Here is a 70,766-nt window from a genome sequence, read left to right as displayed (position 1 = left end):
AATTCCCCCAAAAACCCAAAAATCCCCAAATTTCCCACCAAAAATCCCCAAAAATTCCACCAAAAATTCCCCCAAAAATTCCCACAAAAATTCCCCAAATCTTCCACCAAAATTCCCCCAAAAATTCCCATTTTTTCTTCCCCAAAAATTCCCCCAAGAAACCCCCCCCCCAAAATCCTATTTTTTCCAAAAATTCCCATTTTTCCCCCTAAAAATGGCTTCAATCTTTCACAAAAAAATCCTCCAAATTTTCCACAAAAAATCCCCCAAAATTCCCACAAAAAACCCCAAAATTCCCATTTTTTCCCCAAAAATTCCCCAGAAATTCCCCCCAAAATTCCCATTTTTTCCACAAAAATTCCCCAAATTTCCCACCAAAAATCACCAAAAATTCCCCCCAAAAATGCCCCAAAAATTCCCATTTTTCTCCAAAAATTCCCCAAATTTTCCACAAAAATCCCCCCAAAAATTCCCCAAATTTTCCACAAAAATTCCCCAAAATTTCCCCCAAAAATTCCCCCAAAAAACCCAAAAATTCCCCCAAATTTTCCACCAAAAATTCCCCCAAAAAACCCAAAAATTCCCCCAAATTTTCCACCAAAAATCCCCAAAAATTCCACCAAAAACCCCCAAAAATTCCCACAAAAATTCACCAAATTTTCCACCAAAAATTCCCCCAAAAATTCCCATTTTTTCTCTCAAAAATCCCCAAAAATTCCCATTTTTTTCCACCAAAATTGTGATGTTTTGCCCCAAAAAATCCCATTTTTCTCCCAAAAATTCCCATTTTTTCCCCACAAAAATTCACATTTTTCCCCAAAAATTCCCCCTAAAAAACCCCCAAAAATTCCCATTTCCCACAAAATTCCCATTTTTTCCCAAAAATCCCGAAATTTCCCACCAAAAAATCCCCAAAAATTCCCCCAAAAATTCCCATTTTTTTCCCAAAAATTCCCCAAATTTTCCACCAAAAATCCCCAAAAATTCCACCAAAAATTCCCCCCAAAATTCCCCAAATTTTCCCACCAAAAATTCCCCAAAAAACCCAAAAATTCCCCAAATTTTCCACCAAAAAATCCCCAAAAATTCCCCCAAAAATCCCCAAAAATTCCACCAAAAATCCCCAAAAAAATTCCACCAAAAACCCCCAAAAATTCCCCCCAAAAATTCCCCCAAATTTCCCACCAAAAATTCCCAAAAAAACCCCAAAAATTCCCCAAATTTTCCGCCAAAAGTCCCCAAAAATTCCAACAAAAATTCCCATTTTTTCCACCAAAAATGCCCCAAATTTTCCACCAAAAAATCCCCAAAAATTCCCCCCAAAAATGCCCCAAAAAATTCCCACAAAAATTCCCCAAATCTTCCACCAAAATTCCCCCAAAAATTCCCATTTTTTCCACCAAAAATTCCCCAAATTTTCCACCAAAAATCCCCAAATTTTCCACCAAAAATCCCCAAAAATTCCACCAAAAATTCCCCAAATTTTCCACCAAAATTCCCCCAAAAATTCCCATTTTTTCTTCCCCAAAAATTCCCCCAAGAAACCAAAAAATCCTATTTTTTCTCCAAAAATTCCCATTTTTCCCCCTAAAAATGGCTTCAATCTTCCACAAAAAAATCCTCCACATTTTCCACAAAAAATCCCCCAAAAATTCCCACAAAAAACCCCAAAATTCCCATTTTTCCCCCAAAAATTCCCCAGAAATTCCCCCCAAAATTCCCATTTTTTCCACAAAAATTCCCCAAATTTCCCACCAAAAAATCCCCAAAAATTCCCCCCAAAAATGCCCCAAAAATTCCCATTTTTCTCCAAAAAATTCCCAAATTTTCCACAAAAATCCCCAAAAATTCCACCAAAAATTCCCCCAAAATTCCCCAAATTTTCCACCAAAAATTCCCCCAAAAAACCCAAAAATTCACCAAATTTCCCACCAAAAACCCCCAAAAATTCCACCAAAATTCCCCAAATTTTCCACCAAAATTCCCCCAAAAATTCCCATTTTTTCTCTCAAAAATCCCCAAAAATCCCCATTTTTTCCACCAAAATTGTGATGTTTTGCCCCAAAAAATCCCATTTTTCTCCCAAAAATTCCCATTTTTTTCCCCACAAAATTCACATTTTTTCCCCAAAAATTCCCCTAAAACGCCCAAAAATTCCCATTTTTTCTCCAAAAATTCCCAATTTTTTCCACCAAAAATGCCCCAAATTTTCCACCAAAAAATCCCCAAAAATTCCCCACAAAAATGCCCCAAAAATTCCCATTTTTTCTCCAAAAATTCCCCAAATTTTCCACAAAAATCCCCAACTTTTCCACCAAAAATTCCCCCAAAAATTCCCCAAATTTTCCACCAAAAATCCCCAAAAATTCCACCAAAAATTCCCCAAAAATTCCTCCAAAAATTCCCATTTTTTTCTCCAAAAATTCCCCAAATTTTCCACAAAAATCCCCCCAAAAATTCCCATTTTTCCCCCCAAAATTCCCCAAATTTTCCACAAAAATTCCCCAAATTTTCCACCAAAAATGCACCAAAAATTCGCCTCAAAAATCCCCAAAAATTCCCCCAAAAAATCCAAAATTTCCCAAATTTCCCACCAAAAATTCCCCCAAAAAATCCCCAAAAATTCCCCAAATTTCCCACCAAAAAATCCCCAAAAATTCCCCCAAAATTCCCACAAAAATTCCCCAAATTTTCCACCAAAATTCCCCCAAAATTCCCATTTTTCCTCTCAAAAATCCCCAAAAATTCCCATTTTTCCTCCCCCAAAGATTCCCCAAATTTTCCACCAAAATTCCCCCAAAAATTCCCATTTTTTCCACCAAAATTTCCCCAAATTTTCCACCAAAAATCCCCATTTTTTCCACCAAAAACCCCCAAAAATTCCCCCCAAAAATTCCCATTTTTCCCCCAAAAAAATCCCGAAATTTACCACCAAAAATCCCCAAAAATTCCCCCCAAAAATCCCCAAAAATTCCACCAAAAACCCCCAAAAATTCTCACAAAAATTCACCAAATTTCCCACCAAAAATCCCCAAAAATTCCACCAAAAATTCCCCCAAAATTCCCCAAATTTTCCACCAAAATTCCCCCAAAAACCCAAAAATTCCCCAAATTTTCCACCAAAAATCCCCAAAAATTCCACCAAAAACCCCCAAAAATTCCCCCAAAATTCCCCAAATCTTCCACCAAAAAAACCCCAAAAATTCCACCAAAATTCCCCCAAAAATTCCCCAAATTTTCCACCAAAATTCCCCCAAAAAACCCAAAATTCCCCAAATTTTCCACCAAAAATCCCCAAAAATTCCACCAAAATTCCCCAAATTTTCCACCAAAATTCCCCCAAAAATTCCCATTTTTTCTCCAAAAATTCCCCCAAAAATTCCCATTTTTCTCCAAAAATTCCCCCAAAAATTCCCATTTTTTCTCTCAAAAATCCCCAAAAATTCCCATTTTTTCTCCCCCAAAAATTCCCCAAATTTTCCCCCAAAATTGCCCAACACTCCCCAATGTCCCGGCCGTGTGGCTGAACACGTAGCGCAGCCGCTGTGCCGGCACTTCGTGGTCACCGACGACGACATCAGGTGCGGTCCAAAGTCTCTGTTTTCACCCCAAAAATTCCCTTCTTTAGGCCAAAAAATTGCTTCACGTTTGCACCAAAAATCCCCCCAAAACTCCCCATTTTTTCTCCAAAAATCCCCAAAAATTCCCCCCAAAAATTCCCAAATTTCCCACCAAAAATCCCCAAAATTCCACCAAAAATTCCCCAAAAATTCCCCAAATTTTCCACCAAAAATCCCCAAAAATTCCACCAAAAATCCCCCCAAAAATCCCCATTTTTTCTCCAAAAATTCCCCAAATTTTCCACCAAAAATCCCCAAAAATTCCCACCAAAAATCCCCAAAAATTCCACCAAAAACCCCCAAAAATTCTCACAAAATTCACCAAATTTCCCACCAAAAATCCCCAAAAATTCCACCAAAAATTCCCCCAAAAATTCCCCAAATTTTCCACCAAAAATCCCCAACTTTTCCACCAAAAATCCCCAAAAATTCCCCCCAAAAATTCCCATTTTTCCACCAAAAATCCCCAAAAATTCCCCCCAAAAATCCCCAAAAATTCCACCAAAAACCCCCAAAAATTCTCACAAAAATTCACCAAATTTCCCACCAAAAATCCCCAAAAATTCCACCAAAAAATCCCCAAAAATTCCCCCCAAAAATGCCCCAAAAATTCCCACAAAAATTCCCCAAATTTTCCACCAAAAATGCCCCCAAAAAACCCAAAAATGCCCCAAATTTCCCACCAAAATCCCCAAAAATTCCCCCAAAAATTCACCAAATTTTCCACCAAAAATTCCCCCAAAATCCCAAAAATTCCCCAAATTTTCCCCCAAAATTGCCCAAAACTCCCCAGGAGAAAATTCCCATTTTTTTTCCCCACAAAAATTGACATTTTTTCCCCAAAAATTCCCCCTTAAAACGCCCAAAAATTCCCATTTCCCACAAAAATTCCCATTTTTTCCCCCAAAAAATCCCCAAATTTCCCACCAAAAAACCCCCAAAAATTCCCCAAAATTCCCTTTTTTCCCAAAAAATTCCCAAAATTTTCCACCAAAAATTCACCAAAATTCCCCAAAAATGCCCCAAAATTCCATTTTTTCTCCAAAAATTCCCCAAATTTTCCACCAAAAATCCCCAAAAATTCCCCCCAAAAATCCCCAAAAATTCCACCAAAAACCCCCAAAAATTCTCACAAAAATTCACCAAATTTCCCACCAAAAATCCCCAAAAATTCCACCAAAATCCCCAAAAATTCCCCCAAATTTTCCACCAAAAATCCCCAACTTTTCCACAAACCAAAATCCCCAAATTCCCCCAAAACCATTTTTCCCCCAAAAATCCCAAATTACCACCAAAAATCCCCAAAACTTCCCCAAAAATCCCCAAAATTCCCCAAAAACCCCAAAAACCCATTTCCACCAAAAATCCCCAAAAATTCCCCCCAAAAATGCCCCAAAAATTCCCATTTTTCCTCACAAAAATTCCCCACATTTTCCACCAAAAATCCCCAAAAATTCCACCAAAAACCCCCAAAAATTCCCCCAAAAATTCCCCAAATCTTCCACCAAAATTCCCCAAAAATTCCCATTTTTTCCACCAAAAATTCCCCAAATTTTCCACCAAAACCAACTTTTTCCACCAAAAATCCCCAAAAATTCCCCCCAAAATTCCCATTTTTCCCCCAAAAAATCCCGAAATTTACCACCAAAAATCCCCAAAAATTCCCCCAAAAATCCCCAAAAATTCCCTCCAACAACCCCAAAAAATCCCATTTTTTCCACCAAAAATCCCCAAAAATCCCCCAAAATTCCCCAAATTTTCCACCAAAAATTCCCCCAAAACCCAAAATTCCCAAATTTCCCACCAAAAATCCCCAAAACTTCCACCAAAAACCCCAAAAATTCCAAAAAATTCCCCCAAATTTTCCACCAAAAATTCCCCAAAACCCAAAATTCCCCCAAATTTTCCACCAAAATCCCCAAAAATTCCACCAAAATCCCCAAAAATTCCCTCAAAAACCCCCAAAAAATCCCATTTTTTCCACCAAAAATCCCCAAAATTCCCCCAAAAATTCCCCCCAAACCCCAATCCCCAAATGTCCCACCAAAAACCCCCAAAAATTCCCCCAAAAATTCCCCAAATCTTTCCACCAAAATTCCCCAAAAATTCCCATTTTTCCACCAAAAATTCCCCATTCCCCAATTTTCCACCAAAAATCCCCAACTTTTCCACCAAAAATCCCCAAAAATTCCCCCCAAAAATTCCCATTTTTCCCCCAAAAAATCCCGAAATTTACCACCAAAAATCCCCAAAAATTCCCCCAAAATGCCCCAAAATTCCCATTTTTCCTCACAAAAATTCCCCAAATTTTCCACCAAAAACCCCCAAAAATTCCCCCAAAATTCCCCAAAAATTCCCCCAAAAATTCCCCAAATCTTCCACCAAAATTCCCCCAAAAATTCCCATTTTTTCCACCAAAAATTCCCCAAATTTTCCACCAAAAATCCCCAACTTTTCCACCAAAAATCCCCAAAAATTCCCCCCAAAAATTCCCATTTTTCCACCAAAAATTCCCCATTTTTTCCACCAAAAATCCCCAAAATTCCCCCAAAAATCCCCAAAAATTCCCTCAAAAAACCCCAAAAAATCCCATTTTTTCCACCAAAAATCCCCAAAATTCCCCCAAAATTCCCCAAATTTTCCACCAAAATTCCCCCAAAACCCAAAATTCCCCCAAATTTTCCACCAAAAATCGCCCCAAAATTCCACAAAAACCCCCAAAAATTCCTACAAAAATTCACCAAATTTTTCCACCAAAATCCCCAAAAATTCCATTTTTCTCTCAAAAATCCCCAAAAATTCCCATTTTTCCTCCCCCAAAGATTCCCCAAATTTTCCACCAAAATTCCCCCCAAAATTCCCATTTTTTCCACCAAAAATGCCCCAAATTTCCCACCAAAAATCCCCAACTTTTCCACCAAAAATTCCCCCAAAAATGCCCCAAAAATTCCCCAAATTTTCCACCAAAAAATCCCCAAAAATTCCACCAAAAATTCCCCCAAAAATTCCCCAAATTTTCCACCAAAAAATCCCCAAAAATTCCCCCAAAAATTCCCATTTTTCCTCACAAAAATTCCCCAAATTTTCCACCAAAAATCCCCAAAAATTCCCCCAAAAATTCCCATTTTTTTCCCAAAATTCCCCAAATTTTCCACCAAAAAATCCCCAAAATTCCCCCCAAAATGCCCCAAAATTCCCATTTTTCTCCAAAAATTCCCCAAATTTTCCACAAAAACCCCCCAAAAAATTCCACCAAAATTCCCCCAAAATTTCCCAAATACTTTCCACCAAAATTCCCCAAAAAACCAAAATTCCCCCAAATTTCCCACCAAAAATCCCCAAAATTCCACCTAAAAATCCCCCCCACAAAATTCCCCCAAAATTCCCCAAATTTTCCACCAAAAATTCCCCCAAAAAACCCAAAAATTCCCCCAAATTTTCCACCAAAAATCCCCAAAAATTCCACCAAAAATCCCCAAAAATTCCCTCAAAAAACCCCAAAAAATCCCATTTTTTCCACCAAAAATCCCCAAAAATTCCCCCAAAAATTCCCCCCAAAAATTCCCCAAATTTCCCACCAAAAACCCCCAAAAATTCCCCCAAAAATTCCCCAAATCTTCCACCAAAATTCCCCAAAAATTCCCATTTTTTCCCACAAAATTCCCCAAATTTTCCACCAAAAATCCCCAACTTTTCCAAAAAAATCCCCAAAAAATTCCCCCAAAAATTCCCATTTTTCCCCCCCACCCAAAATTCCCCCATTTTTTCCTTCACAAAATCCCCAAAATTCCCACCCCAAAAATTCCCTCAAAAAACCCCAAAAATCCCATTTTTTCCACCAAAAATCCCCAAAAATTCCCCCCAAAATTCCCCAAATTTTCCACCAAAAATTCCCCCAAAAAACCCAAAAATTCCCCAAATTTTCCACCAAAAATCCCCAAAACTTCCACCAAAAACCCCCAAAAATTCCCACAAAAATTCACCAAATTTTCCACCAAAATTCCCCCAAAAATTCCCATTTTTTCTCTCAAAAATCCCCCAAAATTCCCATTTTTTTTCCACCAAAATTGTGATGTTTTGCCCCAAAAAATCCCATTTTTCTCCCAAAGATTCCCATTTTTTTTCCCCAAAAAATTGACATTTTTTCCCCAAAAATTCCCCTTAAAAACACCCAAAAATTCCCATTTTTTCCATTTTTCTCCAAAAATTCCCCATTTTTTCCACCAAAAATGCCCCAAATTTTCCACCAAAAAATCCCCAAAAATTCCCCCCAAAGTCCCACAAAAATTCCCCAAATTTTCCACCAAAATTCCCCCAAAATTCCCAATTTTTCACAAAACTCCTTTCTTGTTCTTTTCTTCCAAAAATTCCCCAAATTTCCCACCAAAAATCCCCAAAAATTCCACCAAAAATCCCCCCAAAAATTCCCATTTTTTCCTCCAAAAATCCCCAAAAATTCCCCCCAAAAATTCCCATTTTTCCCCCAAAAAAATCCCGAAATTTACCACCAAAAATCCCCAAAATTCCCCCAAAAATCCCCCCCAAAAATTCCCCAAATTTTCCACCAAAAATCCCCTACCCCCCCAAAATGCCCCAAAAATTCCCATTTTTTCTCCGAAAATTCCCCAAATTTTCCACAAAAATCCCCCAAAAATTCCCCCAAATTTTTCCACAAAATTCCCAAATTTTCCCCCAAAAATCCCCAAAAATTTCACCAAAACCCCCAAAAATTCCACCAAAAATTCCCCAAATTTTCCACCAAAAATCCCCAAAATTCCCCCCAAAAATTCCCAATTTTTCCCACCAAAAATTCCCCAATTTTTCCCACCAAAACTCCCCAAAAATTCCCCCCAAAATTCCCATTTTTTCTCTCAAAAATCCCCAAAAATTCCCATTTTTTTCCCCAAAAAATTCACATTTTTTCCCCAAAAATTCCCCCTAAAACCCCCCAAAAATTCCCATTTTTTTCCCACCAAAATTCCCATTTTTTCCCCAAAAATTCCCCAAATTTTCCACCAAAAATTCCGCAAATTTTCCACCAAAATTCCCCCAAAAATTCCCCCAAAAATTCCCATTTTTATCCACCAAAAATGCCCCAAATTTCCCACCAAAAATCCCCAACTTTTCCACCAAAAATTCCCCCAAAAATTCCCCAAATTTTCCACCAAAAATTCCCCAAAAAACCCCAAAAATTCCCCAAATTTTCCCCAAAAATCCCCAAAAAATTCCACCAAAAATTCCCCAAATTTTCCACCAAAATTCCCCCAAAAATTCCCATTTTTTCTCTCAAAAATCCCCAAAAATTCCCATTTTTCCTCCCCCAAAGATTCCCCAAATTTTCCACCAAAATTCCCCCCAAAATTCCCATTTTTTCCACCAAAAATGCCCCAAATTTCCCACCAAAATCCCCAACTTTTCCACCAAAAATTCCCCCAAAAATGCCCCAAAAATTCCCCAAATTTTCCACCAAAAAATCCCCAAAAATTCCACCAAAAAATCCCCAAAAATTCCCCCCAAAAATGCCCCAAAAATTCCCACAAAAATTCCCCAAATTTTCCACCAAAAATGCCCCCAAAAAACCCAAAAATGCCCCAAATTTCCCACCAAAAATCCCCAAAAATTCCCCCAAAAATTCACCAAATTTTCCACCAAAAATTCCCCCAAAATCCCAAAAATTCCCCAAATTTTCCCCCAAAATTGCCCAAAACTCCCCAATGTCCCGGCCGTGTGGCTGAACACGGCGCAGCCGCTGTGCCGGCACCTCGTGGTCACCGACGACGACATCAGGTGCGGCCAAAAGTCACTTTTTTCACCTCAAAAATTCCCTTCTTTAGACCAAAAAATTGCTTCATGTTTGCACCAAAAATCCCCCCAAAACTCCCCATTTTTTTCCCCAAAATTGTGATGTTTTGCCCCAAAAAATCCCATTTTTCTCCCAAAAATTCCCAATTTTTTTCCCCACAAAAATTGACATTTTTTCCCCAAAAATTCCCCCTAAAAACGCCCAAAAATTCCCATTTTATTCCCACAAAAATTCCCATTTTTTCCACCAAAAATGCCCCAAATTTTCCACCAAAAAATCCCCAAAAATTCCACCAAAAACCCCCAAAAATTCCCCCAAAAATTCCCCAAATTTTCCCCCAAAAATTCCCCAAATTTCCCACCAAAAATCCCCAAAAATCCCACCAAAATTCCCCCAAAAATTCCCCAAATTTTCCACCAAAAATCCCCCCAAAAAACCCAAAAATTCCTCAAATTTTCCACCAAAAATTCCCCCAAAAAACCCAAAAATTCCGCAAAATTTTCCACCAAAAATCCCCAAAAATTCCACCAAAAATTCCCCAAATTTTCCACCAAAATTCTTCCCAAAATTCCCATTTTTTCCCCCCCAAAATTCCCAAATTTTCCACCAAAAATCCCCCAAAATTCCCCCCAAAACCAACTTCCCCACCAAAAATTCCCCCAAAAAACCCAAAAATTCCCCAACTTTTCCACCAAAAATCCCCAAAAATTCCACCAAAAACCCCCAAAAATTCCCCCAAAAATTCCCCAAATTTCCCACCAAAAATTCCCAAAAAAACCCCAAAAATTCCCCAAATTTTCCGCCAAAAATCCCCAACTTTTCCACCAAAAATTCCCCCAAAAAACCCAAAAATTCCCCAAATTTCCCACCAAAAAAACCCCCAAAATTCCCCCAAAAATTCCCACAAAAATTCCCACAAAAATTCCCCAAATCTTCCACCAAAAAACCCCCAAAAATTCCCATTTTTCCTCCCCCAAAAGTTCCCCAAATTTTCCACCAAAAATTCCCCCAAGAAACCAAAAAATCCTATTTTTGCTCACAAAAATTCCATTTTTTCCCCCAAAAAATCCCCAGAAATTCCCATTTTTTTCTCACCAAAAATTCCCTGTTTTTTCTCCAAAAATTCCCATTTTTCCCCCTAAAAATGGCTTCAATCTTCCACAAAAAAATCCTCCAAATTTTCCACAAAAAATCCCCCAAAGATTCCCACAAAAAACCCCAAAATTCCCATTTTTTCCCCCAAAAATCCCCAGAAATTCCCCCCAAAATTCCCATTTTTTTCCACAAAAATTCCCCAAATTTCCCCCCAAAAATCCCCAAAAATTCCCCCCAAAATGCCCCCCAAAACCTTTCCCTTTTCTCCAAAAATTCCAAATTTTCCACAAAAATCCCCCAAAATTCCCCCAAATTTTCCACAAAAATTCCCCAAATTTTCCCCAAAAATTTTCCAAATTCCCCAAAAATTTCCCCCACCAAAATTCCCCAAAACCCAAAAATTCCCCAAAATTTTCCACCAAAAACCCCCAAAATTCCACCAAAAATTCCCCCAATCCCATTTTTCTCAAAATTCCCCAAAAATTCCCATTTTTTCTCTCAAAAATCCCCAAAAATTCCCATTTTTTTTCCACCAAAATTGTGATGTTTTGCCCCAAAAAATCCCATTTTTCTCCCAAAAATTCCCATTTTTTTCCCACAAAAATTGACATTTTTTCCCCAAAAATTCCCCCCAAAAACCCCCAAAATTCCTCTCCCCATTTTTCCCCCATTTTTCCACCAAAAATTCCGAAATTTTCCACCAAAAATCCCCAAAAATTCCACCAAAAATTCCACCAAAATTCCCCCAAAAATTCCCATTTTTTCCACCAAAAATGCCCCAAATTTCCACCAAAAAATCCCCAAAAATTCCCCAAAAATTCCCATTTTTTCTCCAAAAATTTCCCAAATTTTCCACAAAAATTCCCCCAAATTTTCCCCAAAATTCCCCCAAAAAACCCAAAAATTCCCCCAAATTTTCCACCAAAAATCCCCAAAAATTCCACCAAAAATTCCCAAATTTTCCACCAAAATTCCCCCAAAAATTCCCATTTTTTCTTCCCCAAAAATTCCCCCAAAAACCAAAAAATCCTTTTTTATCCAAAAAACCCCATTTTTCCCCCAAAATGCTTCAATCTTCCACAAAAAATCCTCCACATTTTCCACAAAAAATCCCCCAAAAATTCTTCACAAAAAACCCCAAAATTCCCATTTTTTCCCCCAAAATTCTCCCACAAAATTTTCCCCCAAAATCCCATTTTTTTCCCCAAAATTCCTCCCCCAAAATTCCCATTTTTTCCACAAAAATTCCCCAAATTTCTCCCAAAAATCCCCCAAAAATTCCCCCCAAAAATGCCCCCAAAATTCCCATTTTTCCTCACAAAAATTCCCCACACCCCAAAATCCCCAAAACCAAATTCCCCAAAAACCCCAAAAATTCCCCCCACCAAAATTCCCCAAAATTTCCTTCTTTCCCCAAAAATCCCCCCACCAAAAATCCCAACTTTTCCACCCCCAAAAATTCCCCCAAAATTTCCCCCAAAAATCCCAAATTTACCACCAAAAATCCCAAATTTCCACCCCAAAAATCCCCAAAAAATTCCCACCAAAATTCCCCCAAAATTTCCACCAAAAATTCCCCAAAAATTCCCCCAAATTTTCCACCAAAATCCCCAAAAATTCCACCAAAAAACCCCCAAAAATTCCCAAAAAAATACTTTTTCCCCAAAATTCCCCCAAAATTCCCATTTTTTCTCTCCAAAAATCCCCAAAAATTTTTCCAAAGTTATTTTTTCCCAAAAATCCCCATTTTTCCCCAAAAAATCCCCAAAAATTTTTTCCCACAAAAATTGACATTTTTCCCCCCAAAAATTCCCCTAAAACCCCCAAAAAATTCCCATTTTTTTCTCAAAAAATTCCCCATTTTTCCCCAAAAATTCCCGAAATTTTCCACCAAAAATCCCCAAAAATTCCACCAAAAATTCCTCCACCACAAAATGCCCCAAATTTTCCACCAAAAAATCACCAAAATTCCCCCAAAAATGCCCCAAAAATTTTTTTCTCCAAAAATTCCCCAAATTTTCCACAAAACTCCCCAAATTTTCCCCCAAAAATTCCCCAAAACCCAAAAATTCCCCAAATTTTCCCCCAAAAATCCCCAAAAATTCCACCAAAATTCCCCAAATTTTCCACCAAAATCCCCAAAACCCATTCCATTTTTTCCCCCAAAAATTCCCCAAAACCCCAAAAATCCTATTTTTTCCAAAAATTCCCATTTTTCCCCCAAAATGGCTTCAATCTTCCACAAAAAATCCTCCACATTTTCCACCAAAAATCCCCCAAAAATTCCCACAAAAAACCCCCAAAATTCCCTTTTTCCCCCAAAAATTCCCACAATTTTTCCTCCCCCCCCAAAATTCCCCAAAATTTCCCCCAAACATTTTTTCCACAAAATTCCCCAAAATTTCCACCAAAAATCCCCAAAAATTCCCCCAAAATGCCCCCCAAAATTCCCATTTTTTCCTCACAAAAATTCCCCAAATTTTCCCCAAAATACATATCCCCAAAAAATTCCACCAAAAAACCCCCAAAATTCCCCCCCAAAAATTCCCCAAAACTTCCACCAAAATTCCCCCCAAAATTCCCATTTTTCCCAAAAAAATTCACAAATTCCCAAAAATTTTCAAATCCCCAAATTTTCCACCAAAAATCCCCAAAATTCCCCCCACAATTTTCCCCCAAAAATCCCAAATTTACCACCAAAAATCCCCAAAAATTCCCCCAAAAAATCCCCAAAACCCCCCACCCCCAAATTCCCCAAATTTTCCACCAAAAATTTCCAAAAATTCCCCCAAATTTTCCACCAAAAATCCCCAAAAATTCCACCAAAACCCCCAAACCCCCACCCACAAATTTTCCCCCCCAAAATTTTCCCCAAAAACTCACAAAATCCCCATTTTTTCCACCAAAATTGTATTTTGCCCAAAAATCCCATTTTTCCCCAAAAATTCCCCTTTTTTCCCCAAAAATTCACATTTTTCCCCTAAAAATTCCAAAAAAATCCCCTTTTTCCCACAAAATTCCCATTTTTTCCACCAAAAATCCCAAATTTTCCAAAAAAAAATTCCAAAATCCAAAAAATTCCAAATTTTCCCAATCCCACCAAAAACCCAAAATTCCCCAAAAATTCCCCCAAACACCCACCCCAAAATTCCCAATTTTTCCCAAAGTCCCAAATTTCCCAAAACCCCAAATTTTCACCAAAAATCCCATTTTTTCCCCAAAAATGCCCCAAATTTTCCACCAAAAACCCCCCCAAAATTTCCCCATTTTTCCCCAAAAATTCCAAAATTTTCCCAAAACTCTTTCCCAAAAATTCCCCCAAATTTTCCCACCAAAAATCCCCAAAAATTTTCCCAAAACAAAATTCCCCAAAATTTTCCACAAAATTTCCCACCAAAATTCCCCAAAAAATCCCCAAAATTCCCCAAATTTTCCACCAAAAATTGTATGTTTTTCCCCAAAATTCCCCCCAAAATTTCCCCCCAAAATTCACATTTTTCCCAAAATTCCCCAAACACCCAAAAATTCCCATTTTTTTCAAAAATTCCCATTTTTCCACCAAAAATCCCCAAAAATTTTCCCACCGAAATTTCTCCCAAATTTTCCACCAAAATTCCCCCAAAAATTCCCCAAATTTTCCCCCAAAAACCCCAAAAATTCCCCAAATTTTTCCCCAAAAATTCCCCAAAAAAAAATTTCCCAAAAATTCCCCAAAAATTCCCCATTTTTCCCACCAAAAATTCCCCAAAATTTTCCACCAAAAATCCCCAAAATTCCCCCAAAAAAATTCCCATTTTTTTCTCCAAAAATTCCCCAAAATTTTCAAAATCTCCCAAAATTCCCATTTTTCCACCAAAAATTCCTAAATTTTCCACCAAAAATTTTTTTCTCCAAAAATCCCCCAAAATTCCCATTTTTTCCTCACAAAAATTCCCATTTTTTCTCCAAAAATTCCTACAATTTTCCACCAAAAATCCCCAAATTTTCCACCAAAAAAACCCCAAAAATTCCCAATTTTTCCACCAAAAATTCCCATTTTTTTTCTCAAAAAATTCCTTTTTTGCCCCAAAAATTCCCCAAAAATTTTTTTCTCCCAAAATTCCTCAAAATTCAAATTTTTCTCATTTATAAAAATTCTCATTTTTTTCCCCAAAAATTTGGATTTTTTTGTGCCAAAATTTCCCATTTTTTCCTCTCAAAAAATTCCATTTTTCACCAAATTTCCCTTTTTTTCCCCCCAAAAAAATTCACTTTTTTTAGCCACCCAAATTCCCCAAAATTTTCTCCGATTTGGCCCAAAAATTTCAGATTTTTTGGGGGAAAAAATTCAATTTTTAGGGAAAAAATTGGAATTTTTGGGGGAAAAAATGGGAATTTTAGGGGCAAGAATGGGGATTTTTTTTGGCCAAAAAATTTGGATTTTTGGGCAAAAAAATTGATTTTTTGGAGAAAAAATTAAAAATTTTGACAAAAATTGGATTTTTTGGACCAAAAAAATGGGGATTTTTGGAAAAAATTCCATTTTTTGGGGAGGAAAAATGGATTTTTTAGGGGAAAAATTTGAATTTTTTGGGGGGAAAAATGGAATTTTTGGGGAGAAAATTGGATTTTTTTGGGGAAAAAAATTGGAATTTTGGGGGGAAAAAATCGGAATTTTGGGGAAATAAAGAGGAATTTTTTGGGACAAAAAAATCATTTTTTTGGGGGAAAAAATTTGAATTTTTGGGGTAAAAAAATTTGAATATTTTGGGGAGAAAAATAGAATTTTGGGGGGCAGAAAAATCGGATTTTTTTTAATTAGAAAGGGATTTTTGGGGGGAAAAAAATTGGATTTATTTGGGGAAAAAAAATGGAATTTTTGGGGAAAAAAATGGGAATTTTTGGGGGAAAAAATGGAATTTTTGGGGGAGAAAAATTGGATTTTTTGGGACAAAAAATGGAATTTTTGAGGGAGAAATGGGAATTTTTGAAGGGAAAAAAATGGGAATTTTGGGGCAAGAATGGGGATATTTTTGGGTGAAAAAATTTGGATTTTTGGGCAAAAAATTCGAAATATTTTAGAGAAAAAAATTAAGATTTTTGACAAAAGAAATTGGGATTTTTGGACCAAAAAATGGGGATTTTTGGAAATAAAAATTTACATTTTTTGGGGGAGGAAAATTGGATTTTTGGGGGAAAAAATTTGAATTTTTTGGTGAAAAAGAAATGGAATTTTGGGGGTAAAAAATTGGAATTTTTGAAGAAAAAAATTGAATTTTTGGGGTAAAAAAATGGAATTTTTTGGGGTAAAAAATGGAATTTTTGAGGGGAAAAAATTGGAATTTTTGAGGGGAAAAAATTGGAATTTTTGGGGAAAAAAATGGAATTTTTTGGGAGAAATAAATGGAATTTTTTAGGCAAAAAAGGGGAATTTTGGCAGGAAAAAAATGGGAATTTTTGGGTGAAAAAATTTGGATTTTGGGGAAGAAAAATCGATTTTTGGGGAAAAAATTGGAATTTTGTGGGGAAAAAAATCGGAATTTTGGGGGAAAAAAGAGGAATTTTTTGGGGAGGGAAGTGGAATTTTTGGGGAGAAAAAATGGTATTTTTGGAGCTGAAAAAATGGATTTTTTGGGGAAAAAAATTGAATTTTTTTGGTGAAAAAATTGAATTTTTGGGGTAAAAAAATGGAAATTTTTGGCCAAAAAAGCCGATTTTTTTTGGGGAAAAAAGGGGAATTTTTGGAGAGGGAAGGATGGGATTTTTTGGGCTAAAAAAACGGATTTTTGGGGGGAAAAAAAGGACTTTTTGAGGCAAAAAAAAAGGGTATTTTGGGGTAAAAAAATGGATTTTTTGGGGGTGAAAAATGGGATTTTTTGGGGATAAAAGTTGATTTTTGGGGGGGAAAAAAATTGAATTTTTGGGGTAAAAAATGGAATTTTTGGGGCCAAAAATGGAATTTTTTGGGGCCAAAAATTGATTTTTTGGGGTAAAAATTGGAATTTTTGAGGGAAAAAAGTGGGAATTTTGGGGGAAAAAAGGGGAATTTTGGCAGGAAAAAAATGGGAATTTTTGGGTGAAAAAATTTGGATTTTGGGGAAAAAAAATCGGATTTTTTGGGGGAAAGAAATTGGAATTTTGTGGGGAAAAAAATCGGCATTTTGGGGGAAAAAAGAGGAATTTTTTGGGGGGAAAAAAGGATTTTTTGAGGCAAAAAAATGGAATTTTTGGGGTAAAAAAATGAGATTTTTTTGGTTTAAAAAATGGGATTTTTTGGAGAAAAAAAGAGGAATTTTTGTGGGAAAAAAAAATCATTTTTTGGGGGAAAAAATTTGGATTTTTGGGGTAAAAAATGGAATATTTTGGGGAAAAATTAGGAATTTTTTGGGGGAAAAAATTGGAATTTTGTGGGGAAAAAAATTGGAATTTTGGGGGAAAAAAATGGAATTTTTTGGGAGAAATAAATGGAATTTTTTGGGCACAAAAGGGGAATTTTGGCCGGGAAAAAATGGGAATTTCTGGGTGAAAAAATTTGGATTTTGGGGAAGAAAAATCGGATTTTTTGGGGTAAAAAATTGGAATTTTGTGGGGAAAAAAATCGGAATTTTGGGGGAAAAAAGCGGAATTTTTTGGGGAGGGAAATGGAATTTTTGGGGAGAAAAAATGGTATTTTTGGAGCTGAAAAATGGATTTTTTGGGGAAAAAAATTGGATTTTTTTGGTGAAAAAATGGAATTTTTGGGGTAAAAAATGGAATTTTTTAGGCAAAAAAGCCGATTTTTTTTGGGGAAAAAAGGGGAATTTTTGGAGAGGGAAGGATGGGATTTTTTGGGCTTAAAAAACGGATTTTTGGGGGGAAAAAAAGGACTTTTTGAGGCAAAAAAAAAGGGTATTTTGGGGTAAAAAAATGGATTTTTTGGGGTGAAAAATGGGATCTTTTGGGGATAAAAGTTGATTTTTTGGGGGGAAAAAAATTGAATTTTTGGGGTAAAAAAATGGAATTTTTTGGGGGAAAAAATGGGATTTTTGGGGTAAAAAATGGGATTTTTGGGGAAAAAATTGAATTTTTGGGGCCAAAAAATGGAATTTTTTGGGGAAAAAAATTGGAATTTTGTGGGGAAAAAAATCGGAATTTTGGGGTAAAAAAATGGAATTTTTTGGGGGAAAAAATGGGATTTTTGGGGGAAAAAATTGGAATTTTTGGGGCCAAAAATGGAATTTTTGGGGGGGAAAAAATTGGAATTTTTGGGGGAAAAAAATCGGAATTTTGGGGTAAAAAAATGGATTTTTGGGGGTGAAAAATGGGATTTTTTGGGGATAAAAGTTGATTTTTGGGGGGGAAAAAAATTGGAATTTTTGGGGTAAAAAATGGAAATTTTAAAAATGGAATTTTTGGGGGTAAAATTTGGGGAATTTTGGGGCCAAAAATGGAATTTTTGGGGAAAAAATTGGAATTTTTGGGGGAAAAAATCGGAATTTTGGGGAAAAATGGAATTTTTGGGGGAAAAAAGGATTTTTGGGGGAAAAATTGGAATTTTTGGGGAAAAAATGGAATTTTTGAGGGAAAAAATGGAATTTTTTGGGAGAAATAAATGGAATTTTTTGGGCAAAAAAGGGGAATTTTGGCAGGAAAAAATGGGAATTTTTGGGGAAAAAATTGGATTTTGGGGAGAAAAATCGGATTTTTGGGGAAAAAATTGGAATTTTGTGGGGAAAAAAATCGGCATGCTTTGGGGGAAAAAAGAGGAATTTTTTGGGGAGGGAAATGGAATTTTTGGGGAGAAAAAATGGTATTTTTGGAGCTGAAAAAATGGATTTTTTGGTGAAAAAATGGATTTTTTTGGTGAAAAAATGGAATTTTTGGGGTAAAAATGGGAATTTTTGGCCAAAAAGCCGATTTTTTTTGGGGAAAAAAGGGGAATTTTTGGAGAGGGAAGGATGGGATTTTTTGGGCTTAAAAAACGGATTTTTGGGGGGAAAAAAAGGACTTTTTGAGGCAAAAAAAAAGGGTATTTTGGGGTAAAAAAATGGATTTTTTTGGGGTGAAAAATGGGATTTTTTGGGGATAAAAGTTGATTTTTGGGGGTAAAAATTGAATTTTTGGAGTAAAAAAATGGAATTTTTGGGGCCAAAAAATGGAATTTTTTGGGGCCAAAAATTGGATTTTTTTGGGGTAAAAAATTGGAATTTTTGAGGGAAAAAAATGGGAATTTTGGGGGAAAAAAGGGGAATTTTGGCAGGAAAAAAATGGGAATTTTTGGGTGAAAAAATTTGGATTTTTGGGGAGAAAAATCGGATTTTTTGGGGAAAAAATTGGAATTTTGTGGGGAAAAAAATCGGAATTTTGGGGGAAAAAAGAGGAATTTTTTGGGGAGGGAAGTGGAATTTTTGGGGAGAAAAAATGGTATTTTTGGAGCTGAAAAAATGGATTTTTTGGGGAAAAAAATTGGATTTTTTTGGGGAAAAAATGGAATTTTTGGGGTAAAAAATGGAATTTTTAGGCAAAAAAGCCGATTTTTTTGGGGGAAAAAAGGGGAATTTTTGGAGAAGGAAGGATGGGATTTTTTGGGCTAAAAAAACGGATTTTTGGGGGGAAAAAAAGGACTTTTTGAGGCAAAAAAAAAGGGTATTTTGGGGTAAAAAAATGGATTTTTTGGGGGTGAAAAATGGGATTTTTTGGGGATAAAAGTTGATTTTTTGGGGGGAAAAAAATTGAAATTTTGGGGTAAAAAATGGAATTTTTTGGGGTAAAAATTGAATTTTTGGGGGAAAAAATTGGAATTTTGTGGGGAAAAAAATGGGATTTTTTGGGGTAAAAAATGGGATTTTTGGGGCAAAAAATTGGAATTTTTGGGGCCAAAAAATGGAATTTTTTGGGGAAAAAAATTGGAATTTTGTGGGGAAAAAAGAGGAATTTTTTGGGGGAAAAAAGGATTTTTTGAGGCAAAAAAATGGAATTTTTGGGGTAAAAAAATGAGACTTTTTTGGTTTACAAAATGGGATTTTTTGGAGAAAAAAGAGGAATTTTTGTGGGAAAAAAAATCATTTTTTGGGGGAAAAAATTTGGATTTTTGGGGTAAAAAATGGAATATTTTGGGGAAAAATTAGGAATTTTTTGGGGAAAAAAATTGGAATTTTTGGGGACAAAAATGGAATTTTTTGGGAGAAATAAATGGAATTTTTTGGGGCAAAAATGGAATTTTTGGCAAAGGGGAAAAAAAAAAGGGAATTTTGGGTGAAAAATTTGATTTTGGGGAAGAAAAATCGGATTTTTTTGGGGAAAAAATTGGAATTTTGTGGGGAAAAAAATCGGAATTTTGGGGGAAAAAAGAGGAATTTTTTGGGGAGGGAAGTGGAATTTTTGGGGAGAAAAAATGGTATTTTTGGAGCTGAAAAAATGGATTTTTTTGGTGAAAAAATGGATTTTTTTGGTGAAAAAATGGAATTTTTGGGGTAAAAAAATGGAATTTTTTGGGGAAAAAAGCCGATTTTTTGGGGAAAAAAGAAATTTTTTAGGAGGGAAGGATGGGATTTTTGGGCTAAAAAACGGTTTTGGGGGAAAAAAGGACTTTTGAGGCAAAAAAGGGTATTTTGGGGTAAAAATGGATTTTTGGGGTGAAAATGGGATTTTTGGGGATAAAAGTTGATTTTTGGGGGGGAAAAAAATTGAATTTTTGGGGTAAAAAAATGGAATTTTTTGGGGTAAAAAATGGGATTTTTTGGGGTAAAAAATGGGATTTTTGGGGGAAAAAATTGGATTTTTGGGGCCAAAAATGGAATTTTTGGGGAAAAATTGGAATTTTTGGGGGGAAAAAAATCGGAATTTTTGGGTAAAAAAATGGAATTTTTGGGGGAAAAATGGGATTTTTGGGGGAAAAAATTGGAATTTTTGGGGCCAACAAATGGAATTTTTTGGGGCCGCAAATTGGATTTTTTTGGGGAAAAAATTGGAATTTTTGAGGGAAAAAAGTGGGAATTTTGGGGAAAAAAAGGGGAATTTTGGCAGGAAAAAAATGGGAATTTTTGGGTGAAAAAATTTGGATTTTGGGGAAGAAAAATCGGATTTTTGGGGGAAAAAATTGGAATTTTGTGGGGAAAAAAATCGGAATTTTGGGGGAAAAAAGAGGAATTTTTTGGGGAGGGAAGTGGAATTTTTGGGGAGAAAAAATGGTATTTTTGGAGCTGAAAAAATGGATTTTTGGTGAAAAAATGGATTTTTTTGGTGAAAAAATGGAATTTTTGGGGTAAAAAAATGGAATTTTTTAGGCCAAAAAAGCCGATTTTTTGGGGAAAAAAGGGAATTTTTGGAGAGGGAAGGATGGGATTTTTTGGGCTAAAAAAACGGATTTTTGGGGGGAAAAAAAGGACTTTTTGAGGCAAAAAAAAAGGGTATTTTGGGGTAAAAAAATGGATTTTTTGGGGGTGAAAAATGGGATTTTTTGGGGATAAAAGTTGATTTTTTGGGGGGAAAAAAATTGGAATTTTGGGGTAAAAAAATGGAATTTTTGGGGGTAAAATGGGATTTTTGGGGGAAAAATTGGAATTTTTGGGGCAAAAATGGAATTTTTGGGGAAAAAAATGATTTTTGGGGGAAAAAATTGGAATTTTGGGGAAAAAGAGGAATTTTTTGGGGAAAAAAGGGATTTTTGAGGCAAAAAAGGTATTTTGGGGGTAAAATGGATTTTTGGGGTGAAAAATGGGATTTTTGGGGATAAAATTGATTTTTGGGGGAAAAAATTGAATTTTTGGGGTAAAAAAATGGAATTTTTTGGGGTAAAAAATGGAATTTTGGGGGAAAAAATGGGAATTTTGGGGGGAAAAAATGGGAATTTTGTGGGGAAAAAAATCGGAATTTTGGGGGAAAAAAGAGGAATTTTTGGGGAAATAGTGAATTTTTGGGGAAAAATGGTATTTTTGGAGCTGAAAAAATGGATTTTTTTGGGGAAAAAATTGGATTTTTTGGGTGAAAACATGGAATTTTTGGGGTAAAAAAATGGAATTTTTTAGGCAAAAAAGCCGATTTTTTTTGGGGAAAAAAGGGGAATTTTTGGAGAGGGAAGGATGGGATTTTTTGGGCTAAAAAAGGATTTTTGGGGAAAAGTTTGAGGCAAAAAAAATTTTTTGGGGTAAAAATGGATTTTTGGGGGTAAAAATGGGATTTTTGGGGATAAAAAATTTTTGGGGAAAAAATTGAATTTTTGGGGTAAAAAAATGGATTTTTGGGGTAAAAATGGGATTTTTGGGGGTAAAAATGGGATTTTTGGGGGAAAAAATTGGAATTTTTGGGGCCAAAAAATGGAATTTTTGGGAAAAAATTGAATTTTGTGGGGAAAAAAATCGGAATTTTGGGGTAAAAAATGAATTTTTGGGGGAAAATGGGATTTTTGGGGAAAAAATTGAATTTTTGGGGTAACAAATGGAATTTTTGGGGCCAAAAATTGGAATTTTTTGGGGAAAAATTGGAATTTTGAGGGAAAAAAAATGGGAATTTTGGGGGAAAAAAGGGGAATTTTGGCAGGAAAAAAATGGGAATTTTTGGGTGAAAAAATTTGGATTTTGGGGAAGAAAAATCGGATTTTTTGGGGGAAAAAAATTGGAATTTTGTGGGGAAAAAAATCGGAATTTTGGGGGAAAAAAGCAGAATTTTTTGGGGAGGGAAGTGGAATTTTTGGGGAGAAAAAAATGGTATTTTTGGAGCTGAAAAAATGGATTTTTGGGGAAAAAATTGATTTTTTGGGAAAAATGGGAATTTTTGGGGTAAAAAAATGGAATTTTTTAGGCAAAAAAGCCGATTTTTTTTGGGGAAAAAAGGGGAATTTTTGGAGAGGGAAGGATGGGATGTTTTTGGGCTAAAAAAATGGGATTTTGGTGCTGGCAGGAAGCAGGAGGAGCGGGTGCAGGCGGTGAGGAAGAAGCTGGAGGAGGCGCTGCTGGCCGAGGTTCTGTCGCGGAGCTGCGAGCGCAGAGAGAGCCCCGAGAGGGACGGCGAGAACGGGCACGGGCACTGACACCAAGGTGGGGAAAATTGGGGGAAAATTGGGGGAAAAATTGGGGAAAATTGGGGAAAAATTGGGGAAAATTGGGGAAAAATTGGGGAAAATGGGGGAAAAATTGGGGAAAAATTGGAGGAAAAATGGGTGAATATTAGGAGAAATACGGTAAAAAATGGGGGAAAATTAGGGGAAATACGGTAAAAATGTAGGGGGAAAATTGAAGAAAAATGGGAAAAATTGGGGGAAAATTGGGGAATAAAATGGGGGAAAATTGGGGGAAAAATTGGGGAAAAATAAGAATAAAATGGGGGAAAATGGGGAAGAAAATGGGGAAAAATTTGGGGAAAAATTGGGGGAAAATTGGGCGGAAATTGGGTGAATATTAAGAGAAATACGGTAAAAAAATGGGGGAAAATTGGGGAAAATGAGGGGAAATACGGTAAAAATTTAGGGGGAAAATTGGGGGGAAAATAAGAATAAAATGGAGAAAAATTGGGAAAGAAATGGGGGAAATTGGGAGAAATTGGGGAAAAATTGGGGGAAAATTGGGGGAATAAATTGGGGGAATAAATTGGGGAAAATTGGGGGGAAATGGTGGAAATGTGGGGAAAAATTGGGGAAAAATTGGGGAAAAATAAGAATAAAATGGGGAAAGAATAGGGTGAAAATTGGGGGAAAATTGGGGAATAAAATGGGGGAAAAATGGGGAAAAAATTGGGGGAAAAATGGGGGGAAATGGGGGAAATTGGGAAAAATTGGGGAAAAATTGGGTGAAAATTGGGGAAAAAATTGGGGAAAATTGGAGGAAAAATTGGGGAATAAAATGGGGGAAAAATGGGGGAAATTGGGAAAAATTGGGGGGAAATTGGGGAAATTTGGGGAAAATTGGAGGGAAAATGGGTGAATATTAGGAGAAATACGGTAAAAAGTGGGGGAAAATTAGGGGAAATACGGTAAAAATGTAGAGGGAAAATTGAAGAAAAATGGGAAAAATTGGGGGAAAATTGGGGAATAAAATGGGGAATAAAATGGGGAACAAAATTGGGGAACAAAATGGGGAAAAATTGGGGAAAAATAAGAATAAAATGGGGGAAAATTTGGGGGGAAATTGGGTGAATATGAAGAGAAATACGGTAAAAAAAGGGGGGAAATTGGGGAAAAAATGGGGGAAAATTGGGGGAAAATTGGGGAATAAAATGGGGGAAAATGGGGAATAAAATGGGGAAAAATTTGGGGAAAAATTGGGGGAAATTGGGTGAATATTAAGAGAAATACGGTAAAAATTTAGGGGGAAAATTAGGGGAAATACGGTAAAAATTTAGGGGGAAAATTGGGGGAAAATTGGGGAAAAATTGGGGGAAAATTGGGGGAAAAGTGCGGGGAAAATGGGTGAATATTAGGAGAAATACAGTAAAAAGTGGGGGAAAATTAGGGGAAATACGGGAAAAATGTAGGGGGAAAATTGAAGAAAAATGGGAAAAATTGGGGGGGAAAATTGGGGGGAAATTGGGGGAAAAATTGGGGGAAAATTGGGTGAATATGAAGAGAAATAGGGAAAAAAATGGGGGGAAATTGGGGAAAATTAGGGGAAATATGGTAAAAGTTTAGGGAAAAAATTGAAGAAAAATGGGAAAAATTGGGAGGAAATTGGGGAAAAAATAGGGGGAAAATAAGAATAAAATGGGGAAAGAATTGGGTGAAAATTGGGGGAAAATTGGGGAAAAATTGGGGGAAAATGGGGAAAAAATTGGGGGGAAAATGGGGAAATTGGGAAAAATTGGGGGAAAATTGGGGAATAAAATGGGGGAAATATGGGGGGAGATTGGGAAAAAATTGGGGGGAAATTGGGGGAAATTTGGGTGGAAATTGGGAATAAAATGGGGAAAAATTTGGGGAAAAATTGGGGGAAAATTGGGGGGAAATTGGGGAATAAAATGGGTGAAAATGGGGAATAAAATGGGGAAAAATTGGGGGAAAATTGGGCGGAAATTGGGTGAATATTAAGAGAAATACAGTAAGAAATGGGGGAAAATTGGGGAAAATGAGGGGAAATACAGTAAAAATTTTGGGGGAAAATTTGGGGGAAAATTGGGGGGAAAATAAAAATAAAATGGAGAAAAATTGGGAAAGAAATGGGGGAAATTGGGAGAAATTGGGGAAAAATTGGGGGAAAATTGGGGGAATAAATTGGGGAAAATTGGGGGGAAATGGCGGAAATTGGGGGAAAATTGGGGAAAAATTGGGGAAAAATAAGAATAAAATGGGGAAAAAATTGGGGGAAAATTGGAGGGAAAATGGGTGAATATTACGAAAAATATGGTAAAAAGTGGGCGAAAATTAGGGGAAATACGGTAAAAATGTAGGGGAAAAATTAGGGGAGAAATTGGGGGGAAAATTGGGCGGAAAATTGGGGAAAAATCAGAATAAAATGGGGAAAAATGGGGGGAAATTAGGAAAAATTTGGGGGAAAAATTGGGGGGAAAGTGGGGAAAAATTGGAGGGAAAATGGGTGAATATTAGGAGAAATACGGTAAACAATGGGGGGAAATTTGGGGAACATTAGGGGAAATACGGTAAAAATTTAGGGGGAAAATTGGGAAAAATTTGGGGGAAATTGGGGAAAAATTGGGAAAAAATTGGGGAAAAATAAGAATAAAATGGGGAAAAAATTTGGGAAAAAATGGAATAAAAATGGGGGAAAATTGAGGTAAAATTGGAGTAAATTGGAGAAAATATTGAAATTAAATTGGGGAAAAATGGGAGAAAAAGTGGGCAAAAATGAGAATAAAATGGAGAAAAAATTGGGAAAAAATGAGGGAAAAAATGGAATAAAAATGGGGGGAAATTGGGGTAAAATTGGAATAAAAATGGAGAAAAATGTGAAATAAAAGTGGAAAAAATGGGAGAAAAATCGGGGGAAAATTGGGATAAAATGGAGAAAAAATGGGGAAAATTGGAATAAAAATTGGGGAAAATTTGGGAAAAAATAGGAAAAAAATTGGGGGAAAAATTGGGGAAAAATTGGAATAAAAATGGGGAAAAATGGAAATAAAATGGGAATAAAATATGAAAAAATTGGGGAAAATTGGAATAAAATTAGAGAAAAATTAGAAGAAAAATGGGGAAAAATCTGAAATAAAATTGGAAAAAATGGGAGGAAAATTGGGGGAAAATGAGAATAAAATGGAGAAAAAAATGGGGAAAAATTGGGAAAAATTGGAATAAAAATGGGGAAAAATTGGAGAAAAATTGGGAAAAATTGGGGAAAAATTGGAGAAAAATTGGGAAAAATTGGGGAAAAATTGGAATAAAAATGGGGAAAAAATTGGAATAAAATCAGAAGAAAAAATTGAATTTTTTTGCTATTTTTTTTTACCAAAAATTGGATTTTTTTTTCTCTTTTCCAGGTACTCGGATGCCCAAGGAGGAAAATCCCCAATTTTTGAGGCACTTTGATTTTTTTTTTTCCCTCTTTGGAATTTTATTTTTTTGTCCAAAGTTTTGGGAAGAATTAAAAAAAAAATAATAATTTCCAAAAAATGCCTTTTTTTAAATAAAAATTATAAAATTTATTCTTTTTTTTTTGATGTAAATAATTCTAAAGATTTAAAAAGAAAAAAAATCAAGAATTCCCAAGGAAAAGAAAATGGAAATTTTAGTTTGATTTTTATTTTTAAAGCTCCACGTTAAAAAATTAAAAAATTAAAAAATTAAAAAAAAAAAATTTGAATTTTTTTGGGGGGAATTTTTGGGGTTTTTAAGGAAAAGTTGGAGCTGGAAAATTTTTTTTTTTGGAGGGGGGAATGAATGGAATTGTGTAAATAAATGGAGAAATAAAGAAATTTGAATTTTGATGGAGGAAATGGAAGTTTTTGTTGGAAAATTGGGGGAAAATTGGGAAAAATTGGGGAAAATTGGGGGAAAATTGGGGAACTTTGGGGAAAATTTTGGGGAAATTTGGGGGAAAATTGGGGGAAAATGGGTGAATATTAGGAGAAATATGGTAAAAAATGGGGGAAATTCAGGACAATTAGGAGAAATACGGTAAAAGTTTAGGGGAAAAATTGGGGGAAAATGAGAAAAAAATGGGAAAAAATGGGGGGAAAAATTGGGATTAAAATGGAGGAAAATTGGAGAAAAAAATTGAGAATAAAATGGGGGAAAATGGAGAGAAAATTGGGAAAATTTCGGGAAAAATTGGGAAAAAATGAGAATAAAATGGGGAAAAAATGGGGGAAAAATGGGGAAAATTGGGGAAAAATTGCAGAAAAATTGGGGGGAAAATTGGGAAAAAATGGGAATAAAATGGGGAAAATTTGGTGGCAAAATGGGGAAAAAATTGGGGGAAAATTGGGGAAAAATTGGGCAAAAATGAGAATAAAATGAGGGAAAATTGGGGGAAAATGGGAGAAAACTGGAGAAAAAATTGGAGAAAAAAATGGGGAAAAATTGGGGAATAATGAGAATAAAATAGGGGAAAATTGAGAAAAATTTGGAAAAAAATTGGGGGAAATTGTGGGGGAAAAATGGGGAAAATTTGGGGAAAATTGGGGAAAAATGGGGAAAAATTGGGGATTTTCGGGGCATTTTTGGGGCTTTTTTTTCACCTGTTGGGGACAATTTTGGGGCATTTTTTGGGGCATTTTTGGTTCTTTTTTTGGGCATTTTTTGGGTTTTTTTGGGGTTTTTCATGGCATTTTTGGGGGCATTTTATGGCATTTTTGGGGATTTTTTGGGGGCATTTTTCGGGGTTTTTTTTGGGGTTTTTTTCGGGCCCTTTTTGGAGCATTTTTGGGGCATTTTTAGGAAGAAAAAAATCGGAATAAAATAGCAAAAAAATGGGAAAAAAAAAAAAAATCTCGATTTTTTTTCTCCTCCTTTGGATCCATCCGAAAATCGAGGAATTCCCGCCGGGATTCCCCAAGCGCGGCAGATGGGAGGCGATTTGCATAAATTTGCATAGTTTTGCATTGATTTGCATAAATTTCTATGGATTTGCATGAATTAGTGGGGGAAATGGGGGAAATTTGGAATAAAATGGGGAGAAAATTGGGGAAAAATGGGGAAAAATTTGGGAATAAAATGGGGGAAAAATGGGGAAAATTTGGGGAAAAAATGGAATAAAAATGGGGAAAAATTGGGATAAAATGGGGAAAAATTGGGGGAAATTTGGGAAAAATTGGGACTAAAAAGGGGAGAAAATGGGGAAAAAATGGGAAAAAAATGGGGGAAAATGAGGGAAGAAATGGGAATAAAAATGGGGAAAAATTGGGGAAAAAAATTGGAAAAAATGGAATAAAAATGGGGAAAAATTGGAATAAAAATGGGAAAAAATTGGAGGAAATGAGGAATAAATGGGGAAAAATTGGGAAATAAGTGATGAAAAATTGGGGGAAAATTGGGAAAAAATGGGGGGAAAATGGAAGAAAATTGGGGGAAAAATGAGAATAAAATGGGGAAAAAATGGGAAGAAAATGGGGGAAATTGGGGGAAAATTGGAGAAAAATTGTGGAAAAATGGGAGAAAATTAAGGAAAAAATGGGGGAAATGGGGAATAAAATGGGGAAAAATTGGGGAAAAATTGGAAAAATGGAATAAAAATGGGGGAAAATTGGGGGAAAATTGGGGAAAAATTGGGAATAAAATGGGGGAAAATTGGGGAAAAATGAGAGAAAATTAAGGACAAACTGGGGGAAAATTAGAAATAAAATGGGCAAAAAATGGGGGAAAATAATGAAAAAAATCGGAGAAAAAAGGGGGAAAAATAGGGAATAAAATGGGGGAAAATTGGGGGAAAAATTAGGAAAAAATATCGAATAAATGGGGAAAAATTAGGAAATAAGTGTTGGGAAAAATGAGGGAAAAATGGGGAAAAATTGGGAAAAAATGGGGTAAAATGGAGAAAAATTGGGGGAAAAATGAGAATAAAATGGGGAAAAATTAGGGGAGGAAATGGAGAAAAATGGGGGGAAATTGGGAATAAAATGGGCAAAAAATGGGGGAAAAAATGAAAAAAATAGGAGAAAAAGGGGGAAAAATAGGGAATAAAATGGGGAATAAAATGGGGAAAAATTGGGGAAAAATGAGGAATAAATGGGGAAAAAATGGAGGAAAATTTGGGAAAAAATTGGAAGAAAATGGGGAAAAATTGGGAATAAAATGGGGGAAAATTGGGGAAAATTGGAGAAAAATTGTGGGAAAATGGGAGAAAATTAAGGAAAAAATGGGGGGGAAATGGGGAATAACATGGGGAAAAATTGGGGAAAAAATTGGAAAAAATGGAATAAAAATGGGGGAAAATTGGGGGAAAATTGGGGAAAAATTGGGAATAAAATGGGGGGAAAATTGGGGAAAAATGAGAGAAAATTAAGGACAAACTGGGGGAAAATTAGAAATAAAATGGGCAAAAAATGGGGGAAAATAATGAAAAAATCGGAGAAAAAGGGGGAAAAATAGGGAATAAAATGGGGAAAAATTGGGGGGAAATGGGAATAAAATGGAGAATAAAATGGGGAAAAAATGGAGGAAAAATGGGGAAAAATTAGGGAAAAATGGGGAAAAAATTGGAATAAAATGGGGAAAAATTGGGCGGAAATGGGAATGAAATGGGAATAAAATGGGGGAATGAAATGGGGGAAAATTGGGAGAAAAATGAGGAAAAGATGGGAAAAAATGGGAAAAAACCCGGGGAAAAGCCTCCAAAACCCCCGAAAAAAATCGGCAAAAAATCCCCAAACCCCTCCAACCCCTAAAAACCCCCCCAAAAAAAAAAAAAAAAAATAAAAATAAAAATAAAAAAATAAAAAAATTCTAATTAATTCCGCCCCTCCCCAATTGGCTGCAATTCCAGGCAGCGACCACAAGAGGGCGCCCGAGAACGGCTCCCGCCCCCTTTTCTTCCCATTGAATCCGAATTTTTCCCCTTTTTTTGTCTCTTTTTTCCCTTTTTTCCCCTTTTTTCCCCCAAATTTTTTCCCGAAGTTTCTCCATACAAGCAGAGGATGAGCGGCGGGAGGATTTAGAAGGCAAAAATTCCAGGTTTTTCTGGGGGAAAAAAGGGAATTGAGGGGAGGGTTTTGTTCGCGTGAGGGGAGGGATCGAGCGGTGCCGGCGGAAGGTTTAAAGAGGTAAAAATGGGATTTTTTTGGACCCCAAAAATGCGGATTTTCACCCCAAAAATTCAGATATTTAATCCCAAAAATCCCAGGATTTAACCCTAAAAAAATCCGGGAGCAATCCCCCAAAAATCCGATTTTTTACCCCAATATTCCTAATATTTTCCCCTTCCAGGACCCAAATTTCCCGCTTTTTAACCCCAAAATTCCCAATTTTAACCCCAAAAATTCCCAATTTTTTTACCCCAAAAATTCAGATATTTAATCCCAAAAATCCCAGGATTTAACCCTAAAAAAATCCGGGAGCAATCCCCCAAAAATCCGATTTTTAACCCCAATATTCCGAATATTTTCCCCTTCCAGGACCCAAATTTCCAGCTTTTTAACCCCAAAATTCCCAATTTTCACCCCAAAAATTCCCGATTTTTCACCCCAAAATTCAGGGATTTAACCCCAAAAATCCCAGGATTTAACCCTAAAAAAATCCGAGCTCAATCCCCCCAAAATTCCGGTTTTTTACCCCAATATTCCTAATATTTTCCCCTTCCAGGACCTAAAAATCCCAATATTTCCTCTTTTTTTAACCCCAAAATTCCCAATTTTTACCCCAAAAATTCCCAATTTTTTTCCCCCAAAATTCAGGGATTTTACCCCAAAAATTCCCAATTTTTAACCCCAAAATTCCCAAATTTTAACCCCAAAAATTCCGGATTTTTTACCCAAAATATTCCCAATTTTTTTCCCTTCCAGGACCCAAATTTCCCCCTTTTTAACCCCAAAATTCCCAATTTTCACCCCAAAAATTCCCAAATTTTTTTCCCCCAAAATTCCCAAATTTTACCCCAAAAATTCCCAATTTTAAACCCCAAAATTCCCAATTTTTAACCCCAAAAATTCCGGATTTTTACCCAAAATATTCCCAATTTTTTCCCCTTCCAGGACCCAAATTTCCCATTTTTTAACCCCAAAATTCCCAATTTTTACCCCAAAAATTCCCAATTTTTTCCCCCAAAATCCAGGATTTTAACCCCAAAATTCCCAATTTTTAACCCCAAAATTCCCAAATTTTAACCCCAAAAATTCCGGATTTTTCACCCAAAATATTCCCAATTTTTTCCCCTTCCAGGACCCAAATTTCCCGCTTTTTAACCCCAAAATTCCCAATTTTCACCCCAAAAATTCCCAATTTTTTTCCCCCAAAATTCCCAAATTTTACCCCAAAAATTCCCAATTTTAAACCCCAAAATTCCCAATTTTTAACCCCAAAAATTCCGGATTTTTAACCCCAAATATTCCCAATTTTTTCCCCTTCCAGGACCCAAATTTCCCGCTTTTTAACCCCAAAATTCCCAATTTTCACCCCAAAAATTCCCAATTTTTTTCCCCCAAAATTCCCAAATTTTACCCCAAAAATTCCCAATTTTTAACCCCAAAATTCCCAATTTTTAACCCCAAAAATTCCGGATTTTCACCCCAAAAAATTCCCAATTTTTCCCCTTCCAGGACCCAAATCTCCCATTTTTTACCCCCAAAATTCCCAATTTTTACCCCAAAAAATTCCCAATTTTTTCCAAAACCCCCCAAATTCCAAATTTTACCCCAAAATTCCCAATTTTAACCCTAAAATCCCAAATTTAACCCCAAAAATTCCGGATTTTTACCCCAAATATTCCCAATTTTTTCCCCTTCCAGGACCCAAATTTCCCTTTTTTTAACCCCAAAATTCCCAATTTTAACCCCAAAAATTCCCAATTTTTTACCCCAAAATTCAGGTATTTCACCCCAAAAATTCCCAATTTTTAACCCCAAAATTCCCAACTTTTAACCCCAAAAATTCCGGATTTTTCACCCCAAATATTCCCAATTTTTTCCCTTCCAGGACCCAAATTTCCCGCTTTTTACCCCTAAAATTCCCAATTTTCACCCCAAAAATTCCCAATTTTTTTCCCCCAAAATTCCCAATTTTTTCCCCCAAAATTCCCAATTTTTAACCCCAAAATTCCCAATTTTTAACCCCAAAAATTCCGGATTTTTACCCCCAAAAATTCCCAATTTTTCCCCTTCCAGGACCCAAATCTCCCATTTTTTACCCCCAAAATTCCCAATTTTTACCCCAAAAATTCCCAATTTTTTACCCCAAAATTCCCAAATTTTACCCCAAAAATTCCCAATTTTTAACCCTAAAATTCCCAATTTTTAACCCCAAAAATTCCGGATTTTTCACCCCAAAATATTCCCAATTTTTTCCCCTTCCAGGACCCAAATTTCCCTTTTTTTAACCCCAAAATTCCCAATTTTTACCCCAAAAATTCCCAATTTTTTTACCCCAAAATTCAGGGATTTCACCCCAAAAATTCCCAATTTTAAACCCCAAAATTCCCAATTTTTAACCCCAAAAATTCCGGATTTTCAACCCCAAATATTCCCAATTTTTTCCCCTTCCAGGACCCAAAAATCCCAATTTTTTTCCACTTTTAAAGCCCCAAAATTCCCAATTTTTAACCCCAAAAATTCCAATTTTTGGGGGGTGTTTTTAAATTTTTGGGGGAATTTTTTAGGTTTTTTTTAACCCCATTTTTTTTTTAGGAATTTTTGGGGAATTTTTAGGATCTTTGGGGGACCCCTTTTTAGGATTTTTTTGGGGATTTTAAACCCCTTTTTTAACCCCAAAAGGGATTTTTGTAATTTTTTGGATTTTTTTAGGATTTTTGGGGGGAATTTTGGGGTTTTTTTTCAGGATTTTTGGGGGAATTTTTAGGATTTTTTGTGGGATTTTTTTAGGAATTTTTTGGGGAATTTTTAGGATTTTTTTTGGGGATTTTTGGGATTTTTTTTAGAATTTTGGATTTTTGGGGGGATTTTTGGGGGTTTTTTTAGGATTTTTGGGGGAATTTTTAGGATTTTTTGGGGATTTTTTTAGGATTTTTTGGGGATTTTTTAGGGATTTTTTGGTGAATTTTGGGGTTTTTTTTCAGAATTTTTGGGGGAATTTTTAGGATTTTTTAGGAATTTTTTTAGGATTTATTGGGGGGAATTTTGGGGTTTTTTCAGATTTTTTGGGGTTTTTATTGAAATTTTTTTTTATTTTTTGGGATTTTTTTTAGGATTTTTGGGGATTTTGGGTTTTTCGTTTTAGGGATTTTTTAGGATTTTTTTTAGGATTTTTGGGGGGGAATTTTGGGGGTTTTTTTCAGATTTTTTGGTGGAATTTTCAGGAATTTTTTGGGAATTTTTCGGATTTTTTGTGGGATTTTTGTGGAATTTTTTGGTAAATTTTTGAAGGAATTTTTGGAGGTTTTTAAAGGAAATTTTTGGGGGTTTTTTTAGGATCTTTCAGGTGGGAAGGATGGAAATGATCTCCTGGATTTGGCTCCTGGTGGCTCTGCCGGTGACCAAGGGACAGCAAAGAGCAATGGGTGAGTGCCCCAAAAATCCCCAAAAAAATCCCCAAAAATCCCAAAAAATGCCCCAAAAATCCCAAAAAAAGTCCCAAAAATCCCAAAAAATGCCCCAAAAATCCCAAAAATGCCCCAAAAAATCCCCAAAAAATGTCCCAAAAATCCCAAAAAAATGCCCCAAAAATGCCCCAAAAAATGCCCCAAAAATGCCCCAAAAAATCCCAAAAAATGCCCCAAAAAATATCCCAGAAAATGCCCCAAAAAACCCAACAAAATGATCCCAAAAATCCAAAAAAATGCCCCAAAAAAATCCCAAAAAATGCCCCAAAAATGCCCCCAAAATGCCCCAAAAATGCCCCCAAAAATCCCAAAAAACCCCAAAATGCCCCAAAAATGCCCCCAAAATGCCCCAAAAAATCCCAAAAATGCCCCAAAAAATGCCCCAAAAAATCCCAAAAAATGCCCCCAAAATGCCCAAAAAATGTCCCAAAAAATCCCAAAAAATGCCCCAAAAATCCCAAAAATGTCCCAAAAATCCCAAAAAATGCCCCCAAAATGCCCCAAAAAATGCCCCAAAAAATCCCAAAAAAAAAAGTCCCAAAAAATCCCAAAAAAATGTCCCAAAAAATCCAAAAAAAGTCCCAAAAAATCCCAAAAAATGCCCCAAAAAATGCCCCCAAAATCCCAAAAAAATGCCCCAAAAATGCCCAAAAAGTAAAAATCCCAAAAATGCCCCAAAAATGCCCCAAAATGCCCCAAAAATCCCCAAAATGCCCCAAAAATGCCCCAAAATGCCAAAAAATGTCCCAAAAATCCCAAAAATGCCCCAAAAACAAAATGCCCCAAAAATGCCCAAAACAAGCCCAAAAAATGCAAAATGCCCCAAAAATCCCAAAAATGCCCCCAAAAATGCCCAAAAAATGCCCCAAAAAATCCCAAAAATGCCCCAAAAACCCAAAATGCCCAAAAAATGCCCCAAAAATCCCAAAAATGCCCCAAAAATCCCAAAAATGCCCCAAAAATCCCCAAAAAATGCCCCAAAAAATCCCAAAAAAAAATGCCCCAAAAAAGCCCAAAAAAACCCAAAATATTCCCAAAAATGCCCCAAAATGACCCCAAAAAGCCCAAAAAATCCCCAAAAAACCCCAAAAAATGTCCCAAAAAATCCCAAAAAATGCCCCCAAAAATCCAAAAATGCCCCAAAAAATCCCAAAAATCCCAAAAAATGCCCCAAAAAATGCCCCAAAAAATCCCAAAAATGCCCCAAAAATGCCCCAAAAAATCCCAAAAAATGCCTCAAAAATGCCCAAAAATTCCTAAATAAACTGGGAAAAACTGGAGAAAAATTGGGGGGAAATTGGGAAAAAAATGGAGGGAAAATGGGGAAAAATTTGGGAAAAATTTGGGAAAAATTGGGGGAAAATTGATTGAAAATTGGGGAAAAATTGGGGAAAAATTGGGTGAAATTGGGGGAAAATGGGGGAAACAAATGGGGAAAAAATGGGGGAAAATTGTGGAAAAAATTGGGAAAATTGTGAGGAAATGGGAGAAAATGGAGAGAAAATTGGAGAAAAATTGGGAGAAAAATTGGTGAAAAGTGGGGAAAATTTGGGGAAATTTGGAGGAAAAATTGGGGGGAAATTCAGGGAAAATTGGGGGAAAATTGGGAGAAATAGGAGGAAAAAATAGCGAAAAATTGGGGAAAATTTGGGGAAAAATTGGGGAAAAATGGAGAAAAAACCTGGTGAAAAATAAGGAATAATGAAGAAAAAATTGTGGAAAAATGGGGAAAAATTGGGAAAAAATGGGAGAAAAATTGGGAGGAAATGGGGGAAAATGGGAGGAGAAAATTTGGAGGAAATTGGGGAAAATTGGAGGAAAATTGGAGAAAAATTGGGGAAAAATTGGAGAAAAATTGGGGAAAAATTGGGGAAAAATTGAAAGAAATTGGGTGAAAATTGGGAAAAAATGGGGGAAAAATTAAGAAAAAAATGGGGGAAAATTGGGAAAATACTGGGGGAAAATTGGGGAAAAAATGGGAAAAATTGGGAGAAAATTTGGTAAAAATTGGGGAAAAATTGGGAGAAAATTGGGGGAAAATTGGGGAAGAGGGGAAAATTGGGGAAAATGGGGGAAAATGGTGAAAAAAACACAGGTGAAAAATGAGAAAAAATGAAGAAAAAATTGTGGAAAAATGGGGAAAAATTGGGAAAAAATGGGAGAAAAATTGGGAGGAAATGGGGGAAAATGAAGAAGAATTGGGGGAAAATTGGAGAAAAATTGGATAAAAATTGAGGAACTATTGGGAAAAATTGGAGAAAAATTGGGGAAAAATTGGGGAAAAATTGAAAGAAATTGGGTGAAAATTGGGAAAAAATGGGGGAAAAAATGGGGAAAAATTAAGAAAACAAATGGAGAAAAATTGGGAAAAAAATAAAAAAAATGGAAAAAATTGGGAAAAAAATGGGGAAAATTGGGGAAAAATGTTTCCAACCTTTAATTTCCATTTTTGGGCGGTTGCACGTTTTTAGGTAGTGCGTCCGTCATATTGGGGCGATGGAGCTGGGAAAATGGGGAAAAAAAAAATTGAAAAATGGAAAAATGAAATGGGAGGGAAAAAAGAAAAATGGGAAAAATGGGGAAAAAATTGGGGAAAATTGGGGGAAAATTGGGAAAAATTGGGGGAAAATTGGAGGAAAATTGGGAGAAATTTGGGGGAAAATTGGGGAGAAAATGGGAGAAAATTGAGGAAAAATGGGAGGAAAATTGAGAAAAATTGGGGGAAAATTGGGGGAAAATTGGGAAAAATAGGAGGAAAAAATGGGGGAAAATTGGGTAAAATCTTGGGGAAAAAGAGGGGAAAAATGGGGATTAACTGGGGAAAAATTGGGGGAAGACTGGGGAAAATTTGGGGGAAAATTGGGGAAAAATGGAGAAAAAAAACTGGGGAAAAACGTGGAAAAATGGGGAAAATTTGGGAAAAATTTGGAGAAAATTTGGAAGGAAGTGGGGGAAAATTGAAGAAGAATTGGGGAAAAATTGAAGAAAAATTGGGGAAAAATTGGGGAAAATTGGAGAAAAATTGGGAAAAAATTGGGGAAAAATTGGGGAAAAATTGGGGAAAAATTGAAAGAAATTGGGTGAAAATTGGGAAAAAATGGGGGAAAAATTGGGGAAAAATTAAGAAAAAATGGAGAAAAATTGGGAAAAAAATGGGGGAAAATTGGGAAAAATTGGGGAAAATTTTTCCAACCTTTAATTTCCATTTTTTGGGGCAGTTGCTCCGTTTTTAGGTAGGCCCGTCCGACGCAGTAATGGCCGGGAGCGCTGGGGCGTGGAGCTGGGGAAAAAAATTGGGGGAAATTGGGGAAAAAAAATGGGGAAAATTTGGGGAAAATTGAAAAATGGGAAAATTGGGAGTGGGTGAAAATGGGGAAAATGACCGTGATCCCTGGGGAGTATTTTCATCTGGTGGTGAGTTCGTGGAAATATTGGGGGGGGAAAATTGGGAAAAATGGGGGAAAAATTGGGGGAAAATTGGGGAAAAATTGGGGGAAAAATGGGGAAAATTGGGGAAAAATTGGGGGAAAATCTTTTTTTTTTTTTTCTTTTTTTTCTGGGGCAAAAAATTGGGGAAAATTGGGGGGAAAAATGGGGAAAAAAATGGGGGAAAATTGGGAAAAATTGGGAAATAAAAATTGGGGAAAATTGGGGAAAAATTGGGGGAAAAATTGGGGAAAATTGGGGAAAATTGGGGGAAAAATTGGGGAAAAATTGGGAGGAAAAAATTGGGGAAAATTGGGGAAAAATTGGGGAAAAATTGGGGAAAAATTGGGGGAAAAATTGGGGGAAAATTGGGGAAAATTGGGGGAAAATGGGGAAAAAATGGGGAAAATTTGAATGGGAAAATTTGGGAAAAATTTGGGGAAATTTAATTGAAGAAAAAAAATTGGGGAAAAATTGGGGAAAAATTGGGGAAAAATTGGAAAAATGGGAGATTGGGGGAAAAAAATTGGGAAAATTAAGAAAAATGGAGAAAAAAAAAATGGGGAAAAAATTTGGGAAAAGACTGGGGAAAAATTTTGGGGAAAAAAATTGGGGGAAAAATTCGGGGAAAATTGGGGAAAATTGGGGGAAAATTGGGGAAAATTGGGGGGAAAATTGGGAAAAATTGAGGGAAAATTGGGGGAAAATAAAAATTGGGGGAAAATTGGGGAAAATTGGGAAAAATTGGGGGGAAATTGGGTGAAAATTGGGCAGAAAATTGGGGGAAAATTGGGGAAAAATTGGGGAAAAAAATTGGGGGAAATTTGGGGAAAAGGGGGGAGTGGAAAAATGGGGAAAATTTGGGAAAATTTGGGGAAAATTAAGGAAGGGGAAAAATTGGGGAAAATTGGGGAAAAATTGGGGAAAAATTGGGGAAAATTTGGAAAATTGGGTGAAAATTCAGCAGAAAATTGGGGGAAAATTCGGCAAAAAATGGAGAAACATGGGGAAAAATGGGGAAAAATTTAGAGAAAAATTGGGGAAAAAGTGGGGAAAAATTGGGGGAAAATTGGGGAAAAATTGGGGGGAAATTGGGGAAAAATTGGGGGGAAATTGGGGAAAAATAAAATGGGCAAAAAAATTGGGGGAAAATTGGGGGAAAATGGGGGAAAATTGGGGGAAACAAATTGGGAAAAATTGGAATAAAACGGGAAAGATTGGGGAAAAATTTGGGAAAAAATTGGGAAAAATTGGGGGAAATTTGGGGGAAAATCGGGGAAAAATAGGGGGAAAATGGGTGAAAATTGGGGAAAATTGGGAAAAATGGGGAAAACCAGGGAAAAATAGAGAAAAAAGAAAAGAAAATTGGGGAAAAAGTGGGGAAAATTGGGGAAAAATTGGGGGAAAAATTGGGGGGGAAAATTGGGGGAAAATTGGGAAAAAATTGGGGAAAAAAATGAGGAAAAATTGGGGGAAAATGGGGGGAAAATTGGGGAAAGATTGGGGGGAAAATTGGGGAAAATTTGGGGAAAATTGGGGAAAAATTGGGGGGGAAATTGGGGAAAATTGGGTGAAAATTGGGGAGAAAATTGGGGAAAATTGAGAAAAATGGGGAAAAAATTGGGGGTGAAAATTGGGAAAATTGGGGAAAATTGGGGAAAGAAAGTGGGGAAAAAAATGGGGAAAAATTGGGGGAAAATTTGGGGAAAAAATGGGGAAAATTGGGGAAAAATTGGGGGGAAATTTGGGGGGAAAATTGGGGAAAATTTGGGGGAAAATTGGGGAAAAATTGGGGAAAATTTGGGGAAAATTCGGCAGAAAATTGGGGGAAAATTGGGGAAAAATTGGAATAAAATGGGGAAAATTGGGGGAAAATTGGGGGAAAATTGGGGAAAAATTGGGGGAAAATTGGGGAAAAAATTGGGGGGAAAATTGGCGGGAAATTGGGGAAATGGGGAAAATCGGGGGAAAATTTGGGGGAAAATTGGGGTAAAAGTGGGGAAAAATTGGGGAAAATTTGGGGGAAAAATTGGGTGAAAATTCAGCAGAAAATTGGGGGAAAATTCGGCAGAAAATTGGGGGAAAATTGGGGAAAAATTTAGAGAAAAATGGGGGAAAATTGGGGGAAAAATGGGGAAAAATTGGGGGAAAATTGGGGAAAAATTGGGGGAAAATTGGGAAAAAATTGGGGGAAAATTGGGGGGAAATTGGGGGAAAATTGGGGAAAAATTGGGGGAAATTGGGGAAAAATTGGGAAAAAAATTGGGGAAAAATTGGGGAAAAATTGGGTGAAAATTGGGGGGAAATTTGGGGAAATTCGGGGATTTGTTGTGAATTTTCTGGGGATTTTTTGAGGATTTCTTCGAGATTTTTTTTAGATTTTTTCGAGAATTTTGGGGATTTTTTTTCCCAATTTTTTAGACAATTTGGGGGGGATTTTTTGAGATTTTTTTGGGATTTTTAAAAGATTTTTTGGAGAACTTCTGGGATTTTTTTTGGGAATTTTTGGGGATTTTTTTCAGATTTTTTAGAGACATTTTCTGCGGATATTTTTGGATTTTTAAGATCATTTTTGGTGCTTTTTGGGAATTTTTGGGAATTTTTTTTTGGAATTTTTTTGGTTTTTTTTCAGATTTTTTAGGGAATTTTTTGGGGATTTCTGGAGAATTTTTGAGGATTTTTTGGGGATTTTTTTAGAGAATTTTTTGGTGAATTTCTGGGATTTTTGGGGGAATTTTTTGCCTTTTTTCCTGTAATTTTTCATGATTGAAATTGCAATTTTTTTAGATATCTGGGCATAAAATTCCACTTTTAATCCCATTTCTTTTTTTGCTTTTAGGGCGGCAGCAATTTGAGGATTTTGGGTTTGGTGAAATCCGACGAAGGATTTTATCAATGCACGGCGCAGAACGAAGCTGGAAATGCCCAAAGCGTCGCCCAACTCATCGTCCTCGAGCCTGGTAAGCGAGGAAAAAATTGGGAATTTTTAAATAAAATTTTGGGAATTTTTTCTTAAATTTATTAGGAATTTATTGGGAATTTATTGGGAATTTATTGGGATTATTGGGATTTTTTTGGGAATTTTTTGGGGAATTTTTGGGGATTTTTTCTGGGTTTTAATCTGAATTTTTAGGAGATTTTTTTAGGATTTTCGAAAGAATTTTTTGGTAATTTTTTCAATTATTTTGGGGATTTTTAAAGGTTTTATTATTTTTTATGTTATTGGAATTTTTAAGGGATTTTAAAAAAGTGTTTTTCAAAAGTTTAAGGAATTTTTGGGGATTTTTTTGGGGGGGATTTTTAAAAGGATTTTTGAGGATTTTTTTCTGGATTTTTGAGGGGAATTTTTAGGTAAATTTTTGGGATTTTTTTTTTGCATTTAAAAAATTTAGGATTTTTAAAGGAATTTTTCTGGATTTTTCAGATTTTAATCTAAATTTTTAGGAGATTTTTTATTTATTTCAAATTTTAAAGGGATTTTTTGGGAATTATTTTGGAATTTTGGGGGGATTTTAAAAAATTTTCTTTGAATTTTTAGGGATTTTTTTGTTTTATTTCAAAATTTTAAGGGATTTTTATTTTTACAAGATTTTTAAGGGAATTTTTAGGGAATTTGATTCCATTTCTTTTGATTTTTAAAAGGACTTTTTGGGGATTTTTTGGGATTTTTGAGGGAATTGTTTAATATATTTTTCTGGATTTTGGGGGGATTATTTGTGATTTTTATAAAACTTCAGGAATTTTTTAAATTTTTTTTTTATTTTTGTGATTTTTTTCTTGTATTTTAGGTAACTTTTTGGGAATTTTCTTGGAATGTTTTTTTATTTTTTAGGGAATTTTTAGGGAATTACTAGGGATTTTTATGCAGGAATTTTCCTGAGGTTTTAAAAATAATTTCTGGGGAATTTTAAAAAATTTTTTAGGAAATTTTTTAAAAATTGCATTTTTTCTGGATTTAAAAAATGCTTTTTTTAAATTTTGGGGGATTTGTAATTGTTTTAATTTGGTCCCATTTTTATAATTTCCCCCCATTTTTCTGATCCCCCCCCCATTTTCTCCCATTCCCCCTCCTTTTTTTCCTAATTTTCCCTCCATTTTCTACCCCCTTTTTCCCAATATTTCCCCCATCATTATCCCAATATTTCCCCCAATATTCCCCCCAAATTTTCCCTCAATTTTTTTATTTTTACCCATTTTTCCCATTTTTCCCCCATTTTTCCTATTTTTTACCTCTCCCCTCAGCGCTGACGTTTCCCCGCCTTTTTCCCCTCAGAGCTCGCTGACCCCGCCCTCCTCCCCTCAGCACCTGAGGCGCCTCCTCGCCCTCATTTTCCCCCCTTTTTTCCTCTAATTTCCAATTTTTTCCCCATTTTCCTCCCTTTTCCTCGTTTTACCCCATTTTTATTCATTTTTTATCCAATTTTCCCCTTTTTTTCCTATTTTTAACCCCTCTCCCCTTAGCGCTGACGTTTTCCCGCTTTTTCCCCTCAGAGCTCGCTGACCCCGCCCTCCTCCCCTCAGCCTGAGGCCCCTCCTCTCCCTAATTTTCACCCCTTTTTTTCTTCTCAATTTTTCTCCATTTTCTCCCTTTTTCTCATTTTAACCCATTTTTATTCATTTTTTATGCAATTTTCCCCCTTTTTTTTCCCTTTGTCTTTATCCCCCCTCCCCTCAGCGCTGACGTCTTTTCCCCCTCTTTTCCTCTTTTCCCCTCAGAGCTCGCTGACACCGCCCTCCCTTCCCCCATCAGCCCTGCCTCTCCCTCATTTTCCCCTCGCTTCTATTTTTTCTCAAATTTCCCCGAGTCTTTTTTCATTTTTCCCTTTTCCTCCATTTTTCTCACTTTTACTCCCTTTTCTTTTACCCCTTTTTTCCCATTTTTTCCTATTTTTTATCCCCTCTCCCCTCAGCACTGACGTTTTCCCGCCTTTTTCCCCTCAGAGCTCGCTGACCCCGCCCTCCACCCCTCAGCACCTGAGGCCCCTCCTCGGCCTCATTTTTCCCAATTTTTTCCTCAATTTTCCCCATTTTCCCCCCTTTTCCTAGTTTTAACCAATTTTTATTCATTTTTATCCAATTTTTCCCATTTTTCCCTATTTTTTATCCCCTCTCCCCTCAGCGCGGACGTTTCCCCGCCTTTTTCCCCTCAGAGCTCGCTGACCCCGCCCTCCTCCCCTCAGCCCGAGGCCCCTCCTCGCCCTAATTTTCACCCCTTTTTTTCCAATTTTTCCCATTTTCCTCCCTTTTTCTCATTTTAACCCATTTTTATTCATTTTTATCCGATTTTCCCCTTTTTTCCTATTTTTTATCCCCTCTCCCCTCGGTGCTGACGTTTTCCTGCTATTTTTCCCCTCAGAGCCCGCTGACCCCGCCCTCCTCCCCTCAGCCCCTGAGGCCCCTCCTCGTCCTCATTTCTCCCAAATTTTTCCTCAATTTTCCCCATTTTTCTCCCTTTTCCTCACTTTAACCTACTTTTACCCCTTTTTTTCCCCCCAATTTTTCCCCATTTTTTCCTAATTTTTATCACCTCTCCCCTCGGTGCTGATGTTTTCCTGCTATTTTTCCCCTCAGAGCTCGCTGACCCCGCCCTCCACCCCTCAGCACCTGAGGCCCCTCCTCGCCCTCATTTTTCCCCCTTTTTTCCTCAATTTTTTCCCATTTTCCCCCTTTTCCTCCCTTTAACCTATTTTTACCCCTTTTTTCCCATTTTTCCCCATTTTTTCCTATTTTTTATCCCCTCTCCCCTCAGCGCTGACGTTTTCCCGCCTTTTTTCCCCTCAGAGCTCGCTGACCCCGCCCTCCTCCCCTCAGCACCTGAGGCCCCTCCTCCGCCCTCAGTTTCCCCCCTTTTTTCCTTAATTTTTTCTCAATTTTCTCCCTTTTTCTCATTTTAACCCATTTTTATTCATTTTTTATGCAATTTTCCCCATTTTTTCCTATTTTTTATCCCCTCTCCCCTCAGCGCTGACGTTTTCCCGCTCTTTTTCCCCTCAGAGCTCCCTGACCCCGCCCTCCTCCCCTCAGCCCTGAGGCCCCTCCTCGCCCTCATTTTTCCTCCCTTTTTTCCTCCCTTTTCCTCATTTTCTTTTCCATTTTTTCCCTTTTCCTCCCTTTAACCTATTTTTACCCCTTTTTTCCCATTTTTCCCCATTTTTCCCCTATCTCTTACCCCCCTCTCCCCTCAGCCCGGGCCCTCCGTCCTCATTTCCCCCCCTTTTTTCCCCTATTTTTTTTCCCAGAGCTCGCTTTTCCTCCCTTTAACCTATTTTACCCCCATTTTTCCCCATTTTTCAGCCCCTCTCCCCTCAGCACCTGAGTTTGCCCGCCTCGGCTCGCCCTCATTTCCCCCACCTGCCCCTCTTCTTCCCCAATATTTCCTCAATTTTTCCAATTTTCCTCCCTTTCCATAATTTGAACCCATTTTTACCTCTTTTTTCCCAATTTCCCCCATTTTTCCTGTTTTTTTATCCCCTCTCCCCTCAGCGCGGACGTTTTCCCGCTTTTTTCCCCTCAGAGCTCGCTGACCCCGCCCTCCTCCCCTCCGCCCGAGGCCCCCTCAGCACCTGAGGCCCCTTTCCCAATTTCCCCCTTTTTTCCCCCCCCTTTTCTCCTCAATATTTCCTCAATTTTTCCAATTTTCCTCCCTTTCCATAATTTTAACCCATTTTTACCTCTTTTTTCCCAATTTTCCCCACTTTTTCCTATTTTTATCCTTTTTTCTCCCCTCGGTGCTGTATCCCTTTTCCCTGCTCTTTTTCCCGGTTTTCCCCTCAGAGCTCGCTGACCTCGCCTCCTCCCCTCAGCCCCTGAGGCCCCTCCTCCGCCCTCAGTTTCCCCCCCTTTTTTCCTTAATATTTCCCAATTTTTCCCATTTTTCCTCCCTTTCCTAATTTTAACCCATTTTTACTCCTTTTTTCCCAATTTCCCCCATTTTTCCCTATTTTTTATCCCCTCTCCCCTCAGCGCTGACGTTTTCCCGCCGTTTTCCCCTCAGAGCTCGCTGACCCCGCCCTCCTCCCCTCAGCCCCTCAGCACCTGAGGCCCCTCCTCGCCCTCATTTTCCCCCCCTTTTCTCCTCAATATTTCCTCAATTTTTCCCATTTTCCTCCCTTTTCCTCATTGCGGCCCATTTTTATTCATTTTATCCCTTTTCCCAATTTTTCCTAATTTTTTCCTCCTGCCCTACACGCGTTTTCCTCTCTTTCCCCTCAAGGAGCTACGCGCGCCCTCCTCCCCTCAACCCCCCCTTTTCCCCCCTTTTTTTCCTTAAAATTTCGGAATTTGTACCCATTTTACGCCCTTTTGGTCACTTTAACGTATTTTTTCCCCTTTTTTTTGCCCCCATTTTTCCTATTTTTATCCCCTCTCCCCTCGCGGCGTTGTTTTCCGCCGGAGTGCTGAAGCCCTCTCCCGGCAGACTCTCAGCCCCTCTTTTTCGCCCCTCAGCCCCTCAGCCCCCATGGCACTCCTGACCCTCATTTCGCCCCTTTTATCCCTCAATATTTCGGCAATTTTTCCAATTTTCCTCCCTTTCCATAATTTGAACCCATTTTTACCTCTTTTTTCCCAATTTTCCCCACTTTTTCCTATTTTTGTCCCTCTCTCCCTGGGTGCATTCTTTTCCTGCTTTTTCCCCTCAGAGGCGTGTGAGCCGCTCTCCTCCCTCAACACCTGAGGCCCCTCTCCGCCCTCACTTTTTCCCCCTTTTTGGTTAATAATTTTCCCAATTTTTTCCCATCTTCCTCCCTTTCTCTAATTTTTACCAATTTTTATTCATTTTTTCCCATTTCCCCCATTTTTCCCTATTTTTCATCCCCTCTCCCCTCAGCACTGACTTTTTCCGCTCTTTTTTCCCCTCAGAGCTCGCTGACCCCGCCCTCCTCCCCTCAGCCCCTCAGCACCTGAAAGCCTTCGTCTCAGCCCCACGATCTTGTCATGGCGGCGCCCTCAGAGCCCTTGGGATCCTCCTGCACTATAGACCTCTCTACGCCCGGAAGGAGCTACCAGGTCGGGAATTTTTCCTTAAAATCTTGGGATTTGGGAATTTTAAGGTTTTTGGGGGGGATTGAAGGGTTTTTTCCGGATTTTTTCCGGATTTTTTCCGGATTTTTTCGGGGAGTTTTGAAGGCATTTCTGTGGGGTTGTGAGGGAGTGGTGAAGGACTCTGAGGGAGATTTTTTTTTCACGGAAAATTTTCCATGGAACTCCTGAGATTTGGGAATTTTATGAGTATATTTGGGGATTTAAGTGGTTTTTTTTTTTCCCCGGTTTTTTTTTAGGATTTTTGGGGGTTTTTTTGGGGGCATTTTTGAAGGCATTTCTGAGGGGGTGTGAGGCTTTCCCGAAAGAATCTGAGGGAGATTTGAGGGATTTTGAAAGAGATTTTTGGGATTTTAAAACGTTTTTTAGGAATTTTAAAGATTTTAAAGAATTTTTGGGGGTTCTTTACGAGTTTTAGGGATTTTTAGTAATTTTAAGGATTTTTTTGGCGGTTTTTAGGGAATTTTTGAAGGCATTTCTGAGGGGTTGTGAGGCTTTCCCGAAAGATTCTGAGGGAGATTTGAGGGATTTTGAAAGAGATTTTTGGGATTTTAAGACATTTTTTAGGAATTTTAAAGATTTTAAGGAATTTTTGGGGTTATTTTTACGAGTTTTAGGGATTTTTAGTAATTTTAAGGATTTTTGTGGGGTTTTTTTAGGGGATTTTTGAAGGCATTTCAGAGGCGTTGTGAGGCTTTCCACAGAATGTTGAGGGAGATTTCAGGGATTTTTAAAGAGATTTTTGGGATTTTAAGACTTTTTAAAGGAATTTTAAAGATTTTAAGGGCTTTTTGGGGTTATTTTTACAAGTTTTAGGGATTTTCAGCAATTTTTAGGATTTTTTTAGGGTTTTTTTGGGGGATTTTTTGAAGGCATTTCTGAGGGGTTGTGAGGGATTCTGAGGGAGATTTTGCAGATTTTCCATGGATTTTTAAAAATTTTGTAAATTTTTCCATGGAATTCTTGGGATTTGGGAATTTTACGGGGTTTTTAGTGAAGTTAAGTTTTTTTTCAAGGTTTTTTTAGGAATTTTTGGGGGTTTTTTTAGGGGATTTTTGAAGATATTTCTGAGGGGTTGTGAGGCCTTTCCAAAGGATTCTGAGGGAGATTTCTGGAATTTTCCAAATAATTTTAAAACATTTTTTAGGATTTTTTGGGATATTTTTAATGATTTTAAGGAATTGTGGGGATTTTTGAGGGATTTTTAGCATTTTAAAAGGATTTTATAGGGTTTTTTTAGGGTATTTCTGAGGGGTTGTGAGGCCTTTCCAAATGATTCTGAGGGAGATTTCTGGAATTTTCCAAGGGATTTTTAAAATTTTTTTTTTTATTTTTATGGAGATTTTGAGGATTTTAAGGAATTCTTGGAAAATTTGAAGCATTTTCAGGAATTTTAAGCATTTTTATTTTATTTTTGAAAGTATTTTTGAGGGTTGATGAAGGGTTTTGGAAGAGATTTTTGGGATTTTGGGGTTTTTTTGTTTTTAAAGGAAATCTTAAGAGATTTTTTAGGGATTTTAAAAGAATTTTCAGAATTTTTATGGATTATTTTAGGAATTTTTAGGTATTTTAAAGGGATTTTAAAGGAATTTTTAGGGATTTTATTCAGGATTTTTTTGGGTTTTTAAAGGAATTTTTAAGGGATTTTATTCAGGATTTTTTAGGGTTTGTAAAGGAATTTTTAAAAGTTTTTAAAGGGAATTTTTTAGGAACGTTTAAAGGGTTTTTTTTTTGAATTTGTAAGGAAATTTCAGGGTTTTTTTGATGTTTAGGGAATTTTTAGGATTTTTTAAAGGAAATTTTTAGGGATTTTTTAGGGAATCTTTTGGGAACTTTTAGGGTTTTTAAAGGGATTTTTTAGGGATTTTAATGGATTTTTAGGAGCAATTTTTAGGAGCAATTTAGGGAATTTTTATAATAATTATTTGGGGATTTTGGGGGAATTTTTAAGGAATTTTTCAGGATATTTTTAAGGATTTTGAAGGAATTTTTCAGGAATATTTTAGGAATTTTTGGGGAATTTTTCAGGAATTTTTGGGGGTTTTTTTTAGGATTTTTTGAGGTTCTAAAAGGATATTTTTGGGGATTTTTAAAGGGTTTTTTTAGGAATTTTTGGGGTTTTTAAAGGGATTTTTTAGTGATTTTTTTAGGATTTTTGGGGAATTTTTTTAGAATTTTTAGGGCTTTTAATGGGATTTTTAAAGGCATTTTTCAGGAATTTTTGGGGGAATTTTCCAGGAAATTTTTAGGATTTGTCAGGAATAGTTTAGGAATTTTTGGGGAATTTTTCAGGAATTTTTGTAGGATTTTTCTGAATTTTTTTAGGTTTTAAAAGGATTTTTCCGGGATTTTTAGAGGGTTTTTTTAGGGAATTTTTGGGGTTTTTAAAGGGATTTTTTAGGTGATTTTAAAATGATTTTTAGAAATTTTTTGAGAATTTTTAGGGAGTTTTACGAGGAATTTTCTATGAATTTTTAGGGAATATTTTGGTAATTTTTAACTGAATATTTAGGGGATATTTTAGGATTTTTTTAGGAATTTTAAATGGATTTTTAAGGATTTTTTGGGTGAATTTTGGGGATTTTTTTGGGTGAATTTTGGGGAGTTTTTGGGGGATTTTTTGGGGAATTTTGGGGATTTTGGGGGGATTTTTTGGGATTTTTTGGGAAAATTTGGAGATTTTTGGGGGGAATTTTGGGGGATTTTTGGGGGATTTTTTTGGGAATTTTTTGGGATTTTTTTGGAAAATTTTGGGAAATTTTTAGGGTTTCTAAATTTTGGGGATTTTTTGGGGGATTTTGGAACTTTTAGGGGAATTTTTGGGGAGTTTGGGGAATTTTGGGGGATTTGGTGATTGGGGGGGTTTTTGGGAATTTTTGGGATTTTGGGGGGATTTTTTGGGATTTTTTGGGAAAATTTGGAGATTTTTGGGGAGATTTTTTTGGGAATTTTTGGATTTTTAGATTTTTGTTTAGGGTTTTAAAGGATTTTTGGAATGAATATTTTAGGGGATATTTTTTAGGCAATTTTAAAAGGGATTTTAGGGGATTTTATAAAGAATTTTTTGAGAATTTTTAATATTTTGGGATATTGATTTTTTTGGGGATTTTTTAGGGATTTTCAAAAGAAATTTTAAAGGGATTTTTAAAGAATATTTTTCCCAAAAATTTCAATTTTTCCATGATTTTTTTTTATTAGGGAAAGAGCTTTGAACACTTCTCAACTTGGAATTTCCGTGGGGAATTTGGAGCCAGAAAATTCCTACAAATTCCGAATTTTCGCTTCCAACCAATTCGGAGCCGGCAAAATTTCCCCGGTGCTGAAAATTTCCACCCCTCCTGAAGGTGAGTGACCCCAAATTTGGGGATTTTTGGGCAATTTTGGGCAATTTTGGGGAAAAGGGAAAATTAAAAAAAAAATGGGGTTGGAAAGGGAAAAAAATTGGGATTTTTTAGGGTTTTTTGGTGGAATTTTTGGGATTTTTTGGTGGAATTTTGGGATTTTTAATGGGATTTTTGGGGGAATTTTGAGGATTTTTAATGGAATTTTTGGGGTTTTTGGTGGAATTTTTGGGATTTTTAATGGATTTTTTTGGGGATTTTTTGTGGAATTTTTTGGATTTTTAATGGAATTTTTGGGGATTTTTTGGTGCAGTTTTGGGATTTTTAATGGAATTTTGGGGGATTTTTTGGTGGAATTTTTGGGATTTTTAATGGAGATTTTTTGGGGATTTTTTGGTGGAATTTTTGGGGGATTTTAATGGAATTTTTGGGGATTTTTTGTGGAATTTTTGGGATTTTTAATGGAATTTTTGGGGATTTTTGGTAGAATTTTTGGGATTTTTTATGGAATTTTTTGGGGATTTTTGGTGGAATTTTTTGGATTTTTAATGGAATTTTTGGGGAATTTTGAGGATTTTTAATGGAATTTTTGGGGATTTTTTGTGGAATTTTTGGGATTTTTAATGGATTTTTTGGGGATTTTTTGTGGAATTTTGGGGATTTTTAATGGAATTTTTGGGGGAGTTTTGGGGATTTTTAATGGAATTTTTTGGGGATTTTTGTGGAATATTTGGGATTTTTGATGGGATTTTTTGGGGTTTTTTTGGGGAATTTTGAGGATTTTTAATGGAATTTTTTGGGCATTTGTTTGTGGAATATTTGGGATTTTTCATGGGATTTTGGGGAATTTTTTGTGGAATTTTTGGGATTTTAATGGAATTTTTTGGGGCGAATTTTTTTTTGCGTTTTGAATATTTTGGGCTTTTTTAAATTGAATTTTTTCCGAATTTTTATGTAATTTGGAGCATTTTAAATGGAATTTTCAATGCAATTTTCAGGATTTTCACCCACTTTTTCTCTTTTCCAGCGCAAACCCCCGGCCCTGTGGAAAATTTCCGAGCTTTTCCAGCCTCTCCCACCTCCATCCAGATTTTTTGGGATCCTCCTCAATTTCCTGACGTTCCCATCCAAGGATTTCGTCTCTTCTGGAAAGAAAAAGGCACAGGAAAAGAGCAGGTAAAAAATGCACATTATTTCTCTTTTTTTCCCCCAATTTTTCCCAAATTTTTCCCTTTTTTTCCCAAATTTTTCCCATTTTTTCCCAAATTTTTCCCATTTTTTCCTGATTTTTTCTTTTTTTTCCTTATTTATTTCCAATTTTTTCCAATTTTTCTCCCAAATTTTCCCCAATTTTCCCCCAATTTTTCCCATTTTTTTCCTAATTTTTCCCAACTTTCCCCAATTTTTTCCCAATTTTTTCCTAATTTTTTCCCATTTTTTCCCAATTTTTACCCAACTTTCCCCAATTTTTTCCCAGTTTTTTCCTAATTTTTTCTCATTTTTTTCCTAATTTTTACCCAACTTTCCCCATTTTTTTCCCCATTTTTCCCCAAATTTTCCCCCAATTTTTCCCCAGTTTCATCCCAATTTTTCCCCAAATTTTCCCCATTTTTCCTAATTTTTTACCCAATTTTCCCCAATTTTTCCCCAATTTTTTCCCATTTTTTTCCTAATTTTTACCAATTTCCCCCATTTTTTTCCTAATTTTTACCCAATTTTTCCCCAATTTTTTCCCCAATTTTTCCTCCATTTTTTTCCCTATTTCCAAGTATTTATTCCCAATTTTTTCTGATTTTTCTCCAATTTTTTCCCATTTTTCTCCCAAAATTTTCCCCAAATTTTCCCCAATTTTCCCCCAATTTTTTCCCAATTTCCCCCCAAGTTTTCCCATTTTTTAAAATTTTATTTTCCTTTTTTCCCAATTTTTTCCCAATTTTTTCCCATTTTTTTCCCCAAATTTTCCCCCATTTTTTTCCCAATTTTTCCTGATTTTTTCCTAAATTTTTCCCAAATTTTTCCTCAAATTTCCCCCAATTTTTCTCCCAATTTTTTACCCAATTTTCCCCAATTTTTTCCCAATTTTTTCCTTCATTTTTTCTTCTATTTCCCACTATTTATTCCCAATTTTTTTCTGATTTTTTCCAATTTTTTCCCATTTTTCTGCCAAATTTTTCCCCAAATTTTCCCCAAATTTTCCCTAATTTTTTTCCCAATTTTCCCCCAATTTTTCCCATTTTTTCCCAATTTTGTTTTCCTTTTTTTACAAAATTTTTCCCAATTTTTTCCCATTTTTCTCCCAATTGTTTCCTAATTTTCCCCAATTTTTCTCTGATTTTTTTCCCAATTTCCCCCCAATTTTCCCAATCTTTTAAGAACTTTTTCCTAATTTTTTCCATTTTTTTTTTCCTGGGTTTTTCCCAATTTTTTCCCATTTTCCCCCAATTTTTCTCTATTTTTTCCCTGTTTTTTTTTCAATTTTTGTCCCTTTTTTCCTCAAATTTTCCTCCAATTTTTCTCCATTTCTCCCATTTTTTTCCTAATTTTTTTCCCAATTTTTCCCCAATTTTTTCTCTATTTTTGCTCGGTTCTTTTCCCAAATATTTTCCCAATTTTCCCCCAATTTTCCTCTTTTTTTCCCCAATTTTTTCCCAATTTTTCCCCTTTTTTTCCTGATTTTTCCTTTTTTTTTCTTATTTATTTCCAATTTGTTTCCAATTTTTCTCCCAAATTTTCCCCCAATTTTCCCCCAATTTTTCCCATTTTTTTCCTAATTTTTACCCATCTTTCCCCAATTTTTTCCCAATTTTTTCCTAATTTTTTCCCTAATTTTTACCCAACTTTCCCCATTTTTTTCCCCATTTTTCCCCAAATTTTCCCCATTTTTTCCTAATTTTTTACCCAATTCCATTCCCCAATTTTTCCCCAATTTTTTCCCATTTTTTTCCTAATTTTTACCAATTTCCCCCATTTTTTTCCTAATTTTTTTACCCAATTTTCCCCAATTTTTCCTCCATTTTTTCCCTATTTCCAAGTATTTATTCCCAATTTTTTCTGATTTTTCTCCAATTTTTTCCCATTTTTCTCCCAAAATTTTCCCCAAATTTTCCCCAATTTCCCCCAATTTTTCCCAATTTCCCCCCAAGTTTTCCCATTTTTTAAAATTTTATTTTCCTTTTTTCCCAATTTTTTCCCAATTTTTTCCCATTTTTTCCCAAATTTTCCCCCATTTTTTTCCCAATTTTTCCTGATTTTTTCCTAAATTTTTCCCAAATTTTTCCTCAAATTTCCCCCAATTTTTCTCCCAATTTTTTACCCAATTTTCCCCAATTTTTTCCCAATTTTTTCCTTCATTTTTTCCCCTCTTTCCCACTGTTTATTCCCAAATTTTTTTCTGATTTTTTTCCAATTTTTTCCCATTTTTCTCCCAAGTTTTTCCCCAATTTTTCCCAATTTTTTCCCAATTTGCCCCCAATTTTTCCCATTTTTTCCCAATTTTATTTTCCTTTTTTTACAAAATTTTTCCCATTTTTTCCCATTTTTCTCCCAATTTTTTCCCCAATTTTTCCTGATTTTTTCCTAAATTTTGCCCAAATTTTTCCTCAAATTTCCCCCAATTTTTCCCCCAATTTTTTCCCAATTTTCCCCAATTTTTTCCTCCATTTTTCCCTATTTCCCACTATTTATTCCCAATTTTTTCAGATTTTTTCCCAATTTTTCCCATTTTTCTCCCTAATTTTCCCCAAATTTTCCCCAATTTTTCCCTAATTTTTTCCCATTTTTCCCCAATTTTCTGAACTTTTCATCCATTTTTCCCCCAAGTTTTCCTCATTTTTCCCAATTTTTCTCCAATTTTTTGCCCTTTATTTTCAATTGGGGAAAAATTGGGGTGAAACTGGGGAAAAATTGGAATAAAATTGGGATGAAAATGGGGGAAAAATTGGAATAAAATTGGGGAAAATTGGGGAAAAATTGGGGAAATTGGGGAAAAATTGGAATTAAATTGGGGAAAAATGGGGGAAATTTGGAATAAAATTTGGGGAAAATTGGGAAAAATTGGGGGAAAATTGGGGAAGAATTGGGGAAAAATGGGAATAAAATTGGAGAAAAATTGGGATAAAATTGGGGGAAAATGGGAGAAAAATTGGAGTAAAATTGGAGAAAATTGGGATAAAATGGGGGAAAATGGGGATGAAGCTTGGGAAAATTTGGAATGAAACTGGGGAAAAATTGGGGAAAAAATGGGCTAAAATTGGGGAAAAGTTGGAGAAAAATTGGAATTAAATTGGGGAAAATGGGGGAAGAATTGGAAGAAATTTGGGGGAAAATTGGGATAAAATTGGGGAAAAATTGGGGAAAAATTGGAATAAATTTGGGGGAAAATTGGGATAAAATTGCGGAAAAATGGGGGGAAAATTGGGAATGAAATTGGGGAAAAATTGGGATGAAAATTGGGGAAAATTGGATTGGAATTGGGGAAAAATTGGGATGAAAATTGGGGAAAATTGGGGAAAAATGGGGGGAAAGTTGGGATATAATTGGGGGAAAATTGGGGAAAAATTGGAATCAAATTGGGGAAAAATTGGGGAAAAAAAGCGCAAAAATGGGAAAAAATGGACAAAAATCCAGAAACCTAAATCCCCATGAAAACCCCATGGAAAATTTCAATTTTTCTTGTAATGAAATTGAATTTTTTGGGGTTTTTTGTTTTGCAGAGTGTGGATGTGGATGGGCACTCGTACGTGCTGGAGGGGCTGAAGAAATTCCAGGAGTACGAGCTGAGAGTGCTGGGGTACAACGGGGACAGAGAGGGGACGGCAGCGCGGGAGATCAGCGTGACAACGTGGGCTGACGGTGAGGAAAATAGAATTAAAAATGGTTAAAATAATATTAAAATATTGGGAAAAAATTGGGGGAAAATTGGGAGAAAGTTGGGGGGAAATTGGGGAAAAATTGGGGGAAAATTGGGGAAAAATTGGGGGAAAATTGGGGTAAAGTTGGGGAAAAAATGGGGAAAAATTGGGGAAAAATTGGGGAAAAATTGGGGGAAAATTGGGGTAAAGTTGGGGAAAATTGGAATTAAAATGGGGGAAAAAATGGGAGAAAATGGGGGAAAATTGGGAGAAAATTGGGGAAAATCGGGGGAAAATTGGGTGAAAAATTGGAGAAAAATTGGGGGAAAGTTGGGGGAAAATTGGGTAAAAATTGGCAAAAAATTGGGGAAAATTGGGGAAAAATCAGAAAATTCGGTAAAAATTGGGAGAAAAAATTGGGGGAAATTGGGAAAAATTTGGCAAAAAATTGGGGAAAATTGGGGGAAAATTGGAATTAAAATGGGGGGAAAATTGGGGGGAAATTGGGGGAAAGTTGGGGAAAATTGGAATTAAAATGGGGGAAAAAATGGGAGAAAATTGGGAGAAAATTGGGGAAAAATCGAGGGAAAATCGGGGGAAAAATTGGAGAAAATTGGGAGAATATTGGGGAGAAATTGGGAGGAAATTGGGGGAAAAATTGGGGAAAAATTGGGGGGAAATTGGGGGAAATAGGGAGAGAATTTGGAGAAAATTTGGAAAAAATTGGGGAAAAATTGGGGGGAAATTGGGGGAAAATTGGGGGAAAAATTGGGGAAAGTTGGAATTAAAATGGGGAAAAATTGGAATTAAAATGGGGGAAAATTGGGGAAAAATTCGGTAAAAATTGAGAAAAAATTGGGGAAAAATTGGGAGAAAATTGGGGGGAAATCTGGTAAAAATTGGGGGAAAATTGGGGAAAAATTGGACAAAATTTGGCAGAAAATTGGGGAAAAATTGGGAAAAAATCAGGGAAAATTGGGGTAAAATTCGGTAACAATTGAGAAAAAATTGGAATTAAGATTTGGTAAAAATGGGAAAATTGGGGAAAAATTGGAATTAAATTGGGAAAAAATTGGGGAAAAATGGGAAAAAATGGGGTAAAATTGGAATTAAAATGGGCAAAAATTGGGTGAAAATTGGGAAAAAATTGGAATTAAAATGGGGAAAAATTGGGGAAAATTGGAATTAAAAAGGGGAAAAATTGGGAGAAAAATCAGATTATAATGAGGAAAAATTGGGGGAAAATGGGGAAAAATAGGAATTAAAATGGGGGAAATTGGGGAAAAATTGGGAGAAAACTTGGATTAAAATGGGGAAAGATTGGGAAGAAATTGGAATTAAAATGGGGGAAAAATTGGGAAAAATTTGGATGAAAATGGGGAAAAATTGGGGAAAAACTGGGAAAAAATTGGAATTAAAAATGGGAAAAATTGGGGAGAATTGGGGGCCAAAGGGCAATTGCAGGAGTACGAGCTGAGAGTGCTGGGGTACAACGGGGACAGAGAGGGGACGGCAGCGCGGGAGATCAGCGTGACAACGTGGGCTGATGGTGAGGAAAATAGAATTAAAAATGGGGAAAATAATATTAAAATATTGGGAAAAAATTGGGGGAAAGTTGGGAGAAAGTTGGGGGAAAATCGGGGGAAAATTGGAATGAAAATGGGGGAAAATTGGGGGAAAGTTGGGGGAAAATTGGGGAAAAATTGGGGGAAGTTGGGGAAAATTGGAGAAAAATTGGAGAAAAATTGGGGGAAAAATTGGGGAAAATTGGAATTATAATGGGGAAAATTGGGGGAAAATTGGGCAAAAAAGTGGGGAAAATTGGGGAAAAGTTGGGGAAAAATTGGGGGAAAGTTGGAATTAAAATGGGGGAAATTGGGGAAAAATTGGAATAATAATGGGGAAAATTGGGGAAAAGTTGGGGGAAAATTGGGGGAAAATTGGAGGACAATTGGGGGAAAAGTGGAATTAAAATGGGGGAAAATTGGGGAAAAATTCGGTAAAAATTGAGAAAAAATTGGGGGAAAATTGGGAAAAAATTGGGGAAAAATTGGGGAAAATTGGGGGGAAATCTGGTAAAAATTGGGGGAAAATTGGGGAAAAATTGGACAAAATTTGGCAGAAAATTGGGGAAAAATTGGGAAAAAATCAGGGAAAATTGGGGTAAAATTCGGTTAAACTTGAGAAAAAATTGGAATTAAAATTGGGGAAAAATTGGGGAAAAATTGGCGGGAAAATTGGTCAAAATTTGGCAGAAAATTGGGGAAAATTGGGGAAAAATTGGGGCAAAATTGGGGAAAAATTGGGAAAAATCAGAATTAAAATGGAGGAAAATCAGGGGAAAATTGGAATTAAAATGGGGAAAAATTGGGGGAAATTGGGGAAAAATTGGACAAACTTTGGAAGAAAATTGGGGAAAATTGGGGGAAAATTGGGGAAAATCAGAATTAAAATGGGGGGAAAATGGCAGAAAATTGGGAAAAAAATGGGGACAAATTGGAATTAAAATGGGGAAAAATTGGGAGAAAATGAGGGAAAAATTGGGAGAAAAATCAGATTATAATGGGGAAAAATTGGGAGAAAATTGAGGAAAAATTGGGGGAAAATCTGGGAAAAATTGGAGAAAAATTGGGGAAAAATTGGAATTAAAATGGGGGAAAATTGGGGAAAAATTGGGAGAAAATTCAGATTATAATGAGGAAAAAATTGAGAGAAAATTGGAAGGAAATGGGGGGGAAATTGGGGGAAAATTGGGGAAAAATCGGAATTAAAATGGGGAAAAATTGGGCAAAATTTGGGGAAAAATTGGGGAAAATTTTGAATTAAAATGGGGGAAAATTGGAGAAAAGTTGTGAAAACATTGGCAAAAAATCAGGGAAAAAGTGGAATTAAAATGGGGGAAAATTGGGGAAAAATTCGATAAAAATTGGGGAAGAATGGGAATTAAAATGGGGAAAAATTGGAAGAAAATTCAGATGAAAATGGGGGAAAATTAGGAAAAAAATGGGGAAAATTGGAGAAAAAATGGGGAAAAAATGGAGAAAAAATGGGGGAAAATTGGAGAAAAAATGGGGGAAAATTGGGGAAAAATTGGAATTAAAATGGGCAAAAATTGGGGGAAATGTGAGGAAAAATTGAGGAAAAAATGGAATTTTTTTCCACTTTTCCAGTTCCCAGTGCAGCTCCTCAGAACGTGACGTTGGAAGTGGTGAATTCCAGGGTAAGGCAGCAAAAAAATCCCCAAAATTCCCCCAAAAATTCCCCAAAATTCTCCCAAAAATTCCCAAAAAATCCCCAAAAATTCCCCAAAAAATCCCCCAAAAATTTCAAAAAAATTCACAAAAATTCCCCAAAAAATTCCCAAAAAATGTCCAAGAAATCTCAAAAAATTCCCTCAAAAATTGGGAAAAATTTTTCCAAAATATGTCCAAAAATCCTCAAAAAATCTTGAAAAATTCGCATAAAAATCTCAAGAAATTCCCCAAAAAATCCTCAAAAATTTGTCCAAAATTTGGAGAAAATGCTCAAAATTTTTAAAAAAATTCCCAAAAATTTCCTAACAAAATTCTAAAAACAGCAGAAAAAATTCGAAAAAATACACAAAAAATTGCATTAAAAATCATAAAAAATTGCAGAAAAAAGGCAAAAAATTCCCAAAAAATAACGAAAAAATTCCCAAAAATTCTTCAAAAAATTCCCCAAAAATTCCAAGAATATTCCAAACAAAGAGCAGAAAAATTCAAAAAAATACACAAAAAAATTCATTAAAAATCACCAAAAAATTGCAAAAAATTCCCAAAAACTTCCTAAAAAATTTTCAAAAAATTATTAAAAAATTCCCAAAAAAATTCCAAAAAATGCCAAAAATATTCCAAAAAAAGAGCACAAAAATTCGAAAAAATTCAGGAAAAAATCATAAAAAAATCACAAAAAATTACGAAGAAAATTCCTAAAAAATTCCCAAAAAATCAAAAAAAAATTCCCAAAAATTTCCAAAAAAATTCCCAAAAAAAAAAATTCCCAAAAAATTACTAAAAAATACCAAAAATATTCCAAAAAAAGAGCAGAAAAATTCGAAAAAATTCACAAATAAATTTCAGAAAAAATAAAAAAAAATCCCAAAAAAAGCCCCAAAAATCCCAAAAAATGCCAGAAATATTCCAAAAAAAGAGCAGAGAAATTCTAAATAAACCACAAAAAAATTCATTAAAAAATCATAAACAATTCACGAAAAAATTCATAAAAAATTTCAAAAAAATTCTCAAAAAATTCCAAAAAAATTCTCAAAAATTCCTCAAAAAATTCCAAAAAAATTCCCAAAAAATTCGTAAAAAATACCAAAAATATTCCAAAAAAAGAGCAGAAAGATTCAAAAAAATTCACGAAAAAATTCATAAAAAATCACAAAAAAATTCCCAAAAATTTCCAAAAAAATTCCAAAAAAATGCCAAAAAAATGCCAAAAATATTCCCAAAAAGAAGCAGAAAAATTCGAAAAAATTTATTAAAAAGTCACAAAAAAATTGCAAAAAAATTGCAAAAATTCCCCAAAAATTCTTCAAAAAATTCCAAAAAAACCCCAAAAGTATTCCAAAAAAGAGCAGAAAAATTCGAAAAAATTCACGAAAAAAATTCATTTACAATTATAAAAAATGGCAAAAAATTCCCCAAAAATTATGAAAAAATTCCAAAAAAATTATGAAAGAATTCCAAAAAAATTCCAAAAAAAAATCCCAAAAAATTCCAAAAAAATTCCAAAAAAGAGCAGAAAAATTCTAAATAAATCACAAAGAAAATTCGTTAAAAAATCATAAAAAATCGCAAAAAAATTCCCGAAAAATTCCCAAAAAATTCCTAAAAAAACCCCAAAAATATTCCAAAAAAGAGCAGAAAAATTCAAAAAAATTCACAAAAAAATTCATTAGAAAATCATAAAAAATCGCCAAAAAATCGCAAAAAATCCCAAAAATTCCCCAAAAATTACGGAAAAATTCCTTAAAAATTCCTCAAAAAATTTCCAAAAATTCCTCAAAAAATTCCAAAAAAAGAGCAGAAAAATTCGAAAAAATCTACAAAAAATTCATTAAAAAATTATAAAAAATTGCAAAAAATTCCCCAAAAATTATGAAAAAATTCCAAAAAAATTATGAAAAAATTCCTAAAAAATTCTCAAAAAATTCCCAAAAAATTCCAAAAAAATTATGAACAAATTCCCAAAAAATTTCCAAAAATTTAAAAAAACCCCAAAAACATTTCAAAAAAAGAGCAGAAAAATTCGAAAAAATTCACAAAAAAATTCATTAAAAAATCATAAAAAATCGCAAAAAATGGGAAAAAAATCCCAAAAAATTCCTAAAACATTCTTAAAAATTCCTCTAAGAATTCCCAAAAAATTCCTAAAAAAAATTCCAAAAAAGAGCAGAAATATTTGAGAAAATTCACAAAAAAATTCATTAAAAAATCATAAAAAATCGCAAAAAATCCCAAGAAAAATTCCCGAAAAATTCCCAAAAAATTCCTAAAAAAAACCCAAAAATATTTCAGAAAAGAGCAGAAAAATTAAAAAAATTCACGAAAAAATTCTTTTAAAAAATCATAAAAAATGGCCAAAAAATCGCAAAAAATCCCCAAAAAATTCACGAAAAATTCTGAAAAAATTCCCAAAAAATTCCTAAAAAAACCCCAAAAATATTCCAAAAAAAGAGCAGAAAAATTCAAAAAAATTCACGAAAAAATTCATTAAAAAATCATAAAAAATCGCCAAAAAATCGCAAAAATTCCAAAAAATTCCCAAAAAATTACGAAAAAATTACAAAAAAATTACAAAAAAACCCCCAAAAATTCGTAAAAAATTCCAAAAAATTCCTAAAAAGATTCCAAAAAAGAGCAGAAAAAATTCGAAAAAATTCACCAAAAAATTCATAAAAAATTACAAAAAATTCCCAAAAAGTTCCCCAAAAATCCGAAAAAATTACGAAAAAATTCCCCAAAAATTCCAAAAAATTCCAAAAAATTCCTAAAAAATACCAAAAATATTCTAAAAAAAGAGCACAAGAATTTGAAAAAATTCACGAAAAAATTCATTAAAAATCACAAAAAAATTGCAAAAAATTACGAAGAAATTCCTAAAATATTCCCAAAAAATCAAAAAAAATTCCCAAAACTTTCAAAAAAAATTCCCCAAAAATACCAAAAAACTTCCAAAAAAATTCCTAAAAAAATACCAAAAATATTCCAAACAGAGAGCACAAAAATTTGAAAAAATTCACGAAAAAAATTCATTAAAATATCACAAAAAAATTGTAAAAAAATGCCAAAAAATTACCCCAAAAATTCCCCAAAAATTCTCAAAAAAATTCAAAAAAATTCCCCAAAAATCCAAAACAATTCTCAAAAAATTCCCAGAAAATTCCACAAAAATTCCCCAAAAATTCCAAAAGAGAGCAGAAAAAAATCGCACAAAAATTCATGAAAAATCATAAAAAAATCGCAAAAAAAAGGCGTAAAATCCCCCAAAAAATCACAAAAAAATTCCCAAAAAATTTCCCAAAAATTCCCAAAAAATTACAATAAATTCCTGATCATTTTATTGAATTAAATTTAATTTATTTTGAATTTCAGAGCATCAGGGTGCGGTGGCAGCCGCCCCCCCCGGGCTCCCAGCACGGTTTCCTCACCGGCTACAAAATCCCCAAAAAAATCACAAAAAATTCCCCAAAAATTCCCCAAAAATTCCCAAAAATTCTTCAAAAAATTCCCCAAAAATTCCAAGAATATTCCAAAAAAAGAGCAGAAAAATTCGAAAAAAATTATAAAAAAATCACAAAAAAATCACAAAAGAATTGCAAAAAAATTGCAAAAAATTCAAAAAAATTCCCCAAAAACCCCAAAAAATTCTCAAAAAATTCCCAAAAAATTCCAAAAAAATTATGAACAAATTCCCAGAAAATTCCCAAAAATTTTCAAAACAAAAACCAAAAACATTTCAAAAAAAGAGCAGAAAAATTCGAAAAAATTTACAAAAAAATTCATAAAAAAATCATAAAAAATCGCAAAAAATGGGAAAAAAAACCCAAAAAATTCCCCAAAAAATTACGGAAAAATTCCTTAAAAATTCCTTAAAAAATTCCCCAAAATTCCTAAAAAAATTCCAAAAAAAGAGCAGAAAAATTCGAAAAAAGCTACAAAAAATTCATTGAAAAATTATAAAAAATTGCAAAAAATTCCCCAAAAATTATGAAAAAATTCCAAAAAAAATTATGAAAAAATTCCAAAAAAATTCTCAAAAATTCCTCCAAGAATTGCCAAAGCATTCCTAAAAAAATTCCAAAAAAGAGCAGAAAAATTCTAAATAAATCACAAATAAAATTCGTTAAAAAATCGTAAAAAATCGCAAAAAAATCGCAAGAAATCCCAAAAAAATTCCCGAAAAATTCCGAAAAAATTCCCAAAAAATTCCAAAAAAATTACAATAAATTCCTGATCATTTTCTTGAATAAAATGTGATTTATTTTGGAATTTCAGAGCATCAGGGTGAGGTGGCAGCCGCCCCCCCCGGGCTCCCAGCACGGTTTCCTCACCGGCTACAAAATCCGGCACCGGAGAAATTCCCGGCGAGGAGAGACGGAAACCTTGCAAGGCACGAACCTCTGGTGCCTCTTCACAGGTGGGCAAAAAAGCAACACAAAGTCACTTGTTTCACACCAAAAAATCTCCCAAAAAATCCCCAAAAAATCCCCAAAAAATGCCTCAAAAAATCCTCAAAAATCCCCCCAAAAATTCTCCAAAAAATCCCCAAAAAATTCCGAAAAACCCCCCAAAAAATTCTGAAAGATTCTGAAAAAATCTCCCAAAAATTCCCTAAAAATCCCCCAAAAATTCCCAAAAAATCACCAAAAAATCCTCAAAAATACCCCAAAAATTCCCTAAAAATCCCCAAAAAATACCCCAAAATTCCCTGAAAACCCCCCAAAAATGGCCACAAGAATCCCCAAAAATTCCTAAAAATCCCAAAAAAATGCCCCAAAAAATCCCCAAAAATTCCCCTAAAAATTCCACAAAAAAATCGCCAAAAAATGCCTCAAAAAATCCCCCAAAAATGACCCAAAAATTCCCCAAAAATCCCCCCAAAATTCCCAAAAAATGCCTCAAAAATCCCTCAAAAATCCACCAAAAATGACCCAAAAATTCCCCAAAAATCCCCCAAAAATCCCCCAAAATTCCCCAAAAATTCACTAAAAATTCCCCAAAAATTCCCTAAAAAGCCCCAAAAACTTCCCCAAAATTCCCAAAAAAACCCCCAAAAATTCCCCAAAAAATCCCCCAAAAATTCTCCAAAAATTCCCTAAAAATCCCCAAAAATTCCCCAAAAATTCTCCAAAAAATCCCAAAAAATCCCCAAAAAATTCCGAAAAACCCCCCCAAAAATTCCCAAAAAATTCTCAAAAAATCTCCAAAAAATCCCTAAAAATCCCCCCAAAATTCCCAAAAATTCCCCAAAAAATTCCCAAAAATACCCCAAAAATTCCCTAAAAATCCCCCAAAAGTACCCCAAAATTCCCTGAAAACCCCCCAAAAATGGCCACAAGAATCCCCAAAAATTCCCTAAAAATCCCAAAAAAATGCCCCAAAAAATCCCCAAAAATTCCCCTAAAAATTCCACAAAAAAGTCCCCAAAAAATGCCTCAAAAAATCCCCCAAAAATGCCCCAAAAATCCCCCCAAAATTCCCCAAAAAATCCCCCAAAAATCCCCAAAAATTCTCCAAAAATCCCTCAAAAATTCCCTAGAAATTCTCCAAAAATTCCCCAAAAATTGCCTAAAAATCCTCAAAAATTCCCCAAAAATTCTCCAAAAAATCCCCCAAAAATCCCAAAAAAATCCCTAAAAATTCCCCCAAAAATTCCCAAAAAATGCCTCAAAAAATCCCAAAAAATTATCAAAAATTCCCCAAAAATTCCCTGAATATTCCCCAAAAAATCCTCAAAAATCCCCCAAAAATGACCCAAAAATTCCCAAAAAATTCCCCCAAAATTCCCAAAAAATGCCTCAAAAAATCCCCAAAAATCCTCAACAATTCCCCAAAAATGACCCAAAAATTCCCCAAAAATTCTCCAAAAAATCCCCAAAAAATCCCCAAAAAATCTCCAAAAAATCCCCCCAAAATTCCCAAAAAATGCCTCCAAAAATCCCCCAAAAATGACCCAAAAATCCCCCAAAAATTCCCAAAATATCCCCCAAATTCCCCAAAAATTCCCTGAATATTCCCCAAAAAATCCTCAAAAATCCCCCAAAAATGACCCAAAAATTCCCCAAAAAATTCCCAAAAAATTCCCCAAACTCCCCAAAAATTCCTTAAAAATTCCCAAAAATTCCCCCAAAAATCCCCAAAAAATCCCCCCAAAATTCCCAAAAAATGCCTCAAAATTTCCCCAAAAATCCCCCAAAAATTCCCCAAGAATTCCGTAAAAACTCCTTAAAAAATCCCCCAAAAATTCCCTAAAAATTGCCCAAAAATTCCCCAAAAAATCCCCTAAAAATGTCACAAAAAATCCCCCAAAAATTCTGAAAAATCCCCAAAATTCCCCAAATAGTCCACAAAACATTCACAAAAAATCCCAGAAAATTTCCTCAAAAATTTGCAAAAAATCCCCAAAAATCCCCCCAAAATTCCCTAGAAATTCTCCAAAAATTCCCCAAAAATTGCCTAAAAATCCTCAAAAATTCCCCAAAAATTCCCCAAAAAATCCCCCAAAAAATCCCCAAAAATTCCCAAAAAACCCCCCAAAAATTCACTAAAAATTCTCCCAAAATTCCCTAAAATTCCCCAAAAATTCCAAAAAAGTTCCCAAAAAATCCCCAAAAAAACTCCCAAAAATTCACAAAAAATCCCAAAAAATTCTCCAAAGACTCCCTGAATATTCCCAAAACATTCCCAATAAATCCTAAAAAATTACCCAAATATTGCTCAAAAAATTCCCCAAAAATCCCCAAAAATTCCCTAAAAATTCTTCAAAAAAATCCCCCAAAAATTCCCTAAAAATCCCCAAAAAATTGCCAAAAATTCCCTAAAAATTTCTTGAAAAATCCCCCAAAAAATCCCCAAAATATTCCCAAAAAATGCCTCAAAAAACTCCAAAAATTCCCCAAAAAATCCCCCAAAATTCCCCAAAATTCTCCAGAAATTCCCTAAAAATCCCCAAAAAATCCCCCAAAATTCCCTAAAAAATCTCCAAAAATACCCCAAAAATCCCCCTAAAAATTCCCCAAAAAATCCCCAAAAATTCCCTAAAAATCCCTGAAAAAATCCCCAAAAATTCTCCAAAAAATTCCCCAAAAATCCCTCCAAAAATCCCCCAAATTCCCCAAAAAACCCTCAAAAATCCCCCTAAAAATTTGCAAAAAATCCCTAAAAATTCCCCCAAAATCCCCCAAAAATACCCTAAAAATTCCCTAAAAATCCCCCCAAAAATTCCTAAAAATTCTCCAATTGTTCCTTTGATGTTTGAAGTGAATTTTTTAGTTTTCAAATAATATTTTTAATTGGAATTTGAATTATTTTTAGATTTGGACAAGGGCAGCCAGCACAGCTTCCAAGTGGCGGCGATGACGGCGAACGGGACGGGGCCGCCCTCGGCCTGGGTGGCAGCTGAGACTCCTGACCATGATCTGGATGGTGAAAAATTGGGGAAAAATGGGGGAAAATTGGGGGAAAATTGGGAAAAAATTGGGGGAAAATTGGGAAAAAATTGAGGGAAAAATGGGGGAAAAATTGGGGGAATATTAGGAGAAATACGGTAAAAAATGGGGGAAAATTAGGGGAAATACGGTAAAAATTGGGGAGAAAAATTGAAGAAAAATGGGGAAAATTACGGGGAAAATTGGGGGGAAAATTGGGGGAAAAAATGGCAGAAATTGGGAAAAAATTGGGGAAAATTTGGGGGAAAATTGGGGGGAAATTGGGAAAAAATTGGGGAATATTAGGAGAACTACGGTAAAAAAAATGGGGGAAAATGAGGGGAAATACGGTAAAAATTGGGGAGAAAAATTGAAGAAAAATGGGAAAAATTACGGGGAAAATTGGGGGAAAATTGGGGGAAAAAATTGGGGAAAATTGGGGAAAATTGGGGGAAAAATGGGGGAAGAATTTGGGAAAAATTGGGGAAAAATTGGGAAAAAATTGGGGGGAAAATTGGGGGAAAAATGGGGAAAAATTGGGGGAGTATTAGGAGAAATACGGTAAAAAGTGGGGGAAAATTAGGGGAAATACGGTAAAAATTTGGGAGATAAATTGGAGAAAAATGGGAAAAATTACGGGGAAAATTGGGGGAAAAATGGGGGAAAATTGGGGGAAGATTGGGGAAAATTGGGGGAAAATTGGGGGAAAATTGGGAAAAAATGGGGAAAAAACTGGGGGGAAATTGGGGAAAATTTGGAGGAAAATTGGGGGAAAATTGGGCAAAAAATGGCAAAAATTGGGGAAAAAATGGGGAAAAATTGAGGGAAAAATTGGGGAAAATTTGGAGGAAAATTGGGATAAATTTTGGAGGAAAATTGGGGGAAAAGTGGGGAAAAAATTGGAGGAAATTGAGGGAAATACCAGGAAAAAACAGGAAAAAAGGGGAAATTAAATGAGGAAAAAAGGGGAAAATGTGGGAAAAATTGGAAGAAAATGGGGGAAAAATTGGAAGAAAATTGGAGAAAATTTGGGGAAAAATTGGAGAAAAAATGTGGAAAAATTGGAGGAAAATGGGAGAAAAATTGGGAAAAAATGGGTAAAACTTTGGGGTGAAATGGTGAAAGATTGGGAAAATTTGGAAGAAAAAAATGGGAAGAAAATTTGGGGGAAAATGGGGAAAATTTGGGGAAAATTGGTGGAAATTGGGGGAAAATTGGGGGAAAAAATGGCAGAAATTGGGGGAAATATTGGGGAAAAAGTGGGGGAAAATTTGGGAAACATTGGGGGAAAATTGGGGGAAATGGGAGAAAAATTGGGGAAAAAATGGGGAAAAATTGGGGGAAAATTGGGGAAAAGCAAAAATTGAGGAAAAAATAGGGAAAAAATCAGAAAAAATCAGAAAAAAATTGGGGAAAAATCAGGAAAAAATAGGGAAAAAATGGGAAAAAAATCAGAAAAAAATAGGGAAAAAATCAGGAAAAAATGAGGGAAAAATGGGAGAAAAAATCAGAAAAAAATTGGGAAAAATCAGAAAAAAATAGGGGAAAAATGGGAAAAAAGTCAGAAAAAAATCAGAAAAAATTGGCAATTAAATGAGGAAAAGGGGGAAAATTTGGGAAAAAATTGGGGGAAAATTGGGAGAAAATTGGGAGAAAATTAGGGGAAAATTGGGGAAAAATTGGGGAAAAATGGGGAGAAAAATCAGGAAAAAATAGGAAAAAAATCGGGAAAAATCACTAAAAAACCCAATTTTTGTCGGATTTTCCCCCAGTTTTTTTTCTATTTGATGTTTAAATCTTTTATTTTTATATTTTGGCAGAATCTCAGGTTCCTGAGCAGCCCAGCTCGCTGCACGTGCGCCCTTTACCCTCAGGGATCTCGCTGAGCTGGACGCCGCCTCAGAACGCGAACGTTGTGATCCGGGGCTTCCTCATTGGCTACGGGGTGGGCAGTCCCTACGCTGCCACTGTCACCCTGGAGCCCAAACAAGGTCCTACAACATCCTAAACTTGGGTAAGTTTGGGGTTTTTTAGTAAAAAATACTATTTGGAGTTATTCCCATTTTTTCCTATTTTTTCCCATTTTTTTCGGATTTTTTTGGATTTTTGGATTTTTTTTTGTATTTTTTTGTGATTTTTCACGCATTTTTCGCCCTTTTTTTCCCCATTTTATCCCCATTTTATTCCTATTTTTTCTCCATTTTTTCCCAATTTTCCCCAATTTTTTCCCCAATTTTCCCCAATTTTTCCCCAATTTTTCCCCAATTTTCCCCCAATTTTTCCACAATTTTCTCCCAATTTTTTCTCCATTTTTTCCCCATTTTTCCCCAATTTTTTGTGAATTGTTTCCTAATTTTCCCCCAATTTTTCCCCAATTTTTTTGTGAATTTTTCCCCAATTTTCCCCCAATTTTTTCCCACTTTCTCCCAATTTTTTCTCCATTTTTTCCCAGTTTTTCCCAATTTTCCCCCCATTTTCCCCAATTTCCCCCAATTTTTTCTTCATTTTTTTACCAATTTTCCCCCAATTTTCCCCCATTTGTCTCCCAATTTTTCCCCAATTTTCTCTCAATTTTTTACCAATTTTTCCCAATTTTCCACCAATTTTCCCTAATTTTTTCTCCATTTTTTTGCCGATTTTTCCCCAATTTTTCCCCCAATTTTTCCCCAATTTTCCCCCAATTTTTCTGATTTTTCTCCCAATTTTCCCCCTTTTTTCCCAATTTTCCCCAATTTTTTCTTACATTTTTTGCCAATTTTTCCCTAATTTTTCCCCAATTTTCCCCCAATTTCCCCCCAATTTTCTCTCCATTTTTCCCCAATTTCCCCCAATTTTTTCTCCATTTTTCCCCAATTTTTCCCCAATTTTTCCCCAATTTCCCCCAATTTCCCCCCAATTCCCCCAGTGTTTCCCCAATTCCCCACCGCTGTGATCCGGGGCTTCCTCATTGGCTACGGGGTGGGCAGTCCCTACGCTGCCACTGTCACCCTGGAGCCCAAACAAAGGTCCTACAACATCCTAAACTTGGGTGAGTTTGGGGTTTTTGAGTAAAAAATACTATTTGGAGTTATTCCTATTTTTTCCTATTTTTTCCCATTTTGTTTGGATTTTTTTTTGATTTTTTTCGGATTTTTTCGCGCATTTTTCGCCCTTTTTTTCCCCATTTTATTCCCATTTTTTCTCAAATTTTTCTCCATTTCCCCGCATTTTTTCCCCTATTTTCCCCATTTTTTCCCCAATTTTCCCCAATTTTTCTCAATTTTTCTCCATTTTTTCCCAATTTTTCCCCATTTTATTTCCAATTTTTTCTCCATTTTTTGCCATTTTTTGCCCATTTTTTTCCCCATTTTCCCCCAATTTTCCCCAATTTTTCCCCAATTTTCCCCAATTTTTCCCCAATTTTTTCCCCATTTTCCTCCAATTTTTCCCCATTTTCCCCCAACTTTTCCCCAATTTTCCCCCCATTTTCCCCAATTTCCCCCAATTTTTTCTTCATTTTTTTGCCAATTTTCCCCCAATTTTTCTCCAATTTCCTGCCAATTTTTCCCCACTTTTCTCCCAGTTTTTCCCTATTTTATTCCCCTTTTTTCTCCAATTTTTCCCAAATTTTCCCCAATTTTTCCCCAATTTTTTCCTCATTTTATTCCCAATTTCCCCCAATTCATCCCCAATTTTCCCCCCATTTTCCACCAATTTTCCCCAATTTTTTCTTCATTTTTTTGCCAATTTTCCCCCCATTTTTTCCCAATTTTTCCCCATTTTTCTCCCATTTTTCCCTCAACTTACCCCAATTTTTGTCCATTTTTTTGTCCATTTTTTGCCATTTTTTCCCCAATTTTTTCTGTATTTTCCCCAATTTTCCCCCAACTTTTTCCCCAATTTTCCCCCAATTTTCATGCATTTTTTCCTGATGTTTTCTCTATTTTTGGTGATTTTTTTGTGATTTTTTTTCCCAATTTTCCCCAATTTTCCCCCAATTTCCCCCAATTTTTCCCCACATTTTTCCCAATTTTCCCCCAATTTTTCCTGATTTTTTCCTCAGTTTTTGGAGATTTTTATCTGAAGTTTTTCCCAATTTTCCCCACATTTTTCCCAATTTTCCCCCAATTTTATTCACATTTTTTCCAATTTTTTTCCCATTTTATTCTTATTTTCCTCCCAATTTTCCCCCAATTTTTCCCCATTTTTTCCCAAGTTTTTCCCCAAATTTTCCCCTTTTTATTCCCATTTATTCCAATTTTTTCCCTATTTTATTCCCAATTTTTTCCCCATTTTTCCCTCATTTTATTCCCATTTTTAATCCAATTTTCCTCCAATTTCTCCCCAGTTTTTTCCCATTTTATTCTCATTTTATTCTCAGTTTTTCTGGATTTTATTCCAATTTTTTCCCAATTTTTCTCCCATTTTATTCCGAATTTTCCCCCCATTTTTCCCCAATTTTTTCTCATTTTTTCCCCAATTTTTTTTTTAATTTTTAATTTAATTTAAATGTAATTTAATTTCATTAATTTTTAATTTCAGAACCCAATTCCCATTATGTGATTTCACTGAAAGCTTTCAACAACGCCGGCGAGGGAATTCCTCTCTATGAGAGTGCGACCACCAAAGCTGCAGGTAAAAAATGGAGAAAAATGGAATTTTTTGGGGGAAAAATTGGGGAAAAATTGGGGAAAATTGGGAATAAAATGGGGGAAAATTGGGGAAAAAATGGGAATAAAATGGGGAAAATTTGGGGGAAAATTGGGGGAAAAACTGAGCAAAAATAGCAAAAAAATTGGAATAAAATGGGGAAAAATTGGAGGAAAATTGAGGAAAAAATGGGAATAAAATGAGGAAGAAATGGGGAAAAATTGAGAATAAAATGGGGAAAATTGGGGGAAAAATGGGAAAAAAATGGGGAAAATTGGGAAAAAATTGGGGAAAAAATAGGGGAAAATTGGGGAAAAATGGGAATAAAATGGGCAAAAATTGGGAGAAAAGTTTGGAATAAAATGGGGAAAAATCGGGACAAAATTGGGAAAAAATTGAGGGAAATTTGGGGGAAAATTGGGGAAAAAATTGGGAGAAAATTGGAGAAAAATTGGGGGAAAAAGGGGGGAAAATTTGGAATAAAATGGGAAAAAAATGGGCGAAATTTGGAGGAAAATTGGGAATAAAAATGGGGAAAAATTGAAAATAAAATGGGGGAAAATTGAGGGAAAATTGGGGAGAAATTGGGCAAAAATTGGAAGAAAATTGGGGAAAATTTGGAATAAAATGGGGAAAAATTGGGGGAAATTTGAGGGAAAATTTGGAATAAAATGGGGAAAAAGTAGGGAAAATTGGGAATGAAAGTGGGGAAAATCGGGAATAAATGGGAATAAAATTGGGAAAAATTGGGAATAAGTGGGAGAAAAATGGGGGAAAATTTGGAATAAAATGGGAAAAATTGGGCAAAAATTGGGGGAAAAACTGAGGAAAAATAGCAAAAAAATTGGAATAAAATGCAGAAAAACTGGAGAAAAATTTGGGGAAAATTTGGAATAAAATGGGGAAAATTTGGGTAAAAATTGGGGAAAATGTGGTGAAATTTGGGAAAATTGAGAATAAAATGGGGAAAAATTGGGGGAATTTTGGGGGAAATTTGGGAATAAAATGCGGAAAATTGGGAAAAAAATTGGGAAAAAGTAGGGGGAAAATTGAGACTAAAATGGGGAAAAATTGGGCAAAAATTGGGGGAAAAACTGAGGAAAAACAGCAAAAAAATTGGAATAAAATGGGAATTAAACGGGGAAAATTTGGAATAAAATCAGGAATAAAATGGGGGAAATTGGAGAAAAATTGGGGGAAAATTTGGAATAATATGGGGAAAAATGGGGAAAATTGAGAATAAAATTGGGGGGAAATTGAGAATAAAATGGGGAAAATTGGGGGAAAATTAGGAATAAAATGGGGGAAAATTGGGCCAAAAATTGGGGAAAAAATTAAGAAAAAATAGGAATAAAATGGGGAAAAATTGGGGGAAATTGAAAAAAAAAAGGAGAAAAATTGGTGGGGAAACTTGAGAATGAAATGGAGAAAAATTGGAGAAAAATTGGGGGAAAATTGGGAATAAAGTGGGCAAAAATTGGGTGAAAAATGAAGAAAAAATGAGAAAAAATATGGGAATAAAATTGGGGAAAAAAATGGGGAAAATTGGGAAAAATTGGGGGAAAATTGGGGAAAAAATTGGGGAAAATTGGGAATAAAATGGGAAAAAATTGGGGGAAAATTGGGGAAAATTTTTGGAATAAAATGGGGAAAATTTGGGGAAAAGTGGATGAAAATTGGGGAAAAAATGGGGGAAAATTGAGAATGAAACCGGGAAGAAAAGGGAATAAAATGAGAATAAAATGGGGAAAAATGGAGAGAAAAAGTGGGAAATTGGGAATAAAATTGGGAAGAAAATGGGGAAAAATTTGGGAATAAAATGGGGAAAAATGGGGGGAAAATTGGGGGAAAAATGGAGAAAAAATAGCTAAAAAATTGGAATAAAATGGGAGTGAAATGGGGAAAAATTAAGAATAAAATGGGGAAAAATGGGGATAAAATGGGGAAAATTGGGAAAAATTCAGCTGTAAGCTTCCAGATGCTTATTAATCTTTTTTTTTCTTTTTTCTCTCCAAATTATTTTGATTTTTCTCCAATTTTCCCCATTCTTTTCCTATTTCCTCCCAATATTTTTCCCATTTTATTTCCCATTTTTCCCCATTATTTTTATTCCCATTGAATTCTCTTTTAAATCCCATTTTCCCCAATTTTTTGCCGAATTTTTCCCTTACTCATTTCCAAATTTTTTCGACATTTTTTTCTTCATTTTTATTCTGATTTTTCCCAATTTTCCCCCAATTTTCCCCAATTTCTCCCAAATTTTTCTCCAAATTTTCCCCAATTTTTCCCCAATTTTCCCCAATTTCCCCCCAATTTTATCCTAATTTTTCTCTCAATTTTCCCCCAATTTTCCCCCAATTTTTCTCTCAATTTCTCTCCACTTTTCCCAAATTTTTTCCCCAATTTTTCCCCAATTTTTCCCCAATTTCTCCCCAATTTTCCCCAATTTTTCCCAATTTTTCCCCAATTTTTCTCCCAATTTCCTTCCAATTTCTCCCCAATTTTTCCCCAATTTTCCCCCCCAATTTTCCCCCAATTTTCCCCCAATTTTCCCCAATTTCCCCCCAATTTCTCCCCAATTTTTCCCCAATTTTTTCCAAATTTTCTCCAAATTCTCTTCTTATTTCCCCACAATTTTCCCCCAATTTTTCCACAATTTCCCCCCATTTTCCCCCCAATTTCCCCCCAATTTTTCCCCCATTTTTCTCCCAATTTTTCCCCAATTTCCCCCTCATTTCCCCAA

The 70,766-nt window shown here is 35.4% G+C and overlaps 2 protein-coding genes and 2 long non-coding RNA genes across 4 annotated transcripts in view; all 4 read left to right on the top strand.

Annotated features, from left to right (window-relative positions):
• LOC115917189 (methyl-CpG-binding domain protein 2-like) overlaps window positions 1-25,941 on the top strand; it is a gene marked incomplete at its 5' end in the record, with an annotated part of 37,490 nt that extends 11,549 nt beyond the window's left edge. Inside the window, 3 exons of the mRNA XM_030970920.1 lie at window positions 9,331-9,407; window positions 22,375-22,511; window positions 25,897-25,941. Of these exons, the coding sequence (XP_030826780.1) occupies window positions 9,331-9,407; window positions 22,375-22,504 (207 nt within the window). The remainder of the gene's footprint in view (window positions 1-9,330; window positions 9,408-22,374; window positions 22,512-25,896) is intronic.
• A 3,425-nt stretch (window positions 25,942-29,366) lies between these two features.
• On the top strand, window positions 29,367-36,311 carry LOC115917188. The gene is made up of 3 exons (XR_004061683.1): window positions 29,367-29,527; window positions 32,932-33,020; window positions 36,281-36,311. It is a non-coding gene; the product is annotated as an uncharacterized LOC115917188 (long non-coding RNA).
• A 117-nt stretch (window positions 36,312-36,428) lies between these two features.
• LOC115917190 lies at window positions 36,429-43,540 on the top strand. Its single transcript, XR_004061684.1, has 3 exons — window positions 36,429-36,476; window positions 39,328-39,448; window positions 43,483-43,540. It is a non-coding gene; the product is annotated as an uncharacterized LOC115917190 (long non-coding RNA).
• Window positions 43,541-43,947: 407 nt separating this feature from the next.
• LOC115917186 (netrin receptor DCC-like) lies at window positions 43,948-68,008 on the top strand (the record flags this gene model as incomplete). Its single annotated transcript, XM_030970919.1, has 11 exons — window positions 43,948-43,995; window positions 44,467-44,495; window positions 47,727-47,872; window positions 48,897-49,045; window positions 52,582-52,720; window positions 55,890-55,939; window positions 60,243-60,384; window positions 63,282-63,392; window positions 65,215-65,339; window positions 66,353-66,422; window positions 67,916-68,008. Coding segments are annotated over exons 1-11 (1,102 nt in total), but the record flags the coding sequence as incomplete, so codon positions are not given.
• Window positions 68,009-70,766: the final 2,758 nt, after the last annotated feature.

The sequence above is a fragment of the Camarhynchus parvulus genome, unplaced genomic scaffold (assembly GCF_901933205.1).
Source record: "Camarhynchus parvulus unplaced genomic scaffold, STF_HiC, whole genome shotgun sequence".
Classification (NCBI taxonomy): domain Eukaryota; kingdom Metazoa; phylum Chordata; class Aves; order Passeriformes; family Thraupidae; genus Camarhynchus; species Camarhynchus parvulus.
This window is presented reverse-complemented; position numbering and strand designations above follow the sequence as displayed.